At 33.6% G+C, this 59,666-nt stretch overlaps 6 protein-coding genes and 1 long non-coding RNA gene across 18 annotated transcripts; 4 read left to right on the top strand and 3 right to left on the bottom strand.

The window, feature by feature from the left end:
* Positions 1-9,457: 9,457 nt before the first annotated feature.
* Positions 9,458-14,702, top strand: LOC140874293 (uncharacterized). 8 transcript variants are annotated; one of them, XR_012148127.1, is made up of 10 exons: positions 9,458-9,857; positions 9,943-10,004; positions 10,671-10,736; positions 11,032-11,169; positions 11,324-11,469; positions 11,617-11,832; positions 13,159-13,277; positions 13,531-13,645; positions 14,162-14,195; positions 14,489-14,702. XR_012148127.1 is itself a non-coding variant. In XM_073277564.1 (7 exons), the coding sequence occupies exons 4-7, from the start codon at positions 11,460-11,462 to the stop codon at positions 13,561-13,563; spliced, it is 378 nt and encodes a 125-aa protein (XP_073133665.1). In that variant the 5' UTR covers positions 9,458-10,004; positions 10,671-10,736; positions 11,032-11,169; positions 11,324-11,459; the 3' UTR covers positions 13,564-14,155. The 8 variants fall into 8 exon arrangements, 1 of the variants encoding a protein (XP_073133665.1); XR_012148128.1 differs by having other exon boundaries at positions 9,458-9,789; XR_012148126.1 differs by having other exon boundaries at positions 9,458-9,757.
* A 1,974-nt stretch (positions 14,703-16,676) lies between these two features.
* Positions 16,677-23,000, bottom strand: LOC140875530 (CASP-like protein 3A1). Its single transcript, XM_073279237.1, has 3 exons — positions 22,731-23,000; positions 17,166-17,301; positions 16,677-17,010 (listed from the first exon to the last, which is right to left on the bottom strand). The coding sequence occupies exons 1-3, from the start codon at positions 22,952-22,954 to the stop codon at positions 16,828-16,830; spliced, it is 543 nt and encodes a 180-aa protein (XP_073135338.1). The 5' UTR covers positions 22,955-23,000; the 3' UTR covers positions 16,677-16,827.
* LOC140875531 (uncharacterized) lies at positions 17,616-21,501 on the top strand. Of its 5 annotated transcripts, XR_012148500.1 has the most exons (9): positions 17,616-17,876; positions 18,405-18,468; positions 18,578-18,695; positions 18,777-18,930; positions 19,049-19,152; positions 19,674-19,727; positions 20,180-20,319; positions 20,470-20,630; positions 21,226-21,501. It is a non-coding gene; the product is annotated as an uncharacterized lncRNA (long non-coding RNA). The 5 variants fall into 5 exon arrangements; XR_012148498.1 differs by having other exon boundaries at positions 17,616-18,468; XR_012148499.1 differs by having other exon boundaries at positions 17,616-18,468; positions 19,049-19,148.
* Positions 23,001-23,353: 353 nt separating the features above from the next.
* On the bottom strand, positions 23,354-25,286 carry LOC140876342 (CASP-like protein 3A1). Its single transcript, XM_073280295.1, has 3 exons — positions 25,008-25,286; positions 24,034-24,169; positions 23,354-23,710 (listed from the first exon to the last, which is right to left on the bottom strand). The coding sequence occupies exons 1-3, from the start codon at positions 25,277-25,279 to the stop codon at positions 23,495-23,497; spliced, it is 624 nt and encodes a 207-aa protein (XP_073136396.1). The 5' UTR covers positions 25,280-25,286; the 3' UTR covers positions 23,354-23,494.
* Positions 25,287-30,371: 5,085 nt separating this feature from the next.
* LOC140875614 (GATA transcription factor 9-like) lies at positions 30,372-31,630 on the bottom strand. The gene is made up of 2 exons (XM_073279340.1): positions 31,268-31,630; positions 30,372-31,175 (listed from the first exon to the last, which is right to left on the bottom strand). The coding sequence occupies exons 1-2, from the start codon at positions 31,529-31,531 to the stop codon at positions 30,564-30,566; spliced, it is 876 nt and encodes a 291-aa protein (XP_073135441.1). The 5' UTR covers positions 31,532-31,630; the 3' UTR covers positions 30,372-30,563.
* A 3,084-nt stretch (positions 31,631-34,714) lies between these two features.
* On the top strand, positions 34,715-41,744 carry LOC140875613 (homeobox-leucine zipper protein ATHB-15-like). The gene is made up of 18 exons (XM_073279339.1): positions 34,715-35,648; positions 36,005-36,164; positions 36,296-36,402; positions 36,662-36,752; positions 37,123-37,218; positions 37,295-37,408; positions 37,491-37,574; positions 37,651-37,806; positions 38,066-38,140; positions 38,266-38,372; positions 38,446-38,623; positions 38,709-38,897; positions 38,988-39,068; positions 39,241-39,375; positions 39,582-39,907; positions 40,338-40,443; positions 40,555-40,704; positions 41,304-41,744. The coding sequence occupies exons 1-18, from the start codon at positions 35,410-35,412 to the stop codon at positions 41,448-41,450; spliced, it is 2,541 nt and encodes an 846-aa protein (XP_073135440.1). The 5' UTR covers positions 34,715-35,409; the 3' UTR covers positions 41,451-41,744.
* A 1,886-nt stretch (positions 41,745-43,630) lies between these two features.
* Positions 43,631-44,428, top strand: LOC140876284 (uncharacterized). The gene has a single exon (XM_073280204.1). The coding sequence runs from the start codon at positions 43,689-43,691 to the stop codon at positions 44,253-44,255; it is 567 nt and encodes a 188-aa protein (XP_073136305.1). The 5' UTR covers positions 43,631-43,688; the 3' UTR covers positions 44,256-44,428.
* Positions 44,429-59,666: the final 15,238 nt, after the last annotated feature.

The following is a 59,666-nucleotide window of genomic DNA, read 5'->3' on the forward strand; positions in this document are numbered from 1 at the left end:
AAATTAGCCTCGGAATCGTGATGCTTTGCTGGACATACAGAAGTTAGAGCCATGAGCTTCGAGGATTTGAGCGGAAATCCAAGCATTCTAGGTCGGAGGAGGAAATAACAGAGGCATTCGGCGGAGCTGGAGGAAAAAGCAATGGAAATGTCATCGCAACACTGAGGAGGACGAGATTCGGTGAGTTTGTTGGGGGAGACGGAGATGTAGAGAAAAGGGGAGACGATTTCATGAAGAAGCGACAATGGAGACGGCGGAGGCACAGGAGGAGGATTTCGGTGGAATTAGATGTTACGGGAAAATGGGCTAGGGTTGTGGTAGGAGAATATTAATATATTTTTAATAATAATAAATTATAAATATACAAAGCTTTTTAATAAAAGCGTTGTAGTATATTGTAAAAAAGACGGTCATAGACAACGCTTTTTACAAAGTGTTGTCGTATATAATAAAAAAACGCTTAAAGACAACACTTTTCAAAAAGCGTTGTCGTATATAATTAAAAAAACGCTCATAGACAACGCTTTTAGTTAAAAGCGTTGTCTATTAAAAAATAACAACGCTTTTTTACAAAAAGCGTTGTCTTTTACGTGTTGTCTTTCACCTTTTTTGTTGTAGTGTGGGGATTTTGTTGTTTATTGTGATGCTTCTCACCAGGGTTTGGGATGTATTTTAATGCAGAAAGGACATGTTTGTTGCTTATGCTTCTCGACAACTAAAACCACATGAGGTTTAGGTATCCGATTCATGATCTTGAATTGGCTGCTATCGTTTTTGCATTGAAAATCTGGAGACATTATTTATACGGCGAGAAGTTTGAAATCTTTTCTGATCATAAAAGTCTGAAGTATCTATTCTCACAATCTGAATTGAACATGAGACAACGACGATGGCTTGATTTATTGAAGGATTTTGATTGTGAAATCAAATATTATCCGGGAAAATCTAACGCAGCAGCAGATGCCCTGAGTAGAAAAGTATGTGCTCTATCTTTATCTACTATAGGTGTATCTAATTTGATTGAGAATTGTTGTGTTTCTGGATATGTATTTGAGACAGATAGAAGGCCTATGAGAGTTTATGCAATCAGTGCTGAGCCAGAGTTGTTGATTCGTATCAAAGAAGCACAGAAAGCTGATCAGAATGTACAGAAATCGATTGAAATGATCAGATCAGGAACATCAGTCTGAGTACAAGCTTAGTGACGATGATATCTTGTATGTGAATAACCGAATAGTTGTTCCCAATATTGCAGACTTGAGACAGAATATCCTGAAAGAAGCTCATTGTAGTCGCTTTAGTGTTCACCCTGGAGGCAGAAAGATGTACAACGACTTGAAGAGTCAGTACTGGTGGAAGCAAATGAAGTCTGATGTGACTGAATTTGTATCCAAAATGTTTGAATTGCCAACAGGTGAAGGCTGAAAGAAAGAAACCGGGTGGCTTATTACAAAGTTTATCAATTCCTGAATGGAAATGGGATCACATTTCCATGGACTTTGTAACGAAGTTGCCACGATCATCTCGAGGATGCGATGCTGTTTGGGTGATCATTGACAGATTGACGAAATCTGCGTGCTTTATTCCTTATCGAATGACTTATCGTCATGATCAAATGGCGGATCTTTATATTCGAGAAGTGGTAAGACTTCATGGTGTGCCAAAGTCTATTGTATCTGACCGAGATCCGGGGTATACTTCGCACTTTTGGCATAGCCTACAGGAAGCTCTAGGTACGCGTTTACATTTGAGTACTGCTTACCATCCTCAAACCGACGGTCAATTTGAACGAACAATTCAGACGCTTGAGGATATGCTTAGAGCTGTAGTACTTGATTTTGGTGTTACATGGCAAAATTCTATACCACTCGTGGAATTTTCTTATAACAACAGTTATCAGACGAGTATAGAGATGGCACCATTCGAAGCGTTATATGGAAAGAAGTGTCGATCACCTTTGTATTGGGATGATGTTTCTGAGGTACCTGAGTTAGGGCCAGATATGATCAGACAGATGACTGAAAAGGTGAAACTGATACATCAGAGAATGAGAACAGCACAGCACAGACAGACCAGATATGCGAATGTACAACGACGGCCGTTATCTTTTGATCAGGGAGATAGAGTGTTTCTGAAGATTTCACCGTTCAGAAGCATCGTTCGATTTGGTAAACGATGGAAATTATCTCCGAGGTATATTGGGCCGTATGAGATTCTCGAGAAGATAGGCAATCTAGCTTATCGACTCGCTCTTCCTATGTCTTTATCTGGAATACATGATGTCTTTCATGTATCGATGTTGAGGAAGTACATATCTGATACATCTCATGTGATTCACTCTGATGAAGCTGAATTGGATGACACTCTTAGTTATTTCGAGCAACCTATTCAGATTCTTGATAGAAATACGAAGCAACTCCGAACGAAGACCATTCCATTGGTGAAGATTCAATGGAGTAGACACGGAGTTGAAGAAGCGACTTGGGAAGTCGAAGAAGATATGAAGCAACGATTTCCTTACTTATTTCATTGATGTGAGTTCTTATTCAGATTTCAGTTATTTTTTATTCTTATGAGCATGCGGACTGCATATCTATACTGTTTATGAATTCGAGGACGAACTCATGTCTTAGTGGGGGAGAAATGTAAGGCCCGGGATTAATTAGAAATTAATTCGAATTTATTTAATTTTAATCCGAGTATATTTAATTTGGGAATATTTAGAGTTTTGATTTAAATTCTAATATTCTTAAATTATTTAGGATTGAAATTGAATTAAAATAAGGGCCGAGGACCAAATTGCAATTATTGAAGAGTTGAGGGACCAAATTGCAATTATCTTATAACTTATCAGATTTTAAGTTTATTAGTCAGCATGAAACGTGTACTTCATTAGATAATTCAGAATTATGAACAGAGGAATCGATTTCTTCCATTTTTTTTTGAGTTCTTGATCTTCAAACCCTTATAACTTTTGCTCCGGGTATTGGATTTCGATTCCGAAAAGTGTTTTGGAATCCTTACGACGAGGGCTTCGATCTTGTGTAAGTTTTATGTTATGTTTTATGGATTTCGAAATTGATATGTGGCAAAGATCAGATTCTAAAATTTTGGAATTGTGCTTGGTGTTCTATCGTTTGAATATGCAACACCGGAATTGATGAGCTTATGTTATTGTGTCCAAATATGATCTCCAGCTTATGATTGTAGATTATAGCTATTTCAATGAAGATTTGAATGAGTTATATCAGCTGGTTTGTGAAATATATCTATAAGTTTGAATGATATTGAAAAGAGAAATGATTTCGAAGTCGGGATTACGTCGGTTACCGATTTTGAATCGCTACGTCGTTTAATCGAGTTTTGGAACTGTTTTGATAGCCGAATTCTGAGTTGAAGTTGTTATTGAGATGTTATCAATGTTAAAGAATGTGTCTTGTTCAATTTCATTCACGTTTGGAAGGCCAACGACACGAGACGCCGACTTTGAACGAACGAAGAAAGAGTTGAGGTTTGAAATGCGATTGATTGATTGAATTCTTGATGGTTTTGACTCGTTTCTGAAATGATAGATTGGTATGAAGTTTGATATATGTATTTTGATTATATCTCGCAGATTTGAAGAGTTCAGAACCTCAATAAACGAAGGTATAATGACAACATCGCGAAGTAGGGACTTTGAAACTCAAGAACGATTATCTTTGAGTTGGCCCGCAAAAATCACATACTTGTTTATGTTTTGATTTGATTGTGGTGTTGTCGATCCATCTCAGGTAGTGGATCTTTAAATTTGAGTTGATATGATGTTATATCGAATTGAATCTAAGCCAAGGTTGCGGTTAACCTTATTTGCGAGTCGTTTACGAATTCGTTAGATGGATATCCATGTCAAGATCATTTATGAATCTTGATGGCTTCGAAGTTATGTGAATCAATTCGTATTTAAAGCGTTTGAGTACTCTATTTGTTGAGTCGAGATTGAAATAGAGTTAATATGATTTATTTAACGTTTTCGATATGTTGGTTATACTGAGAATTATATCTCACCGGAGTTTATCCGGCTGTTGTCTTGTTTTGTATGTGTGCATGACAACAGAGAGGGCAGGAGCTGATCATCGACGTCATTGACAGCTGGGAGAGAGTCTAGCACGTGAGGGCTCGGGTTGTAGATGATGTTTTGAATGTTAGAAGCATGGAACCTTAGAACTTGTGGGTTTTGGAATACATGTATGAAACTTGAGATAGATTATGTCGTTTATCGTTTCTTTAGCGACTTGTGCGATGTAATAAATTCATGTATAGATGCTTGAGACCTTGTTTATATTAATATGCATGATTTGGATCTTTTATATCATGTTTTAGACTTGAGTTTGATGAATTGGAAGGAGTTGAAGGGATCGAATTTGCGGACAAAGAACAGGGCAATTTTCTGCTCCAGGAGGCGCCCCCGCGGTAATTTTTGACGGCTCGCGCGCAGCCTGGAGATTAGCCTACTGTTTTGGAAAAAAACAGGGGCGCCCCGCGGTAGTTTTTTGGCGGCGGGGCGCACCCCTTTTTGAAAAAAAAAAAAAATTTTTTTTTTTTTTAGATCCTTTCTTTCCTTATTAGTTTAATGATGCTTATTCATTAAATGCCCTTAAGATTTGAGATTAGCAACCCGAGGCCCCACAAGAAATATATATATATATATAAAATGGTTAAAAATTTAACTCTTTATCGTGAGTAATTCGGATAGTTTTATTATGCGTATCATTGCATTTATGAATTCTTTTGCAAGAATTGAACCAATCTTCATGAGATTGATTATTTTACTCATAGAGTAATTCATGTTTTTGAATATAAATCTCATTTCATCAATTTATATTCCCCATTCTTTCTAAGGCATGTTCGGATGACTTGAAGTCATAAAATAATTCATGTTTTTTTAATATAAATCTCATTTCATCAATTTATATTCCACATGCTTTCTAAGGCATGCTCGGATGACTCGCAGTCATTTTCTGGATCACTTATGATCTCTTTTGTTATTCTGGTACTACGGATAGTATAATTTGGATGAAGTTCTCTAGTTAATGCGTCGGGTAATGAATTGTCCGTTCCTTTGACATGCTGGATCTCGAACTGATAATGGTTCAATTTCAATTGCCATCTAATTAACCTTGCTGCATTTCTCCCTGCATTTCTTGATATTTTTTTTGTCTTGAAATATGTTAAATTCATATTATCCGTTCTTACTAAAAATGGTTTAGAAATAAGATAAATCTCATAATTTCTAATTGTATATCTTAAAGCTAATAATTCTTTTTCATTTGAATGATAATTTAGTTGTGCACCTTGAAAAGTTCCTGATGTATAATTACATAATTCTTCATTATTTCTAGTAGCTGTTTTAGTAAGTTCTTCTAAATTTCTTCTCATGTATAAGCTTTTAAACATGCTCCCCAGTATTCATCTGAGGCGTCTGTTTCAATTATTATTATGTCTTTATTTGAAGGAAAATATAATTCGGGAAGATTACTAATTATCTTTTTTTTAATAGTGTCAATATAATTAGTATCTTCTTTAGACAAATTTCACTTATAGTCTTGTTTAAGTTTTACCTGAAGAGGTTTTCTGATTTCTGCAAGTTTCTTAATGTAATTTCCAGAATAAGTTAATAATCCTAAAAATCTTTTTAATTGATCTTTATCCTTGATTTCACTAGAAAAATCGTGAATTTTCTTAAGTATATGCTGTTGTAAACAATGTTTTTCATCTTCTATTTGTAATCCTAAATAATTTATTTTTGTTTTAAACAATTGTGCTTTCTTTTCAGAAAGTATAATTCCATCTTTATGACAAATATCTAATACTGTCATGAGGTCTTTATAATGTTGATCTAGTGTTTTTGAATAAATTAATATGTCATCTATATAAACACAACAAAAATCTACATATGATTTAAAAGATTCATTCATATATCTTTGAAAGATACCTGATGCTTGTTTAAGTCCGAAAGGTAATACAGTTCATTGATACTGTCCTTTTGGACAACTGAATGATGTAAATAATTGTGTTTGTGGTTCTAGCTGAATTTGCCAAAATCCTGATTTACAATCTAAACTGGAGAAATATTTCATTCCTCCTATATAAGATAGTAAATCATTCTTGTTTGGGATGTAATATACATCCATAATTGTTGCATTATTCATTTTTCGATAATCAATTACCATTTTTTTCTTATCAGTGTCTTTTTTACTGACATAAAAGGCTGGTGAAGAGTGTGGACTCTTGCTTGGGATGATTATCTTAAGTTTTAGTAATTCTTGAATCTCTTTTTCGAATATTTTTACATCATCCATGTTGCATCTTCTTGGTGCTTCACAGATTGTGATATTAGGGTCTTTAAGTTTTATTGAAGCAATGAATTGTTTTCTTTTCTTAATTTTGTCCTGAGGATTTTCAGAACAAATATCATGAAATTTCTTCATGATTTCTTTTTCATGATTAATTGTTAAAATATTTTCTATTTTTAGTTCTATTGGATTTGTATTTCGTTTATGAAAATTCTTTGTAAATCCTTCATTTTCTATACAAAATGTTGTTCGTATTTTAGGAATATAAATCATTGATGATCCTTTGTTTAAAGTTATGTGATTTTCAAATTGTGTAAAAGGAAGATATTCTCTTAAAAAGTTATTTCCTATTATAATGTCCATTCCTGATTCTATTTGGTATATAATGGGTATTACAAATTTTGTTTCCTCAATTTCTATTTTTAATTTTTCTGCTACTCTATCAAGCATGATTCTTGATCCATCTCCTATTCGAACTTTTAATCCTTTATCATATTTCTTTCAATAATGATTTGGAAGTATATGTTTGCTTCCTAAACACATACTTGCTCCTGTATCAACATAAGCATGTATATGATGTTCTTTGATTTTAATTTGAATTTTTATATAAATACTATTTGGATTTGTTTTGTTTTTAGTATCCATTCTCTCACCTTTTTTTTTTTAGTGATTTATTAGGAATTTTAATAGATAAGGGTAGAATTGGTATTTTTAAACAAAATTTTCTCTCTGCGGGGAGTAGAAAATAAGTTTTAATGGGTTAGGTATTAAAATGTAAGATGAAAATAGGTTTGGGTATGAATTTATAATTTACCCTTTAATTAACCAAGCCTAACACTACTTTATCCCTTGTAGAGTAGATTAGGTAGTTTTAGTAACAAGCCAACCAAACATTGGATTACACAAAAATTCACCCATAAACCTACCTAATATTTTGTACCAAACGCAGCCATATATACGAAAAGTTATACGTTAAGTTACACATTGTACTTAAAATTACATAAATATCTTTTATGTATATTGAAATAAGTTTTTTTAAAATAAAATAGATTGATAATTTTATAATTTCATCTCTAGTCAGCGACGGATCTACAGTGTAGCCCGTGGCCCTCCGAAATTTTTTAGAATTCTTACAGTGTGTTTGGATGTCTAAAAAATGAAATTTGGAATTGGATTTAGATTTGGAATTGGATTTGGATTTTAAAATCCATGGAATTGAAATTTCATTTTGTGTTTGGAAAAAAGTTAAAATATATTTTAGAATTTGATTGTATAAATTTTGGATAAATTATATTTTATAAAAAATTATTAAAAAAAACTTAAAATATATAAGTAAAGTATATGAATTTATTATTAAAAATAATTTTATTGCTTTATAAACTCAAATCCCGTGAAATCCCGTGAAATCCGACCAATTTTGTCAAGATTTCACTTAACTAATTGAAATCCCATGAAATCCCATCAAATATTTTGAAATCCCAAATTGCCAAACACTGAAACGGTATTTTCAATTCCAAATCTCATCAAATCCCGTCCAATTTCCGTGATCTAAACACAGTGTTAGTATTATATATATTTTTTTGTGAATATTGTGTGTGTGTGTGTGTATATATATATAGTTCGCATAATCAAGAAGTCGGAAGTTTTGCTTAGTTGGTAAAGTAATTGGAGTACTCTTGAAAGTTCGATTTTCAAGACCCACGGTTCATCTTTCTTTTTTTTTTTCTTTTTTTTGAGGAGATCTTTCATTTTGATATTAGCACTTTGTACTTTATTTTCAATTTTTTTTATTAAAAAATGGATTATTTTATCAAGTGGGTTAATATTTTGTTAATGTAGAATATTTTTTATTACGTCAATTTTAATCTTTTATTATTGAATTAGCTTTTATTTAAGTGACTGAATTTCTGTCTTGCCTATTCATTGATATATTTCTATTTTTTTATTCATTGAGATTATGTGTGACATGACTTATAAATCAAATCCAAAATTTTAAATTTATATTCAATTATTCTTTTTGTATTGTAAAATATCTAGAAGAGTAATAAAAATAACTATATTTTCTAGCTTTAGATTAAATTTTAAAATAAAGAGTAAAATGACAAAAGTTTTAAGAAATTAATGCACAAATCACGAAAGAACAAAATGATAATCTGCCTAAAAATTGTTAGCTCTGTCGTTATCGCATATTATCGCTATCTAATATGCGAACCCTCAAACTTATTGATGTAGCCAAAAATCACTTGTACCCAACACGATGTTTTCGCAAAGTGCGTAGTATCAAAAAATCTTTGTATGTTCTCCGTGGAGATCTTCAGTGGGTTGTTCCTACGTCACAAAACAATGTCAAAGGAGCCGGGAGAATTTTCGGCAAAGGCAATCCGACGCTCAAGTCAGTGATAACTTAAGAAATAATAATCAAGAGTAGAGCGTTATAGTGCTAAAGAAAGTATGTATTCTTAATAATGAGGTGACTTGAACTATTTATAGATAATTGAATAGTTTCACGGGCTTGAGTCTCTTATGAACTTTTGTAAAATTCAGGGTCTGCTTGAATTAAATATATATAATAATTAAATAAGTTTGAGACTTAAAAATATTTTAGGTGTAACCCATGACTTACCATATTGAATCTGCCCTAGTTTGCATGATGGCGTCTTATTTATCAAAACACAAGACTAAATTTTACAATGTAAATTGATCCAGATTGATCAAGGTGTGCCCATCGTCACTACACCAAATTGTGGTATCAACAACACTTGAATGACAACGGTTTTTTTTGAAAAACCGTTGTCGTTTGGTCTTTAACAATGGTTTTCACTAAAACCGTTGTTGTTGGCCCTTTTTTAATGAAAAAAAACAACGGTTTTTTAAAACCGTTGTCTATGAGAATTTTTTTTTGGCCTACGACAACGGTTTTTATTAACCATTGTCTTTGAGTGGGTTTTTGGGTTCTACGACAACGGTTGTTTTTAACTGTTGTCTTTTTCTATTGTTTTATGTAGTTTTAGACAACACTTTTCTTAAACCGTTGTCTTTTCTTTTTCTTTTTTTTTAAACATATATATATTTAATATATATGTATACACATTTACCTACAAAATCCCTAACCCAACCTCGAACTGTCGCCCCTTCAACCCACCCAGCTTCTTGATTCGATTCTTCTTCGCCTCCTTTCTCTCTTCCGCTCCCTTCCTTACGCCGCCGCCTCTCATCCTCACCAACCGGCCACTCCTCCAAGAAAATCGCACGCTCTTCACCTTCTTCTTCTCTCTCCACACTTTTCATGTCTTCAATTGATTCCTTCGAGGCAGGGGCTGCCCTGTTTTGGCTTGCTCCGCCTCTGCCGTAGCTAGGGTTTCGGTTTTACGCCGTCTCTTTGAAGATTTTAGGGTTTGTATTACTATCTCCTTTGAACTAAGGTACTGCGGATCGTTCAGCGATGACTATGCAGGTTGGGATAGGGGTTTCGAGGATACTCCTCATCGTTGGAGCATGTATCTCTAGATTGTGCTTGTTTGTGTGTGTTTCTTTGTTGCAATTTTTATGTTTGAGTTTGATCCGACTTTTTGTGAGAGTTTTGGTTGATTTTATTTGGTGCAATTAGGTTATATGGGAACCATACTGATGAAGAACGGGAAATTATCAGATGTATTGGGTGAACTACAGGTACTTGTTCTTCCACCTCTTTTTGTATTCTGAATCCAGCTGTATACAGTGTACATTATTTGAAATAAATCTCTTCATTTACCTTGTTGAGCTTCTGTAAGCTGTGTGTATAATTTTTGTCGTGGAGTTATATTGTCTTTAAGTTGAGGTGAAAAAATTTGTGAATCTCGCAATACTTTTTGTGACCTACTTATTTAATTGTTTGAGAATTAGAAAGATACCGGTTACCCTGATTTGTCCGATTTGGAGAAAAACTATATGTCCCCATAGTTTTGTTTTCTGATCTCTTATATCAAGTCAGTATTAAATTTAACTGAATTCGTTGATGGTCGTTACAGTAGCTTGCGAAACGGTTTAGAATTGTTAACAAAAGCAGACCCACCTGGAAATTGAGCATCAATAACTCTTCGGTACTTTAAGTGCCCAATAAAAGACTTCAATTTGGTTCATTTGTTGGCCTTTCATAGTCATTTATGATTCTTTAGACGCAAATTGGTGACCAATTAATTGATAAGACTGTTCTCATAATTTCACGATGCTAACATGTTGTTATGAATGTCTTTTATGGTAAAGCTACCTTGTGCTGCAATCTATTCACTATACATGTCTTGTGTCGTCTACGTTTCACAGTTGTTTTCAAAGTTCTTTTGGCGTTGTGTGTGGCAGAATCTAGTTAAGGGGATGGAGAAATCAGGGGAATCGGAAGGGGATTCTGAGGCAGTTGCTAGCCAGGTATACCGTAATTGATTGAGGATTACTCAAAAAGTTATTTTACTGTTTTTATTGTTCTTTTAAACTTTAATAATTTATTTTATGGTCTATTCTTACGTCCTATTTCAATTGCTTTTGTATATCTTTTTGAGTGAAATAAAAAGAGAATTCTATCATTGTTACTTTTATGTCACTCCAATTTAATTGTTCTGTGAGAATTTATGCTTTCAAGTGCGATGGTTGGCTTTGGGCGTGGGAGATTTCTCTTTGCCTGGTGTATATTAGTTAATTGTACAGTTTTCTTTCTACTTTCTAGCATGGCATGGGATAGTGTTACGATTATGAGAACGATGTGCGGTGGGCGGACTACTGGTCAAACGTGCTCCTTCCTCCTCACATGTCTTCCAGATCTGATGTCGATCACTTCAAGCGCAAGTTCTACCAGCGGTACATTGTATGCTCTTCTTTTCTTCATTTATTTTGTATTTAATTGATTTTATATATTGACATTCCTTTCGCAACTTGTTCTCTCTCACAACAATCTTTAAGGTAATAACTTTCCTCGATCCCATTGATATTAACTCATCACTGATTGATTGAATTTTAAGGTCGGATTCCTGAGTCTTTTGGGAGTCTAGCGCCCTTCTGGAGCTTGATCTCTCCTACAACAAGCTGGATGGCGGGATTCCTCGTGCTTTTGGGAATTTGATGTGATCTCTTTCTCATCTTGATCTCTCCGAGAACATGCTTGAGGGTATTATTGTTATCTTATTTTGTTCCACAAGGAATTTGAATTTCAATTAATGAAAGGAAAAAACTAGGTTTAATTAAATTTAAGTTTTTTTGGAATACTGTAGCAATTGTTCTAGTTGATTTGAGATGTATTCCAATTATTTTGAAGGTCCGATTCCAGAATTTTTGGGAAATCTAGCATCTGTTCTGGAGCTCCATCTCTCCTACAACAAGCTAGATGGCAGGATTCCCGACTCTTTAGGAAATTTGGTGTCCCTTTCCTCTATGGATCTCGACGATAACAAGCTGGATGGTGGGATTCCTGATTCTTTGGGGAATTTAAGGTCTCTTTCTTATCTCGATCTCGCCGCTAACATTCTTGAAGGTATTTATTCTTGAAAGTCTTTTTATTTCATTTTACAAACTAGGATTCGGGGGAAGGAAATATGATGTATTAATTAACATAAAATCTAAGTTGATGTGTCCTCAAATTATTTTGAAGGTGGGATTCTTATGTGCTTCGACTAACCTTGCAGTGATAACCCTTCCAAATGAGCAAATCAAAGATTTCTTACAAGAAATCGATCATCAATATATATAAGTACGTACTTCTTGTCATGTTGTTTGTACTGGAGGCTTCTTATGTGAAACATGGGACATCAAATTATGAGATAAAATTCATATTTCAACTTTGAGATATATATATATATTAATTATACTAAAAATTTGTGTATTAATTGAAATTAAAACTTGTCCTTATGGATCTGAATCGAAATACGGAGTGTTTCATGTATCCTGGTGTATGGACCATCTACATCCTCATATTATTCTTCTCATGGCTGGTCGTACTCTCGGTCTTCTGGTGTTCTCCGGGCATGGCATGGACAATTGTTCATCTCTCCCATTTCGTCCTACGTTTCTTTGATTCCATTTTTTAAAATCTTTGGGTGGATTAATTTGTATGTGTTTGCGGATGCTTGTTTTAAATCTCTTGCAATTGATTGCTCGTGATGATAGGGAGTAGATGGGTGCTGATTTTGGTTTTCATAATTGCCGTGTATTTTTTTTAGAATCATCGATGAGATGATAAATTTATAGATGTGTATGTTTCGTGTTGTTGGTATGCATAGTGGTTATCAAACCTGCGTAAAATGGTCGGTTTGTTTTTCCAAATATCAGTGTACTAGCTAAGCTTATATATATATATATTGATTTATTATGTGTAATTAATGATGTACCAGTCTAAAATCTCAGCAGATAAAAAAATTAATAAGATAGAAATTGGGCTGCTTGATCCAGCAAGTGCACATGTTCAAGTTGTTGTGTTTGGACATTGTGCATATTCTTTGAATTACGTTCCTATATATATATATTAATTAATCAACTGTTAATGACCCTCATCTCGAAAATCTTTCTCAACTTGCGCCTTTCGAGAATTTGATTGGCCAATAGGCATTTATTCTGAATGCATGCATGTAATTTACGCAGGTTCTGTATCTGGTTATTAATGCCTTTAGCACCTCTGTTCTCTTTCGCTTTTTGGTAATTATGTTCTATCTATTATGAACATGCATGATATGATGGCTAGTTCGTTGCTCTCACTCTGAATTCCCTCCTTTACCACCACCTAGGTAGAGTACATGATATAATAACAAGTGTATGAGAAGATTTGAAATGTACCTGTATTATTCATATTATGAGACTGTCACAGGTTTTGAGATATTGGCTTGCCCTTGTAATCAATTCTTGCATCAAGAACCGGGAACAAGCCAAGAAGCAGAACAATTTGCTTGCACCAGATTCAAGGCCGAATACCCTATCTTTCAGAAGGTAATAATTCTGTGTTGGAAGTTTTTTTTCTTTAAAAAGATTGTTGGAATTTTAACATGCTTATATAATTGCATCCCCTGTTTAAATAGTGAAAACAAGATAGCGTCCGGGAGTTCCGAGGCATAGGGACAGACAAATTTACAATTATATAAAATAACTAACTAAATTTAAAATTTTAATTTCAGAGCAGAGTTATATAGAACTTATATTCAGGGTTCCTGTATGACATGGAAATTTCCATACTTTCTTGCAGGAAGATATAAAGAAAGCACTGGGAGAACTTTAAAGCAATGACATTCGGTAGCAGAATGAATAAAATCACTGCGTATAATGATTCCGCCTCGTTTGTTGTTTGATAGGGGATCAAGGTTGTAGATTTTCTTTTTTCTTTTTTTGTTCAAATGATCAAAATTCAAATCTTGGGCTATGTATTGTCAGGCTTGTTTCTGCGAGTTTATTAGTCTAATAGGCAATATTTGCTCATCTGTTGCTTCCTCGGATTCCTTGTGTTATTCTTTCTTTCATTTAGCTGTTGCAACACCTATTTTGAGCCTATATGTACGTGCATGTTACATATCATTACATCTTTCTCGTATCAACCATGCATTTTTGTCTTCTATGTTTCGAGATCTTAGCTACAGTTTTCGTGGGTCAATTAAGATTTTTTTGGCTAATGTCCAGAGATAATGGTAGTCCCTACTATGAACCATTTGATCATGTCCTTTAACATGATGATTGACAGTTTTACATGTTACTTTTTGTTGTTTAATTAGTATTATTTAAATCTCTATGCCACTACAGCTACAATGTCTTCAAGGTTGAAATTAAGTTTCTTGGAATATTGTAGATGAATTAACTTGTGGCATGTTTATTTTTGGTTTCAGGGTCGTGGAACTGCACTGAAAGACATTCCAAAGGGTATTCATTTTTCATTAATTTCCTCATTTCTGTACCATGCAAGCACGCACATCAAATTATCTTTGTCTCATGATGTCCAATTGGCTGCAATATTGTGATGTTGCTTTGCTGCACTACAACCATGTGTCATTGCATGTAAAAAAATTTACTAAACCTAGTCTATTTACACAACAGAATTGAGAATTTTCTTATTCACTTATTATCCATGCCTTTTATTGAAAAAAATAATGTTGTTAACTTAGTGCACATTTCATTTATTGTTTTGTTTCTAATTGTAAACAAGCCTCGTGCAGATAGTCGGGATGCAAGTTGTGCAGATAGTCGGGATGCAAGGGATAATGGTGGATGTTAATCTAGAAGGAATGTTCCGAGTTAATTATATAGATTAGTTCATAACTCAATGTATAGGAAAGTTCCGTGTTAATTTATATAGATTAATTCATAACTCGATCGATATATTTTCTAGTGTATATTGATTTAGAATTTAGAATTAGAATATTGATTTGTAATATTGAAAAATTGTATATTAAATTTTATTTTAAAAATTTTAATTTTTGTTTCATTTATAATATTAAAAATTTGTATATTAAAATTATTTTTTTTTTTTTTTTTTCGAGCTACGACAACGGATAAAATCCGTTGTCTTTGTCATTTTAAAACTGTTGTAATTTTCGATGTTGTTAAAAGTTCTATATACGACAACGGATAAAAACCGTTGTCGTTTCAAGGAAAAGACAACGGTTTCAAGAAAAAGACAACGGATGTCTTTTGAAAGCAACGACAACAGATTATATCCGTTGTCGTATCCCGTTTTTGTTGTAGTGCGTTGAAGACCGAAACTGGACGAGTTAAGTTGCAGTGATAGTATTTAGCGCCGTACCTGTGTCAGATGGGCCTGATGCGAAAGTAACAAAGTGGACCCTATTATTTGGGTAAATAATTGTAAAGTTTTGTTCGTAGATAACAAATACAATAAACAATAAATTAATTATTTCAAAAAAATAAAAATTAATATACCTGGAACAATATATAACACCAATAAAAAGTTAGCAAATATTTGAAATAATTACATAACTATATATTATCTGTCTAGCTGTTTTAGAGATGATAATATTTTCAAATCTATGTACAATAGTTGTCGGATAATTTCTTTGTATATATAACATAGTTAGCTAGCTTATTTAATCTATCACGTGTCATTGTTGATCGAAAATAATTTTGATTAAATTCAATTTTGAAAAGATTTTTTCTGCCGGTCAATTGTTATTGATATGTTTAATAAAATCTTATAGACAATATAAGTATTGTGAATAAATAATTCAGTTTTGTCAAACATTGTAGCAAATCAATTGCTCTTTTTACATTTGATAAATCTCATCTCATGACCATCAACTTCGAACACAAATCATCATCATTAATGTCTTAATGTTAAATGTTAAAGCTCCACTTCATCAAACTAGTTAAAGATACATTTTTTAATTTCTTCAAATTTAACATAAATCCAAAAGTTTTTTAAATTATTTAAATTGTTCAAACCGAATGTGAAAAGAATATAAGTCTTAATCAATTACTAGTGCCACTCTGCACACATTGCGTGCTTTTAACATTAAAATAATTATTTAAATATGATAAAAAAAAATTTATTTTCAAATCAATAAATTTTAACACTATTTTTTATTAAGAGTGGTATAACTATTTAAAAATTTATAAGTATAGATATGGATTTTAAAATACTTAAATAATTCAAATTTTGTGAAAATTGGATAATGTTACACCAAGACACCAAAAATTGTTACTTCAATGGTCTAATTCTTTATAAGATAATAATATAGATAACAGAAATTATTGGAACAAAATTTTTTTATTTAATATTAATATTATACTAGATTTTTTTTTTCAATGCACCACTAAATCAACATATGTATAGAAATTTTTTTTTAAAAAAAAAATATTATTTTGGGCCCCTTCCAGGGCTTGGCCTTGAGTCGGAGGCCTCATTGAGCTCATAGATGTTACGGCCGTGATAGTATCCTCACTTTTCCACTATCTGGACGGTGTCGCTTTTGTTAGAGTTTTATAAATATCATAGCCCATTTATAATTAGTTTTACGTGTGTTATTGTGCTATACAAACATTTTGGGCTTGCAAACTGCTGGTAGAGGGCCCAGTTTTGCCCATATAACAAGTCCGCCCTTGAATTGGTTTTACATATTTCACATAAAAATTGTGACAGCGTGTACTTGAAAACACATTTTATTATCTTCCATATATATCATAGTTTATATATCTCTGGAACAAAATATTAAATTTTTGGTTATGCATGTAAGATATATTAAACGCTCGCATGATATACTAATTACAATTTACATTAATCAATTCACAATTATATATAAGAACACATGACTTGTAGCTAGCTAGCAAGCAAAAGATTTCACTTGAATTAGTACTCCTCGATCCCATACAAACAACATATATAAATATAAAGTAAACTACATAATAATAGACGAATACATGCATACATGATTCTTGCAAGTGCATAATATATAGATCCACATTAATGAACAAGCTAATGTTCGAAACCACGAGAAATCGAAACCGAAAACGACATGAAATTATAACTTGAACCGATGGATCAGTGCTCGGATGCTAGCCACACAACATCAAAAACAACAGAAACATACAGAAATGAACAGCTTATGAAGGTCAAGACTAGGGCCACATAGACAAGATCACAGAAAGAATGCAAGGGCTGGCAGAAATCCGGAAGGAGACGTGATGCATTTAATCCTGCACTCGTCAAAGCGAGTGCATTTACCTGCAGCCATGAATATATTTATATATATACACATACGTTAAATTACTCATATTAATTTTTTTTTGTAAATGTATAGAATAAAAATATCAACAAACATTTGATATTAAAATATAATTATGTACATGCATTTGTGTGCATGGGAGGATTTACCATACCAGATCTGCAGCAAAAAGGGTCCATCCATTTTTCCTAGAAGGAATGATGGGAGGTTTGCTCAACATTCCCCCCAATTTTATGCACATTTGACAAAATGAATGAATTGCCACCACGCCACACATTCCGACCAGAAACCTGATGATGATGAGGATTTTTAATATTTTTATTTTGTCAACACAAAATTTACGCACTAGTAGAATTGTGGGTTTTTACTTCGCCAATTTTTACTTCAGCATTTATTAATTACGAAGTAATATGTAACAATCAACTTCGGTAATAACAGTGGCGAAGTAAACACACACATTTTACTTCAGAGTTTATAAAACCCGGGCTTCACTAATAATTTTGATTAACATTTTACCTCGGCATATTATATTTAATGAAGTAAAATGGTAAAAAGAAAAATTAAATTTAAAAATGCCGAAGTAAAAATATGTCCGGAAGCTGGACTTCTGCCTTTCACCTTCATTTTCTTCAAACTTTTTCTCACTCGTACCGTAAAAAAATCCACCGCGCGATGCCCTTTCTTCTTCAACCCTAGCCATTCCCGTCGGCTTCTTCCCTGCTCGTTTTTGTCATCAATTCCGTCTGCACAAGTTCGGAGACGGATAGCCCAACCACCCTTTACCCATCTTATACCTTGTTTACCCCGATTGTGGCTTGTAATGGACGAATCGAGATCCAAATTTTGGTCGGAACCATAGTCGATCGTGAGTGAAGTTGTGCGCTGTTCTTCTTTGTTTCTTCTGGTGATTTCACTCCGATTTCTGGTTTTTATCGTCAGCTGTAATTCAAAGCTTAGAATATATCTGAGTCATGCCCAATGTTTTCCAATTGAACCAGCTGCAATCTGGTCTTTTCTGGTGATTTTGATGGTTTTAATCCTCGTGATATTGAATTTGGGAATTTTGAACAAATTTATCTTTTTACTGAGTATACTAAATTCGGGAATTTTGAGTTATTTCTTATTTTTTTCTTCTTCTTGGTGTTTGCTTGTCTATGTGTGAATAAAGGCTACGTGAATGATGACTCTTGCATCCAAAGGTGCAAAATTCATGAAGGAAAATTTTGATTTTGTTATCATTGTTACTTTCAAGTTAATATTTTTGAATAAAATCTCTAAATATTTTAGTCACTTGTGATTGTGGGGGTGGTTTAGAAGAATTTATCAGCACTTCATAACATGTGATGTTTTACAATTTCTATCTATTTTACTTCTATTTCCGATTCATTATTAGCATACTTAGTGTTGCTGGGATGTGCTTTATGGATATGGCAATTAATATCCTGGCCTTTTCCAAGGTATGAAACATTATTCGTATCTGTTTTGTGGAGATTCAGGGAGAAAAATGCGAGACATATTGTTCCTAAGATGATCTAGTACTGTTGGTGTTCTTGTTTTTGGATGCAGCAATCACAGATACGAACACAAAGGACAGTTTAAACAAACCAGTCGGGGAGGGAAGCATAGTAAGATTAACTAAGTGTCACATTTCTGCACAGGATTGTATGATATTGTCCAAGAAAGTGTGCGTTTTCGTTCTTCCTCCGTACATTTTATTCTTTAGTATTGTGTTCTAATTATTTTCACAATGGTAAAACATGAGTAGATTAGAGGAAAAGGGAAGGGAAATTGAAACTGAAGGATTTGACAGAGTACTTCCATCTTCCTATCAGTGTGACATCTAAGGAATGAATGTATGAACATCCGCCATAAAAAAAGATATACAGTAGGAAGGCTTATCACGATGGCCTCACAGAAAGGTTCTTTTTTCTATATTTTAATTTTTGGAAATGTATGTGTATCTTAAGCTTGTTTTCTCAATGTTTTTATGATTGTATCAGTGTATTTTGATGGTGAATTTTTGCGTGACGACTGCAGATAATGAGTATCAAGAGTCAAATATCGAAGAAAAAGAAGATATTGAATTCGGGTGATGCGGATGAAAATGAGCGTGCTTTGGAGCAGATACATAGCTTGAGCAAGTACTTGAACTTTTTTGTGGAGAAAACGTTGGCTGATATATTTTTTGCTGGCATATATACTGATTTTTCTACAAATAAGTTATCTTTTATGAATGAATGTTAAATAAATGAGAAGAGGTAAAGACACGAAGTTATTTTTGAAATAATAAACATGCACGATAGGAGTTGGGTTGATTTGCTTGATGTTAAATTATGTGTCATGCGACAATGTTTTATTTTTTTATTATTTAATATTTTTTGATTGATAATTAAATGGTTACCAATTGATTCTATTTCATATTCAACATAATTTATACAATAGTTGGATCAAATTCGCATGATAATTTTAATCCAACGAATATGATAAATATGGATATGCATTAATTTTTATTGCAATGTTGCACTCTTTACAAAAAAATTTAGGGGTACAAAATGATTTTTATCTTCCAGATGCTCGAATTCTTAACAATTTCACCTTTTTATTTTTCATAATTTTTGTATCTTCCTCCATTAAAAACTTGCACTTTGTTTGATTTGGATAGGGTAAAGTGATTAACAGTGGAGGTGCTGGAAGTTGTGGAACTTGCATAGTGGAGGTAACACACCAAGCTTCACATGATTTTATTGCTAAGTTTGTCAGACGATTTCCGGGTAGGGATATTCCTTTACAAACTGTGATTGGTTCTCGGGCTGTGGATACTCTTGTTCGTACAATTGTATATTTACTTTTTACTAATCGAAATGGTGCTATATATCAGTAAACTGTTGTAAAGTTCTTGTTTGCTCGTCTTATTTTATTTTACCAAATCTGAGAGAAAGAGAGTGTTTGGGCAAAATATGGAATTCCAGGTCCTTGTTCATGGTGATGGTTTCACCACTTTCATTTTAAATAGTCCAGGATTCTTTTCTTGTTGCTCAATGGGTTATGCTAATGGAGTAGTTAGCTCTCAAGGGAGGCAACCTTTGGTTTCCTTCGGGTGATATCATATGTCCAGTATGCTGAAATACCTGATGGCCGCTCATTCCTTGGCGTTCCACACTATTACAGGCATAGCTTGCTTGTTTTGCAAAGAGCAACAAACAATGGAATGAACAACAGCTGAAGTTTGTGATTAATTTTGGTGATATTGTTGACGGCTTCTGCCCAAAGGACCAGTCTCTAACTGCTATCAATACAATTGTCAACGAGTTTAGTAATTGTGCTCTTTACTCTTTCTGATGAAAGATAGTAGAAAATGTTTTTTTTAAATAAAATTAGTATTTTTCTGATTGCTTCAGCTCAATTGGTTAATTTTCATAGACTTCGTATTGATTCCTGCTTTTGGAGTATCATTTCAGGCGACACCGTAAAAAAAATTGAAGGAGAATGGGTACAAGTACAGCTGGGGGAATGTTAATGTGAAGCTTGCTGAAACCTATGGATTTTGCTGGGGAGTTATGCGAGCTGTACATATTGCATACGAAGCTAGAAAGCAGTTCCCCAACAAGAATAATGAAATGTAACTCTCGAGCTTAGAGCTTTTACATCAAATGTTATTCATAGTTTACATGTATTGTTTTAGCCAGGGTGAATCAGGTGATAATCGATTGCATATGCAATATTTGACTGTTTTCCAGTATAGAAAAAGCAGTTTAATTAGAAAGTCCCTTGGGCCACATAATAATGTGATGAAATATTATTTGAACATGGATTGTTTGAGATGGTAGAATTTATATAGGTTAATATTGTTTGCAGTGTAACTGATAGAGAAGTGGTATACTTAAAGAGTCATAATGATTTTCCAGAAAATAAATGTGAAGCCTGGCAGCTACTTTCATCATTAGACCCTCATTGTCATCCTTCTTTGATTCTTTACTTAACATGTCCAAATGCACTGATTAATGATTCAGTGAGGAAATTAACCATCCATGTATTCTCTTGTTAATTAAATATGGATAATAAAGTTGAGGAAATTTTGACAACATAGCTCCAATTATACCTTTTTGCTTGTTGAAGGTTTAGCATATATTTCCTCAGAAAAAATATTCACGATTATTCTTTATGATATGCTTTGATTTATTATTGTTCTAAGCTGCTGCCATTGGGATTTACAGGATTAATCAACAACCGATATTACAATCAATCTCAATATGACCAAGTCAGAAGTAAATGGAGCAAATTCGTCTACTTCTATGTCGGTGCCTAAATGGGTAGTGTACGTTTAGATAAACTTGTTTATATTGTGGATTTATAGGATATATTTGTGGAAACATTTTTTGTTTTGCGGATACATTTTTAGGTTTTATACGTGATTTGTGGATTTGTGAATATTTATCATTTTTTGTATGGATGGATGATTTTATGAATCTAATTAATCATTTGTAGTTTTAGATATTGTGTTATTGTTGTTGTCTATTACTTGTATACTATAAATAAAATGGTGAATAATATATATAACAAAAACACTTCGAAAAATTTAATTTGTGGTGAAGTAGAAGAAAATATCTACTTCGCCATATTTAAAATTAGTGAAGTCGTTCGTAGCAATTACTTCGGTAATTGAAATTCTTTATATGATGAATTACTTCAATATCACCACAATTCAAAAATTGTGAAGTCGTATATTTATTTTACTTTGATAATTGTATAATGTGTGAAGTAATAGAGGATTAAATACTTCGTTATTTACAAATTTGATGAAGTAATATACGTGTTTTTTACTTCGGTAGTGGTCCAATTTCGAACCGATTTGGGTTTTTTGGACCATGCAAAGACTTCGGTAATTATCGATCTGTTAATTCGGTTTTAATGCGAAGTTAAAAATACCCTTTTATTTTACGTGCATCTACTTCGGTACTAATATGTCTATTACTTCAGTTAATATCTGAAATAATAGGCAGAAATTCTACTAGTGTACATTACTCAACGACTCATTTTCATCCATTTAATGTTGGGGTTTTTTCCTTAATTTGCACCATATTTAATTTTTTTTAAATATTTTAAGTTTAACAAGGCCGTACACTTCATAGCCATATATATGAGCTAGAATTATGTATTTATATATATATCTTCCTTAATTTAATTCTCTGGCCAGCTATAGCTATTTGTTTTGAACGTGAATATATATTGAATTTCAAAAAGATAATTAAAGATCAGCGGCCTTTTCAGAGTTGTGTCTCCATTATACAACCGTTTGAGGGGGGGGTTAATTATGACAAGGACAAAAGCAAAATTCCCATAAAAGTTGACATTACAGAGTCATGATAAGGAAATAAATTGAGATAATGGTATCATTAAAACAAAATAGGATTAAGAAAGCAATATATTACCTTAATTGTATAGACACATATCAATTTCGTATTTATTAGGTACGACTTTCTAGTTTTATCACCGTGCATGAATGAACCAATATTCACCGGCCACCAGTGCTCAAAATATTTCTTCATACTGGACTTTCCCAAATTCGATCATGGAAACAAATAACATTGACGAAAACATTTACACACGAGTGATAAGTTTGATGCCAGCCTTTTCGAGTGATAAGTTTGATGCGGCCCAAAGGGAATAAATAAATAAATATACTGGAATTAATTAAGGAGTCGGAGAAAGAGGTACGTACCATTGGGAGTCATAACCGCGGGAAATGGTGGAAGCCTGCAGCTTCGCTGTCATCATCACTAACACGCCTGTTAAGCTTGTCGACGCACACAACAATCGGATCAACGCATGCATGACGTCAGCTTTCCCGTACCCAGCCACCTCCTGGCCGCCGTTCCTCCGCCCACCATCCGCCCTCGTCTCAATGACCACATCCACCCCTTCTCTGGACCCATTCCTCGCCATGATCTCACCTTTTCTTTCTTTCTTAGTTTCTTTGGTTTGAATGAAAAATGGAGTGCATGCATTATTGGAGGGCTATGAAGTTATATATATAGTACATTTTCGGCTAGCTTTTGGTTTTAAACAGAGGGAGTGACACGTGGCATATATATTTACAACATTACGTGAAATTAAAATGATGGGTCCGTATAACTGCTCTTAATGTTTTTTTTTTTCAAGTGAAGAAATGATTTTATAATTATGTGTGAAATTAAATCAAACCCAACTTTTTAAATTTATATTCAATCATTGTTTTTGATTTGTAAAATATCTAGAAAAGTAATACATATAACAATATTTTTTGGCTTGTAGCTAGCTAGCTAGCAAAGGATTTCACTTGAATTAGTCATCCCATACAAACAACAGATGTAAACCAACTAAAAGAACATAATAGACTAATACATGATTCGTGCAAGTACATAATCCATCCACATTAATGAACAAGGCTAAGTTCGAAACCATGAGAAAATATTGAAACCTAAAACGAAATGAAAACCGAATCGATCAGTGCTCCGATAGCCACGCAACATCAAGAACCACAGAAACAGCAAGCAAGAAGCAGCTTAAAAACGTCAAGGCTATGGCCACAGCAACATGATCACAGAAAGAATGCAAGGGCTTGCAGAAATCCGGAAGGTCCGAATGACGGATCCCTGTTCGGTTCAAGTTCGTCACGCCTGATGCAGCTGATCCTGCACTCATCATAGCATATGCAAACATCTGCATCCATGAATATACATATACGTTACTTTAATTTACTCATATCATTTTTTTTTTTGTAAATGTATAGTGTATAATTTATATATCGTGCCTAGAAATTAATCAAGGAAAGTACTCGTGTTTCAATGAAATTGAGACACATCTGCACCAACATAATAAGCAAGAGCCTCTCACTATAACCACTGTTGGTTTGGCATACATTAATTTTAATTTCCTCATCATAATATCTTTAATTATTTTAAACAACAAATCAACATTTGATATTAAAATATAATTATAATGTACATGCATAGCGTGGGAGGCTTTACTACAATATATATTACCTGATCTGCAGCAAAAATGAGCCATGCCTGATTCCTAGAAGGAATGATGGGAGGTTTGCTCAACATTCCCCGCAATTTTCCGACCAATTGAACCAATGAATGAAATGCCACCACGCCACATACTCCCACCAGATACCTGATTATTATGATTATTATGTCAACACAAAATTTACATTACTCAACTACTCTTTTTCATCCATTTCTTGTTGCGTTTTCTCCTTAATTAATTTGCACCATATTTAATTTTTAAAGATTTCAAGTTTAACAAGGTACACTTCAATAATGAATCATATATAGTAATAATATAGCCATATATATATATATAATGATCAGCTAGCGCCTAGTACGTGTTTATATTCCTTACTTTTGTGGCTATTTGTTTTGAAGGAGAATATAAATGGAATTTCAAAAGATAATTAAAGTGGATTCACGGGTTCTTGTTTTTATACACTCTGGTGTATGGCGTTAAGAAAGAGGGCCCTTTCCTGACTTCTGTCTCCATATTATAACAAGGACAATTTCGTGATGAGCAAATAAATTGACATAATGGTATCATTAAAAAAAAAATAGGATTAAGACACCAATATATAATCTTAATTATACAAACACATCGATTTCGTATTTATTACGACTTTTCTAGTTTTATCACCACTCCCAGGTCCCGTTGCATGAATGAAAATGAACCCATGACCAATATTCACCCAGTACTCAAAATATAATTTCCCACTGGACTTTTCTGTTTGTTTTTTTTTTTTTTTTATGTAAAAACTCAAATTATAATATAACTTAAACCAAACAAAAACCTTAAACCAAACAGTACAGGATCGGATGCATATGGTACAAGGCCTTTTCGTACGTACCAAATTAATTAAGGTGTATATATTATGTTGATAAAAAAATTGGAATTATAATTTTGTCGAGTGACAAATTAGCTAGTTTGATGCCAAAAAAAAAAAAAAAATTAAGAAACATACTCGAAGGAGTCGGAGAAAGACCACTGGGAATCGACGGGGATGTCGAAGCCGTAAAGGGAAATGGTGGAAGCCTGCTTGGCTGTGATCATCACCAACATGCCTCCCATGCTTGTCAACATACACAACCACCGGATCAACACATGCATGACGTCAGATTTCCGGTACCCAGCCACCTCCTGACCGCCGTTCCTCGGCCCACCGTCCGCCCTCGTCTCCGTCAGCTCAATTACCACATCCACCCCGTTTCTGGACCCATTATTATTCCTCGTCATCTCTAACCTTTTCTTTCTTTCTTAGTTTCTTTTGGCTTGAATGAAAAATGAAGGGGACTTAATTGTATACATTTCCGGCTAGTTTTTGGGGAGTGACACGTGGCAAATATGGGAATATCTAGGTTCTAGTTTTTACAACATCACGTGAAATTAAATTATATATGAATTAATTATACATTGTAAATCATGAAATGGGTTTTTCAAATAAAGTGGACAAATTAAATAATTTTGAGTAAAGATGTATTCCTTGACTCCATAAGAATTTCGTTTATTTTTATAAATCAATCACGTATTCTATTTGAAAATTCATATACACATATGAAACGTGAGAAGAATGGAAAGCTAGATTTGAATTGCATTGTGCAGGCGGTCCAAATTTAACAAAAACTTCAACTTATCATGTACGTAGTCCATAGTTTAATTGGGCCGATCCAACACAAAGATTAGTGGGTCGTGGGTAGATGTGAGTTGTGACCTTAAAACTCACACTAATTAATCCCATATTGGCCCGACTCATACGGCACAACACCACAGCTCTAGGCCCAGACGCGTCATGTAGACATTCAAGATAAGCTTCTTCAATAAACAGAACATCAAGACTCAAAAAAATGGCGTCTTATTTACCAAAACGCAAGACTCTACTTTTCTTTATGTTAATCAAACATCATAAATCAGCTATCAGTAAAAAAATATATATATATATATGAGAGTTTTAGTGTAATGCTTCAAATTCGACGATTATCCCTACGATATCAAAACGAGTCTTTTCAGCATGCTCGTGTCCTCGTTCACATTCACCCTCAAAAACTTATCCGGGAGTCACTCATCCTGTAACTACTCCAAGTCAAGCACCCTTAACATAAATTTCTTAAGAGAAGAGCTATAAAAAAAAATGCATCTTCTTAATATGAGTAGTATCTTTCATATAGTTTAATCCCTCCTCAACCGTGAAGTTCCATGTCAACACAATCTCAGAATCCCTCTCATTTCAGTACGGGATAAGTTCATTCATATCTTCTTTCTCTTATAAGCCTTCCAGGAGCCGCCCAATATTGTCCTTGCAACCTCTTGGCACCTATCACTACTCGCCCTCGTCACCCCCGGGCGTCAAATTTAGTTTCCGTTTGGACATATACTTTAAAAATATTTTCAGTATTTTATATGTGTGAAAAACTTAGAGTATGTGTTTGGATAATTTTTTGTAAAATGTTTTTGAAAATTTGTTCTTAAAATATAGTTTTTAATTAAAGAACACTTTAAAGGCGTTTTTAGAATTGCACCGTGAAATGAAAATATGAATAACATTACTTTTGAAATGCTAAAATATTTTTATAAAATAGTTGTTCGAACACATATTTATTCTTAAAATATTTTTTAAAATATTTTATAAAAATATTTTAAAAAATGTGCATGTCTAAACGAAACCTTAACAAAATATCACGTTTTTTTTTTTTGTTATTAAATTTATAAATTATGAAGAAGTTGAAAAAAAAAATCAGATCTATATTGTTTGAAAACAAAAATGACAAGTTGAAAATATATTCAAAAGCTGGTAATGTTTGATAAATATATGGTTCTACTGACTTTTATTAGAATGATCCATAATTTTGTCGGAGCATACCAGTATCCTAGCTACTAGCTTTTGGATTTCGAATAAACTAAGCATATGTTAATTTATTGTGCATAATCAAGGTTCAAAAAAACACATAAAAATTATTATTTCAAGTCAAAAACCAATAATCACCTTTTTTTTTCTTTTGGCAATACATGCACGAAACTAAAATATTAATATGTACTCCGGAAACAGTACTACTGTAATCGCCTCGGGCGATGGTGGGATATTGTATGCATTATTTGTACCTGAAGTTACGATTCATGTAGAGGGGAGTGACAGGAAAATGGAGCTAGACATGCATGGGGCACAGTATACCACATACATCACACGTACACTTGAATAATATATATATATATAGCAAGAGAAAACATGGTGCATGCGCATCCAATAAGTGCATGTGATCCTCTTCCCCACTCAAACGTGCATATATTAATTGGCGCATGTATGTCAAAATTCATGCACTTTCGGGGGCTATATTACAGGCACATGCAATGTACTTGGAACCACATTAATTCATTGTGTTTGTTCCAAGTGATCGTATCGGAGCTATATATATGTTGGTAAAAGGAGATGGCCTTATTAGTTATTAGTTGGAGTGTTGCCAGGGACGTAACCAAGATTTTGCGGTAAGGAAGGGCTAATTTTACATTAAAAAAATATGAATAAAACTCATAAGGTCAATATACATATTAGATTTATGTTAATATTTTATTATTCATATATCTTTCAACTTGTTTATGATTTTAAAAAAAATTGAATATCAATCATGCTAGTAATGACACAAAATTTTAATATATCAATATCCTTATAAATATTTTATATATTCAACAGTGAATTTATTTTAATAATTAAATTATATTTTATAAAATATTTTGAAAATTTGATGGTTAATGAATCAAAAAAATTTCTCTTTAAAATAAGTTGAATAATTGTTTTATATTTTATAAAGTATAATTTTTTTAATGGGATAATATACATAATTATAGATTTACTTTGAATTTATGATGTTATTTTGTACTCAATAGCATATAATGTTCAATATATTGAATGTTCCATGAAATGATCTATATAAACACAAAATTTAGAAGCCTAAATATTTAAATAAAACTCACATATATCAATAAATTAAAAAATCCAATCAATTGCAATTAATATATATAACTAACTCAATAAATATATATATATATATATATATATATACACACACTAACTATATGGGCTGGGCTAGACTGGGCTGAAGCTCAGCCTAGCTCCCCATATAGTTCCGTCCCTGAGTGTTGCATAGCACAACGATAACAATCAAAACGTGGCTTTTGAAATGTATATATATATATCACGAATTAGCTAGTATAGTAATATGAGAAATATAACATTGATATATATTTTAAACTTTAATAACATTTAATTGTTATACTATATGCTCCTTAGTCTATTGATACAAATATCACGTACGTCTTGAGCATTAACTTCAAAGAACAAAAAAGAAAAAAAAGGTAAGAAGGTAAGAATTATCTTTTCATATTTCTCAACATGTTTCCAGCATTTAATTCTAATCGCATATCCATGCAAGTATACTTGGTACAGCGTACGATGTGATCGATAAATATAAATATAAATAATATATATATATATTCGATTCCCTAAATTGAGAGGTCAATTATTCGCTGCAATCCATGTTAAATTATTTGTTAGTTATAAATTCATTAGAATTACGACGGTGTCCACTAAATTCGAATTTAAAATCTTTTTATTTTTCTTTTCGGTTGGGACCAATGCGAAAGGAGGAGACCATGTTCGTATCGTATGTAGACCTCATATTTATTTTTTATAATATGTTCAATGTCTTTATTTATTTATGTAACTTGCATTGCTATACAGATAATAAATATCAGAATTGAATAAAAAAGTAATTGTATTAAAATAAAAATTATTTGTTATACTTGAGTCAATAAAATCTCTAGCCAACAGTTAGCTTGCAGCGCAACTACTCTAACAATCTCCTACTTGTCCTAAAGCCAACTATTCATGAATTTTAATCTCATTGCTTCGCGATACTTCTCAACAAGGACGGATCTAGTTTAGACCAGTCTTAGGTTATTGCTCATCCTCAAAATTTTTTTATGACATATGTTAAATTGTTTTACTTAATCCAATAAAACTTAATTTTGACACCGAAATTAAGCCTAGTTCATCTTCTTAATTCTAATGCACAACTTCACTTTTTTGGGAGGAAAATTGCATTTTAGTCATGCAAATTTATCATTTTATAATTTTGATTCTTTATGTTATCAAATTTCAGTTTTAGTCACACAAATTTTTTTTTTGTAATTCTACTTTTTTTTATTGGAAGTGCTAATGTGTCACTATATACTTCAGTGTCATACCAGTAATGCATTGTTTCCATGCATGTCAAAGCCAAGTCGAAAGAAAGATGAAAGCTGCCAAAAAAAAAAAAAAAAACCCAAAGATAGCGAACTAAAATTGAAATTTAACAAAATTGAAGATAAAAATCCTAAAGCCCATGTTGGTCATTCTTGATTTATGTGAGTGAATTGTTTGTGCTTGTTTATGCGTTGGTTCTAACTTCTAATGGTTTCGAGTAATCAATCTTCAACATATATATACGAATTAGCTAGTATAATTTATTATGGGAAATATAATTGATATATATTTTAAACTTAAATAACATTTAATTGTTATACTAAACGCTCCTTAGTCTATTGATGATACAAATATCACGTCTTGAGCATTAACTTCAAAGAACCAAAAAGAAAAAAGAAAGAATATATTACTTATCTTTCATCTTTATCAACATGTTTCCAGCATTTAATTCTAAATCGAGAGGTCAATTATTCGCCGCAATCAATGTTAAGTTATTTGTTACTCCTATAAATTCATTAGAATTAAGATATATGGTGGTCACTAAATTCGAATTTAAAATCCTTTTTTTTTTCTTTTCCGTCGGGACCAATGCAAAAGGAGGAGAGACCATGTTCGTATCGTACGTAGACCGCAACATTAATTGCTCCACCGCTCAAATTGCTCATACATAAAAATTATTAAAATGTTGTACAAAGATTGAAATTAAAAAGCCCTTCTCTTCGTGACCATATAATATTAATGTTGAAAATTATAGGTATTGAATTATTTCCTAAAATACGAATAATTGTAGTTCATTTCTTCAATTATTTGCGCGATTAATGGATCATCCGCAATCCATGATCAATTAAGATTTGATTGTTTGTTTGCTATAAATTTAGAGACAGATGTACAAAGTGAAAGCTACAAATATGGGGAGGGAAGAGCATGTGGCCCTCCATGTGCAATGCCCAATATTCAAGGAAATAATAGACACAGGCACACAGCACCTTCACTACAGTCTACACATATATTATTTATATATATATATATATATATCCCTTGCACGCATTTCAACTATTAATTGTTTTCATTGCTTCTTTCAATTTGTCACCTTCTGTCTATCTCATTGCAAATTTCAAAAATATTTTATGGCGTAAATTAATTAAAATAATAAATGTATGAAATCGTTTTACAAAGCCCAAAGTTGACATTAAAACTCAATTAGTACTCTAGTTTATAAATAAAGATGCTGCATATTTATTTAGTATAATTTTATTCTATTATTAGTGTTAAAAACGTACATGCGCCTTAGATCAAGAGCCCTGTATCTGGGCCGTCGATGGTGACACGAGGAGCAATCAACAAATCATCACAACCGTCGGATAGGTTTTCTACTGATTGAGGGTGTTTTTGTCTTCGGAGCTCCAAAACTTTGCGGTGCGAATTCGAATGCTTGGAGGAAAGAAAGGTCGGGCTGGAAGCGGGTCGGTATTCGGGTACGAGACGACCCGACTTGAATCTCACTCCACATGCGTTGCACAAAGTTTTTGGGCCCATTGGGCCTGCTCTCCACTGCGGGGTCTTGTCGGACGCGCAGTGGAGGCATTTTTTGCCGGAGGGTTCCCTTCTGCTCGACGGCGCCGTTTGGGGTCTCGAAGGCGGCGAGATACGGAGGAGGCGAGTGGACCAGTCGCAGGGTACGGCTCGCGAACGTTTGCTGCGTGCTTTGGCGGGGATTACGACGTCGTTGGGGAAGATTGGGGGCGGCGAGTTCTGCGTGGAATTGGCGGTGGAACAGCTTTCCGAGGCGGAGCTCTTCTCGGCGACGGCGGTGATAGGGATGAATAGGTGGAGATCGTCGGTTGAGTATGATTCCTCCACGAAATTCGAGAGCCATTCAAGCTCCGCTAAATCATCATACTGTGTTGACCAAGATTTGCGAAACGGAATTAGAAATTAAACTAATTTACTCGGTAATTTCAATTTTATTTGAAATTGGACTGTGAACTTACCGGTACACACAGTTCATTTTCAGAGAACTGAGACTCGTTCATTCTAACGTCGTCGTTAAACTGTTCGTCGACGCCGCCGGAAAGCGACGAGTTACAGCTGTCAACCGCCGTAATGGTGGAGGTGTGGCAGGAATCGAACTCCTCCTTTGGAAAATCCAGCATATCATCCACCCTGAAATTGAAGCCATTATTATAGTTGAACTTAGTGACTGTTTCATCGTTCGCCGAAGAAAATTTTGGGTAATCTTTGAAGAAATTATCCATAATATGAATGGGATTTTTCAAAGTTAACTGCTTTTTATTCTTTTTCCTTTTTTTTTTTTTTTTCCGCAGAGAAGTAGTAGAGAGAAAAAGGGTGAAGTGTGAAGGATGGTGGGAAAATGGTTGGCTTTTGATGACTGAAACGAGGGGTGGAAATGCAAATTATCTTTTAAAATCACATTCCCCCATGCACATGCATTGTTCATGTCATAACATAAAATATCAAGCAATATTGACTAAATTTGAGTTATTATTTTAAATGTAAATTGTACGGTTATATTTTCTTTTTATCTAGATAATTTTATAATTTTAAAAGTAAATATATAAATATGGGGCTAATTGCATTCACATCCCCTGTGAAAAGTTTAAAAGGCATAAAACACCCTGTGTAAAATTAATAGCATGTTAGACCCTATGTTTTAAAAAAATTAGCATAAAAACCTCTATGAAAGGGTATAAATGTGCCTGAATTTGTATAACATAGGGGTAAAATGTGCTACATTTTTAAAAACTGAGGGATGCATTAGCCTATTAATATTTTTTAGGGGGTTTTATGTCTTTTAGACTTTTCACATAAGGTGTGGATGCAATTAGCCCTATAATTATGTGTATACTAAATTTTCCCTCACTTTCCACCGACTAAATTTACTTCAATTAATATAAATTGATTTTAAATACAGATCATTTCACTTATAATATCTTCACATAATAATAAATAATAGTGGTGAAAATGGGATCCCAATCCCAAGCAAAACAATAATTAATCTTTAAATGGGAAGGGATTTTATGATGGCTAGTATAAAAAACCGTGGGCCTCGGGTCCCATTCAACTAGCCCATTAATTTACTCTATTCACAAATCGGTACTACAAATGGGCTGGCCCGGTCTCTCTGTCACGCAATAAGACTAGATAATGTAGCAATCGGATAAAGGCCCAGTGATAGAAGTTTTGTTCTAATGGAAACCATACCCTGTCAAGATATTAAATTGATTTGCAAAAAGAAGATTTTCGGGATTTAAAGTAATCATTTTGAATTTAATGAGTTTCACATTTCCAACTAAAAAAAAATGGAAATGAAAATGATGATGTGATGGGAAAGCAGGAGTAGGCATGCTGTGGGGCTGTTAGATTGTGTTCCACAATAAATATTTGTTATCATTACATTCTCCTAAAAATACATAAATTCTCCATAGTTTTGATCCTTTTGATTAGAAGTAGTTTCCCAAAACAACTTATTATGACTTCTCAATTTAAAAACCAGTAGAGCATCTCCTCATCAAAGTACCTTTCTTTTTTTCCCCCACAATGGCACATCAATATTAGGACGCTAACAAAAAAAAATCTTACATGTATTTTCGTTATAAAAAATTTATTATAGTTCATGTTAACATGAGTATAATATTCTGATACTAAATCCAAATGTACAAAATTGCCTACAAAAGCAGCTTCTAATTTCCTCACGAATATGGAGCGAGCGCGAATGATTTGCTACATCATCCATGATATATTAGCAAATAAGCACATACAATATGTATGCTATAAAAAAAAGAGGAATGAATATGTTTGAGATTTGGGTGGGAATAAAAAACGTAAAAATGTGGAGAAGTGGGATGATGCGAATTTAAATATTTTTAAAAATAAATCAAGATATCAATTAATTATTTTAATATGCCCACACTTAATAAATAATAAAAGATATTACAACTCGGGAAAAAAACTTAAAAATCGGATGGTTGTTTTTAAATAAAAGTAAAAATTGATCCCATTACGTTAAACTTTAATGTTCTAAAACGAAAGGACAGCGAGGAACATGGCGACTCTATAGTCAATGCTGATGTCGTGCAACTAATAATTTTAATCATGTCTAAGTAATGTACAACATACGGAAGGCGTCTAATTTTAATTTTTTTTAAAAATGTAACATTTATTTATTTTTAGATTATGAGAATATTTTAAAAAAATATAACATTTATTTATTTTTAGATTATGAGAATATATAGGAAATTTTTTGATGCCCAAGAGTTAAATTCTTGAACTAATGAAATCGTATGTAAACCACAATAGACACACCACCATGTATGACTTTTGTCAAAACATTTATCTACTAATGTCGATTCGAAATCCCTAAAGAACGTGTAACCCATTTTTATTTTTTTTACAATTATAATTAGCTCGAATTTTTTAATAGTTTATTTATAAATAGAGAAATAAATTTTCATATCAAACAATTTTAATAATTTTTGTATGAATAAATTTTTCATATTAATATTTTTCATTTTACTACGACTTAAAAGTATACCGTTCTTTTTTGTCGGCTTTATATAAATATGTTTCTGTAAAAAACATTACTTAAAATAGGATATAAGAAACATTAAATATTAGAAAAAGCAATAATATATTTGTGAAAATATGTAATAGTAATTAATACAAACGAGGAGGCGCATGCAAGACTCTCATGATGAGGTCCAGTGCCAATGCTATTCCCTACAAATCTTTATTCCCTTCTCATTCTACGTCATTCCCGATTTTCCCCTAAAAAATCTCAATATTTTCATATCAAAAGTTGGTGAGCTAATATGCCAGGCCAGCTCAAATCATACAAATTAATGTACAAAATGGCTAATAAAGTGAGGCAATTCCATAAATATATTCAACTTACTTTGAAGGTAATTAAAATAATAATCTTCTCACCAAAACAAATGCTATCCCGTTTCCGCTGTAAATCGACATAACGAGGGTCGAGGAGGGAACTGGACGAGAAAGTATATGTTACATCGAACAAGATGCGTTCACTTGACTTAAATTTTATCTATATTTTGAATGTAATAATTAATATAGTACGCAAAATGTTTGATTACGTAAAATAACATTGATTAATAAATGATTATTAGGATTAATATATAATTACTATCAGATTATAGGGAGAGTCTATGCTACCCAATCCGAACAGTGCAGGATGGGAATCGGACGGCCCAATTTGATCATCTGATTTGATCTTATGATGAAATTGGGACAATAGATGTCTGCATCTCCCCGAATTATCATTTCAGATTTGATATAAAAACAATGACAAAGCAAGATTTTAAACGCCCAATTTTGAAGAGTTTCGAAGGCAAAAAAAAATATAAATAAATAAGCAAGCCAGTGAAAATAGGGACCACGGGAGCAGCATACGACTCGAGGTCCGAACACAGAAGGGGTCCATCAGACGCCAGAATTCCTTTTTCTTTCCTTTTTCCCTTTTCCTTGGTCTCTTTGCCATCAGGCAACAACTTTTCAGATTATATTTATATCACCCAAGGTTCATTTTCATCAGGTTTTATGCATGTAAGAGTATATGTAGATACATATATACACATACATGCATGTGTCGTATTTCTTGGAGTGAACAAAAGCTTTTGATATTGGAGAAAGTGGGAAAAGAATCTTTGGAGGAGACGAGATGTTGTCTGTGGTTGGTTCCCTTTGTTTAGATCCAAACTGTGAGGCTCAAAGCTCCGATCTTTGGATGATTTTCTTGGCTGGGTACTAAATTGTCTGTTATTATGAAGAAAAGCTGGTGGGATTGGAGGTATATTTGATGGAAACAAAAAAAAAAATGATGTAAAATGTTTGGGTGAATTTCAAGGTTGGGCATTGAAGTGTTTCCTGTTGTTGTTTTGCCGCGGTTCTTGATTCAGCCTACTGGTTTTTCAGTTCAGACTTCAGATATTTCACTTTTATTTAAAGTCTGTTTTATTGTCAAAAGGCGTTTTTATTTTCATATATATAATAGCCCCGAAGTTTTAACTTTTGGGATTAGATTTGAAGGTTTGGAGGTTTAGAGGGCGTGTAGCGTTGTTCAAGCTTCTCGGATTAAACTAAAGTTGTGTCATGAAAGATGGCTATGTCTTGTAAAAATGGTAACACGATGTCTAGAGCAGTGTCATCGGCCGCAGCCGGGAGCATAGACAATGGGAAATATGTCCGGTACACACCTGAGCAGGTTGAAGTTTTGGAGAAGTTGTATCATGAATGTCCAAAGCCGAGTTCGATGCGCCGGCAGCAGCTGATTAGAGAATACCCCCTTTTATCCAATATTGAGACTAAGCAAATCAAGGTCTGGTTCCAGAACAGAAGGTAGTTTTCTGATTATCAAATCTGCTAGTATTTTAGCTTCATTATTTGATGTATTACGAAGCATAGATATCTTATATTAAAAAAAATTAGTTTAAAGTTTAATAGTTGGTATTTTCCGTATCGTTGGTTTTTACCTGTGATTTTCTTTTATGTATGGTTCTGATTTGAGATCGGTTCGATCGTTCAGACTCGAACTCATGACTTATATTGAGGATTGATCACAATCTCAAGGAAGTTACAGTATATTTGAAGGTTTTTGTGTCATGGCGCCTGTTCTTGTGACTTAATAATGAACGAAAAATTGTGATGAGTTCTACTGGTTCGAAGCTTATGTGATGGTTTTCTTGAAAATACAGATGTAGAGATAAGCAAAGGAAAGAATCCTCAAGGCTTCAATCCGTGAATAGGAAGCTCACAGCCATGAATAAGCTCTTAATGGAGGAGAATGATAGGCTGCAGAAACAAGTGTCCCAATTGGTGTATGAAAACAGTTATTTTCGCCAACATACCCCCAGCGTGAGAGCCTTGTATCTTCTTGTTTCACTATTATAATTTACGGATTAAATGGCTTCATTGGGTGAAATTGTGAATGAATTTGAAGAGGTTTATGAAGATATGTATCAGGTTTGATTGTATTCCTATTGCAGGATACACTTGTGATGAAAGGCACCAGCTGTGAATCGGTGGTATCGAGTGGCCAACAACATCACTTGGCGCCTCAGCATCCACCAAGGGATGCAACAAGTCCTGCAGGGTGAGTATTGGCAAGAGCGGACCTAACAGGAGTGAGCAGGGTAGTTCCTCAAATGTGGAAAAAAAGGGAAACTCATTGACCTTTTTGCCACCCTTTCAATACAAGGGTCCATCACTGAGTAGAATTACGGCTGTTAGGTCATTTTCTTGATGTAATGGGGGCATATTTGTTGTTCCACCATGTGACTCAATCTGTTTTGTGTGTGTATGGGGGAAGCTAATGGGATACTGTTTGGGATTTTTGGTATTTTTTTTCCCAGGCTTTTGTCCATTGCAGAAGAAACTTTAACAGAGTTTATTTCAAAGGCCACTGGAACTGCTGTTGAGTGGGTTCAGATGCCTGGAATGAAGGTAACATGCGTATTAAATTTGTTAAATTTTAAGTATTCGTACATGTTCGGAGAATTCTTGGGTAAATGTGTGATACACTGATATGTTATTGTTAGGCATATGACATATTCAATTATGTTTATTTATCCATACGTGTCAGATAATATAATGTTTCTCCATGCTCTTCTAAGTATGATCAGTGAGATTGATTTATAGTTTTGTTATAAGAATGTTATATGAAACAATGGCCTTACTCATGATTCTTGCGATGGTGGAGCCAAACATTTTTAGATGATAATGGAAATGGATGGACTTTTTACCGTGTTTTTTTTGGCTATTTGAACTCTATATTACCCTTTTCCCCTATTGAATTGTCCTAAATTTGGAGTAGCCTGGTCCGGATTCCTTTGGAATCATCTCTATTTCTCATGGTTGCACTGGCGTGGCAGCAAGAGCTTGTGGCCTGGTTGGTCTAGAACCCAACAGGGTTAGTTTCCTTCACTCTTTCTCTTGCCTTGTGATTTTTCTCAGGTTTTAGTGGTTAATCGTGAGGTCTAGTTTAGGTTGCAGAAATGCTAAAGGATCGACTTTCATGGTTTCGCGATTGTCGAGCTGTGGATGTGCTCAGTGTGCTGCCTACTGCGAGTGGTGGGACCATAGAAATTTTATACATGCAGGTAGGCATATATTAATTAACACAAAAATTTTATGGTTATAATTTGTAAATGCACTAATGGGATCATGAAACTTGAAATTTAGTTGTATGCGCCAACTACTCTGGCGCCAGGCCGTGATTTTTGGTTGTTGCGGTATACTTCGGTCTTGGATGATGGCAGCCTAGTGGTACGCAACCCTTCTTCAGCTCATAATTTATTGGTTTCATTTTCAAAGTCTTCTATAGGTTTTGGAGCAATTTCAGGTCTGTGAAAGATCACTTAGCGATACTCAGAATGCATCAAGCATGCCACCTGTGCGGAACTTCGTGAGAGCAGAAATGTTGCCTAGTGGTTACCTTATTAGACCTTGTGAGGGTGGAGGATCAATTATCCACATTGTAGACCACATGAATTTGGAGGTACTTTTGTGTGTCATTTACAACTTTGTATGGCCTTGTGGTCGACTTGTTGATTTTCATTTGCAGAAGTAGATTTTCGTTTTAATGTTGAAATGATTATAAAGGAGTGTCTAATGTTGTGAGGAACAATGTCGTATACTTTTTGAATTTATTGACAATGGAACTTTATCAACTGTTCCAATTAATGAATTGATAGTTGGATAAATTGCTTTACACTGGACATGCTTGTCTTTTTTCATATTTTTTGTTGGTTGGCTAGGCATCTAGTGTTCCCGAGGTTCTACGCCCACTTTATGAATCTTCAACCATGCTTGCTCAAAGGACTACGATGGCTGTAAGAGGCTCATGCTATTTTCTTGAATGTTCTGTAGCTCTTGAATTACAAAATGGCGGGCCTGGAGCCTTTTCTTTCTAGTTTGACGTGTTTTGCCTTTGCTCTCTTCTTATCACCTAATACAGGCTCTTCGGCAGCTTAGGCAGATATCTCAAGATATTTCACAGGCCAGCTTAACCAACTGGGGCAGACGGCCACCAGCTCTACGGGCACTTAGCCATCAGCTCAGCAGGTTGGTTACCATTTTCCGCCCTTTTATCGTCTTAGTTCTATGTGACATTCCCTTATAGAGCAATTATTTACAGGGGATTCAATGAAGCTCTTAATGGATTCAGTGATGAGAGCTGGGTATCTATAGGCAACGATGGTGTGGATGATGTTGCTATTCTTGTCAACTCCAATCCAGAAAAATTGGTGGGCTCAAATGGATGTACATCCATTTGTGATGCTGTCCTATGTGCCAAAGCATCTATGCTTTTACAGGTTTTTTCACCACGTGTTTGTTTCTATTTGTTTTTTTCCCCACTCAATTTCTGATCTCATTCAATCTGTCCTTTTTTCGGTGCAGAATGTGCCTCCTGCCTTACTATTAAGATTTTTACGAGAGCACCGGTCTGAATGGGCTGACAGCAACATTGATGCTTATGCAGCCACTGCCGTCAAAATCGGTCCTTTTACTTATTTAGGCCAACCACGAGTTGGTAATTTCGGGGGTCATGTGATCCTCCCTTTGGCTCAAACCATTGAGCATGAAGAGGCAAGTGCATTGAATTTCTTGGTAGTGTAACATGGCATTGGCCTTCCGCACACTGTGTTGTGACTTAGACGCATTTCCCATTTGTAATAGCTGCTGGAAGTAATTAAGCTCGAAGGTGTTGGTTATTCTCCGGATGTTGCAATGATGCCGAGAGATGTGTTCCTCCTGCAGGTGATTGTTTCCTTCCCTGTTTCTTATATTTCTCAGCAAATGTCAAGAGTATTTTTTATGTTTTCTTTTAACAATATGAGTACTTACAAAAAAAAAGGTTACCAACTATCTTCTTGCCGTTATTTTCTGAGTTCAAGAGGTTTTCAATGCATTTGATTTTGGAATATGGCAGCTCTGTAGCGGGATGGATGAGAATGCTGTTGGCACATGTTCTGAACTCATATTTGCCCCTATTGATCCGTCTTTCACTGACAATGCTCCTCTTCTGCCCTCTGGTTTTCGTATCATTCCACTTGATTCTGGAAAGGTTAATGTTCTCAGTTGACTTTTTTCTTTTCTTGAGCAGAAATATGTCTAAGAGAACTATATACCTATTGTAAGCACTATGATTCTGGCAATAGTCATATCATTTGATAATAAAAGCCGTATTGTTATAAGGTCCTACCTGATGGATCCTTGAGAAACTCTTTCGGGTAGTATTATTTTCTGATATTTAGCTTCAATTCTAAGTAGGAGTTGTCCAGCCCAAATCGCACCCTGGATCTGGCATCTGTTCTTGAGACTGGTACAGCAGGCAACAAGCCCTCAAAAGACCTTGCTCTTAGTAGTGGTGCTTCTAGATCTGTTGTCTCTATTGCATTTGAATTCGCATTCGAAAGTCACATGCAAGATAGTGTTGCATCAATGGTCCGACAGTATTTACGTAGCATTATAGCATCTGTTCAAAGGGTGGCATTGGCTCTCTCACCATCACATCTGGGTTCTCATGCTGGTCTTCAATCACCGCTTGGAACTCCTGAAGCACATACTCTTGCTCTTTGGATCGCCCGAAGTTACAGGTCCTCTAGATAGTGCTTGAATGCCATATTTCTAAAGATTTATGTATGATTTTATGGGCAAGGCGACTTTACTTTTATAGGAATATAACATAACTGAGTTCCAATATGGTGGGGTGACCTGTTAACTTGAACTCTCCCATTTGATAAACCAGTATTTTGGATTTAGGATCTAAAACAATTAAACAGAAATGAGATTTGAACGCAGGCGTCCTTGCAAAAAAAATGGAATTCTAGCCTTCAGTTTTAGATTTTCCTTAAAAATTAATTGGAAAAAGTACCCAGCCTACTTAAATTGTTTGTTTTCAAGTCGTGGCTTCTGTATCCGTCTATGCTATTATAACTAACATATTAATGGAGCAAATATCTGTTTACAATCATGTTGTATTTTTATTGTTACTGTTTAACTCACCCATTTTCTTTATCTTGGTAGAAACTATATGGGTACCGAGCTGCTCAAATTTAGCGGTGAAGGTAACAGCTTGGTTCTCAAAAATCTTTGGCATTACTCGGATGCCATTATGTGCTGCTCAGTGAAGGTAACTTTCTCTACTTGCTCTGAAACGTATCCGGTCTCATAATACATGTTAAGAGAATAGCATATGTTTTGATTGGTCTCATTTAAGCTTGGAACTTCTAAACTTTTGCAGGCATTGCCGGTTTTTACTTTTTCGAACCAAGCCGGTCTTGACATGCTTGAGACGACGTTGGTTGCTCTTCAAGACATACCTTTGGAAAAGATATTTGATGATCATGGAAGGAAAAATCTCTGCTCCTTGTTTCCACAGATAATGAATCAGGTTGGAGAATTCCCATACTTTGAACTAAAATTGAATGGATTCGTCGTAGCTTGTATTAGTTATAACTGTCTAATCACTAATGGAATCATTTGATGGATGATCAACTCTCGAAATGCGGCCTGAAGGTCACTATGATGAATATTAAACTCGTAGCATGCCAGGAATTTAGTTATGTGGGTGAATTTAGTTATTTTGAGATATATAAAACCTGTAAAGTTGAATAATTCTTATTTCGAATCCTGTGCACTTTGACCACGCTAGTACACAACTCATATATTTTCCAAATGCTGATCAAATGTTTAAAAAAAACTTGAACGCTGTCAATTGTCTGTTGTTCTCTTTTCTCTCCGTGCCAGACAATGTAATGGTAATGACATGAAGCTGTGATCTAAACAACTAGAATAATGATGGATGAATAAAGTCAGACAAAAATAATGTGTTTTTGTGATCGACTATGCTCATAAAACCCGTAATATTCGATGCATCGTGCTTTTTTCCCCTGTGAAAGCTATATATTTTTGGCGTTCTAGACAGAACTTGGCCCTTGCAACTTTTGAAGCTGATGTTCCTTTTATTTTTCTGGCAACTTTATCGAACAGGGTGTTGCTTCTCTTCAAGGTGGCATCTGCCTGTCGAGCATGGGCAGGCCAATCTCATACGAGAGAGCGGTGGCTTGGAAGGTTTTGAATGAAGATGATAATGTCCATTGCCTCTGCTTCATGTTCGTTAACTGGTCTTTTGTTTGATTCTACTGTTTCCATTACCGAAATAGTTTTAACGACTCCATCGTTCCCGTCTGTGGCACTGAATCTTCTATGTTTTATCATGCTTCTGATCTTAAGACAGTTGTGATGTAGGTTTTTGGGATGTAGGTTTCTATGTTTTCTGCCTGTACTGGGTTAAACCCCCTTGTGCACTTCGGGTCTTATTATGATGTTTTGATGTCAAATGTTGTTGAAAATTTAGACCAGCTTGGTTTGTGGATCGTATGAATAAGATATTAGTGTATAACACCAACATTTGAACCAAATATGAAATAAAATAAAGATGAGCGAATTAATCAATATTTTATCATTTGCATCAAACAGTGTCAAAAAATATTGTCAATGAAATGGTTTTTCCTACGTTTAGGCCTGAAAAGCAAGCATTTCTGAACTGATTATTTGTTTAAATTACTAATTGAGTCCAGATATAAATATATGTGGTAAAATATGTTTCACAATTTTGAATTGAACCCCAATTGTAAACTAGTCGTTGTGAATAATTCAAGCCTTTTTTGCATGTATAGCTTGAAGTGAACCCAAGGTGTCTTAATTCGTAATAATTCGGTGTCTGTTGGCAATATGAAGAAATCAAAATTTGGATTTCTAATATTTTTTATTTTACTATATAATGCATGGGATGGAAGGCAAATCGAAATTAACCTATCGAAATCTCTAATCTTGCCCTTTATTTTTTAGTATATAATAATTAATTGACAATTAAAATACTTATAAATGTAACTCATGCTGGCTTTAGACTTTATTTTTTTATATATAGGCAATGGAGTAGTGAGCTTTAACAGGCTTGCATTGCCACGTTATGTTGTATCACAAGTTGTCCAGCGAGGCTGAGTAGCCGGTAGATTTTAGGTAAACTAGCGCGGGGGTGGTGGTGTTGATTTTGGAAAAATATTTTCTTGGGGACTTTTAAGCTCTTTAATTTTTTTTTTTCAATGCGTAGATTAATATTTGAAAAATCATGCGTTTATATAATTTTGATATTCTGGACTTTTGTTGTGAGTATGGTAAGATTTTATAAAATATTCATGTCTCGTGGTGTTTGAAAATTGGTAAAGTGTCGTCTGTAATATTATATTAGTCGCGTGTGTGATTAAAATATGAATATTATTTATTGTATACATATATTATATGGTTGTTTCAAATCAATTTAAATTTGAAAATAAAATGAGTTGCATATGTGATTAAAATATTAATATTATTTACTGTATATATGTATTATATTTTTGTTTCAAATCAATTTAAATTTGAAATTAAAATGAAATCACAAAAATAAAAATTATAATGGACAAATGAAGTTTAAAATAGAAATAGAATTTTGCTCTTTTTTTAAAAAAAATATTTTAAATATTTCATCTTTGGCTTCACCAAATTAATTTTAATTCACCAAATTAATTTTATAATATGTACGCACACATTCAGTTCTGGAGATTTTGAAAAAAATTGCTTCTTTGAAACAATTTTTTAATGAGTTGAATAATATTTGAAAAAGCATATGTTTATAAGTACTTAATGTTATTTATATGTAATACCCCGTTACATATATAGTCAAATCAGTCCTAAACCTCCGATGCTAAGTAAAGTTTTAAGCACGAAATTTCTGAGTTATTCGTGCCAACGGCTCTAAAGTCGAAAGTGAAAGTGACATTAATTATCATTTCAGTTGCCCAAAACTTATAATAATTATCATCATTATTTAATAAAGCAAAAGTTTAAACGACAATTACTGTTATATGCCCAGCACTCCAACGCTCGTATCATGGGCTAATTGCATCCACACCCCCTGTGAAAAGTCTAAAAAGCATAAAACACCATGTGTAAAATTAATAGCATGTTAGACCCTATGTTTTAAAAAAATTAGCATAAAAACCCCTATGAAAGGGTATAAATGTGCCCGAGTTTGTATAACATAGAGGTGAAATGTGCTATATTTTAAAAAACTGAGGGATGCATTAGCCTATTAATATTTTTTAAAGAGTTTTATGATTATTAAACTTTTGACAAGGAAGATTAATGCAATTAGCTCATCATATCATAGGAGACAAATTATGAAACTCAAAAGGTCAATTTAGTCAAAGTACCACCACAAGTTCCCCTTTAAAAACCCCCGCTCATAAGTCACCAAATTTCGTCAAATCAAAAACATCACCAAAAAAATCCCCACAAAAATCGAACAAAAATAGACCCAAATAATACACAAGAAAAATGGAGCCAAATCTACCAATTATTGCAAAGAAATTCTGGAGCATAGTCCGAGTCCTATACTTGATGCTACGTAAAGGCATATCCAAAGCCAAATTGCTTTCAGATCTCAGCATGATGATCCAACGTGGCAAGATCGCCGGGAAAGCCGCCATACACAACCTCATGTTCCACCACCACCTCGCCGCCGCCTCCTACTCCGGCCGACGTTCCCACGACGCGGCCGGCGGCGGCCAACTCGAGTACGAGTTCAGCTGCAGTAACAGCCCCGCTTATTACCCCACATTCCACCTCCCCAGCTTCCATATCAACAAGAGGAAACACTCACACGCGCCGCCGGCCATCGATGGCGAGTTACTGGCGGCGGCTCTGGAGATGATCAACAGCGCGGCGGCGTCGCCGGCTTTGCCTGGGTTCGGGCCGAGCCCGATGGTGAGGCAACTGAGGATTACGGACTCTCCGTTCCCGTTGAGCAATGAGAGGATTGATGGAGATGATCGTGTGGATGAAGCTGCGGAAGAGTTTATCATGAAGTTCTATAAAGATTTGAAGAAACAAAATAATGCATGAACAAATTAATTATTAATTAATATTCTCGAAATAAACATTATTGTTGGTTTTTAATAATTTTATTTTTAAAAAAAAAATCGTGAAGATGATTGTTTTGGAGTACTTGTCGGAATTCATGCACGTTTGCATGTACTAATAATTAATGAAAATGAAAAAAAAAAAAAAAAAGTTTGGTTCTGTTTAATTTATTTCAGTCTCTTTTATTGACGGTGATTATAATATTTTTAACTAATTAATTTTATTTATGGTCATGAATATTGGTAATTCTGTAAAGTACTGAATTGACCTGTCGAGATTCAAGTTTGATACTCATGAATCGTTATTAATTAATTAATATTGTATAATGTTAAAATAAAATAAATTTTAAGTGCATGGCTCATTGCTTTTAGTTAATCATTTTGTTTATTTACTTGTATGGAAATAATGAGTATTTAATTTCAGGTAAATTGCACGGTACTCATGATATATCTACTTAATGTTCATTTTTCTTAAGTTTCAATTGGGATTTTCAGTAATCGAATATATTTAATATATATAACAATGATTTATTTTAATTTATTTATGTCATATTTTGCATATAAAATTACTGTATATTAATTAAAATTAAACTACTATTTCAAATTACGTAGCTTTAATCTTTCTTTTGTTTTCAATTTCTATAGGTTCCGTTTCAGATCAATCAGAGGAATAAGCACACAATCTATATTTATGAGATTTCTTGTGGATAAGTAATTCTTGGAAAAAGCTGAATCTTACTTAAGGGTTAAACTTTTTTTGCAGAAAATGCACTAAGAAAAAAGAATGAAAAGCCAAAAGTTTTGGTGAATTGGTTTTGGTGAAAGTGAGGAAAATCAGAAACTTATTGGACGCTCGTTGCTTTTAAGTTCACTTTACCTTCTTTATTAGATCCCATTAGGCTGTCAATATTTCTTTGTTATATTTCCTTTATGATTTTCGGCTTTTTGGAGTGGCAAACAACATTTGCATTTTTTTAAAAAAATTAATCAAGAGAGTACGTATTTGCAATCACTAAAACAAAGTGATAGTTAGATTTTAGCTTAAAAAAATCACTTTTGTGTGTTTCTTATACCTAGATTATGTGTTAGTTTATTCTTAACTAGTTAATTAAAATCTAAAAACTAGTCATATAGTTATTATGATTCTCCAAAAATGATTCTAATAAAAATTTTAGTTACAAAATCACTATAATCACTTATTTATCGAACACTACTCAACTCTGATTTTTAATTAGATTTTCACTTTTGTTTTCAAACACTACCAATTTTTTATTTCTCTTCACTTTTTTACAATATATAAATATAAATTTAATCACTTCTAAAAAAACATAATATATTGCAAATACTCCCTAAGTCGATCGATTAATTAATAGCACATGTAATCTTGTGGATTAAGAAATGCATGTATTCATATGTAGTATTTGTAGTACTAACATGTGATTTGAATCATTTGATGATATGATTAATTTGGGACCTCTACTGGAAACTATAATCTACCACCTCCTTTAAACATCTCCAGCTAGCGTAATACATTATATATTACATACATAAATACATATATATCATGCATGTATTTAAACATCTCCAGCTAGCGTAATACATTATTACATACATAAATACATGATACATATTATATATATATATATATATATATATATATATATATATATTATTGTACGAACTTGTATTAATATTATTAAAGTGTTTTGGAGAGCTTCTATGAAGCATTTATATATCATTTTTTTCTTAACAAAATTTTTAAAATTTTCAAAATTTCAATTGTTAAAGAAAAACCGAGAAGTTTTTCTTAAAAACTCTCTCAAACATGCACTAGATTTTCCGATCAAGATGGGAGCTAGATTCTCATGCTCTCGAAAAAAAGAAGACGAGAAGAAAATCCAAAAAATAGCAACCGTATTCGTCGATCAATCATATTTTAGATGTGGTTTAATTATCTTTGCAGTTCGACAACTATCTACCGTAAATAATGCGTAATGTATATTAAAAGAATAGAATGATTATATTATTTTTGTATACGACATTGATGTGTACAAGTAACACACACATATATATTATCGTCCCCTTTAAAATAAATATTTTTCTGTAATTACTTAAGGAGACATACGTATCAGGTGACGTGATATAGATGACCTGAGCTAATATGCAACTTGTTGCCAATTCATTTAACACCGAGTCCAAAAACTATGAGCTTCGATGTATTTATGAAGCTTGTTCTGAAAAAGTAAAAATTTATAGTAAAAAGTAAAAATTTTAAAACTCAAAATATATCAAACTCTAAACTTTATAATATTTTTCTCTAAACTCAATTGTATTTTTTATCACAAATGAAGACCTAGTTATAGATCTACATTTGAGATTAGTTCAAAAATAAATACATCATCATCTACATCATCACACACTAATTTTCCACATTTTACAACTCAATATTCAACATTCAACATTCAACATTCAATATTCAATATTCAACATAATAATAATAATAATATATTTTTCAACACTCCCTCTTGTGATGATGATCATGATATGATGACTGTCTTCATTACGTGTTTTATACTGCCTCGTTAAAAACCTTACTAGGAAAAACCCAGTGGGATAAAAACCATAGTAAGGGAAAAAGAGTGCAGCCACTTAAACTCCCCCTTATGTTAACATGAGTGATTCTTCACATATTCTGTAGATTGCGCATCCCAATGTTGTATATATGCTTTTTGAATATCTTCGTGGGAAGTGCCTTTGTGAAGAGATCTGATGAGTTTTCACTTGATTGAATATAACAGATATCAATATCTTTATTCTTCTCAAGCTTTTGAGTGTAGGCAAAGAACTTTGGGGGTATATGTTTTGTTCTGTCACTTTTGATGTATCCTTCTTTCATTTGAGCAATACATGCAGCATTGTCTTCATACAACGTCACAAACTTCTTGTCTACTGATAATCCACAAGAAGTTTGGATATGTTGTGTCATTGATTTTAGCCAAACACATTCACGGCTTGCTTCATGTAGCGCAATAATCTCAGCGTGATTTGATGAAGTTGTTACGAGTATTTGTTTCTGTGAACGCCAAAAAATTGCGGTGCCTCCACGAGTAAATACATATCTGGTTTGGGAACGTGCCTTATGTGGATCAGATAAATATCCAGCATCGGCATAACCAATGATACTTTGATTGGTGTCTTTTGAGTACAAAAGTCCCAAATCTGTCGTTCCTCGTAGATAACAAAATATATGTTTAATTCCGTTCCAGTGCCTCTTTGTTGGATATGAACTGAATCTTGCCAATAAATTTACAGCAAAAGATATATCTGGTCTAGTGCAATTTTCAAGATACATAAGGGCACCAATGACACTTAGATATGGTACTTCTGGACCAAGAATAACTTCATCATCTTCACATGGACGGAATGGATCTTTTTCTATGTTTAATGATCTTACAACCATTGGAGTACTTAATGGATTTGATTTATCCATATTAAAACGTTTAAGGATCTTTTCTGTATAATTTGTCTGGTGAACAAAAATTCCACATTCTTTTTGTTCTATTTGCAAACCCAGACAGTACTTGGTTTTTCCAAGATCCTTCATTTCGAATTCTTCCTTCAAGTACATCATAACCTCTTGAATTTCTTTATTCGTTCCAATGATGTTTAAATCATCAACATATACAGCAATAATTACACATCCGGATGTTGTTTTCTTGATGAAAACACAAGGGCATATTGGATCATTTACATATCCCTTTTTCATCAAGTGCTCACTTAGCCGATTATACCACATTAGGCCGGATTGCTTCAACCCATATAATGATCTTTGCAATTTTACAGAATAAAATTCTCTGGGTTTTGAACTTTGTGCCTCAGGCATCTTAAATCCTTCAGGGATTTTCATATATATATCAATATCAAGTGATCCGTATAAGTAAGTCGTAACAACATCCATCAGACACATTTCCAAATTTTCAGACACTGCCAAACTAATCAAATATCGAAATGTAATTGCATCCATAACAGGAGAATACGTTTCTTCATAATCAATTCCAGGCCTTTGAAAAAAACCTTGTGCAACAAGTCTAGCTTTATATCTTACTATTTCATTTTTCTCATTTTGCTTTCGAATAAAAACTCATTTGTATCCAACAGGTTTTACACCTTCAGGTGTGAGGACTATAGGTCCAAAAACATTACGTTTATTCAGCGAATCCAATTCAACCTGGATGACATCTTTCCATTTTGACCAATCATGACGAGTTTTACATTCACCAAAGGTTTTTGGTTCATGATCCTCGTTTTCATTTATGATGTCACATGCCACATTATAAGAAAATATCTCATCAATATCTTTTATATCTTTTCAGTTCCATATTTTTCCAGTATTAATATAATTGATAGAGATTTCACGATTATCGTCAGTTTGTGGTTCTGACAGAACATTTTCATCATCAGGTGTTTCTTCTGGAACATCATTTTTTATTTTATGATTATCGTGTTTCTCTATGCCTTTTCTTTTCCGAGGATTTTTATCCTTGGAACCGACTGGTCTTCCACGCTTCAAGCGTTTTATGACATCATGAGTGTCTTCAATTTGTTTCTTTGGAATTTCAATTCGATCAGGGGCATTTACAGCATGTAAATATGATTTTGTTACCCCTTTTGTGTCTGCAAATGCATCTGGCATTTGATTTGCAATTCTTTGCAAGTGCACAATTTGTTGTACATCTTTCTCACATTGTTTGGTCCTTGGATCCAAATGTAACAATGATGGTACATTCCATGTGATTTCTTTTTTGATGTGTTTCTTTTCTCCTCCTAACATTGGAAAGATTTCTTCATTAAAATGACAATCAATAAAACGTGCTGTAAACACATCGCCTGTCTGAGGCTCAAGATATCGAATGATTGATGGGCTATCATATTCGATATAAATACCGATTTTTCTTTGAGGACCCATTTTTTATCGTTGAGGTGGTGCAATAGGCACATACACCATACATCCAAAAATTATCAGATGAGAAATATTTGGTTCTTTACCAAATGCAAGCTGCAATGGGGAGAATTTATGATATGCACTTGGTCTGATGTGAATTAATGTCGCAGCATGTAAAATTGCATGTCCCCATATAGAAATAAGGAGTTTTGTTCTCATAATTATTGGTCTAGCAGACAGTTGTAGACGTTTAATCAATGATTCAGCTAATCCATTCTGTGTATGAACATGAGCAACATAATGTTCAACAGTAATTCCCATTGACATACAATAGTCATTGAAAGTTTGGGAAGTAAATTCTCCAGCATTATCAAGTCTTATTTTCTTGATTGTATAATCGGGAAATTGATTTCGCAATTTTATTATTTGAGCCATTAGTTTTGCAAATGCCACATTTCGAGTTGACAATAAGCATACATGTGACCATCTGCTGGAGGCATCGATCAATACCATAAAATATCGAAATGGTCCACATGGTGGATGAATTGGCCCACAAATATCACCCTGAATACGTTCAAGAAATATGGGTGATTCTGTTTGGATTTTAGCTGGCGATGGTCTTATAATAAGTTTTCCAAGAGAACATGATTTACATTGAAACTTATTATTCTGAAAGATCTTCTGGTCTTTCAATGGATGACCATGCGTATTTTCAATAATTCTTCGCATCATTATTGAACCAGGATGTCCCAATCGATCATGCCAATTGATTAATATTGAAGAACTATTAACCACCATATTTGATTCGATTGGCCTTATATGTGTATAATGTAATCCAGTAGGGAGCATTGATAATTTTTCAACCACATATTTCTTTCCTGATTTATATGTGGTAAGACACATATATTTCTGATTTCCATCAGTTATCGTCTCAGTATCATATCCATGAGAATATATGTCATTAAAACTCAACAAATTTTTTTTCGATTGTGGTGAATATAAAACATCATTTATAAGAAATTTTGTACCATTTGGTAACAAAAATTGTGCTTTACCACAACCTTCAATCAAGTCTACAGGACCCGATATTGTATTCACCATTGTTTTTGTTGGTTTTATTTCCAAGAAATATCTTTCATCTCGCAGAATAGTGTGCGTTGTACCACTATCCAGTATGAAAATTTTCATGATATTATTTCCATGTTTGCTCATAGCATTTTCCATATCAAACTTCACAAAAATGCAATAAAGAAAAATTAAGTTCAATACAAATGCAAAATATAACATGCTTTATAATACAAGAATGCATAAAAAATACAAATTTGTTACAATCTAGTTCCACCAATCTTTAATCAATGTCTTCGAAATCATTCAAAAAATCTGCAGCATTGAAACTAGTTGAACCAATTAAATGGTCACTATTTTCAACAAAATTGGTCTATTTTCCTTTCCCCTTTGTCGATTCTTTATAGAGCTTACATAGGTGCTCAGGGGTTCGATAAATATGTGACCAATGTTTTGGAGTGCCACATCTATAACAAACACTCTCAGTTCTTTTTGAGTGATTTTTATTTTCACTCGTATTTTCATGCTGCCTTTTTGGTGGGTGGTTCGTGACGTTATTTTGAGATGAGTTATTGAAGTAACTATCTCGATTATTTTTATATCCACGGCCGCGACCACGACCGCGATCATTTTTACGTCCACGCCCACGTCCTCGACCTCGTCCACGACCAAAATCTAGTTTATGCCTTTGATTTTGATTTTTATTTTTCATTACGACATTTGCTTCAGGAAATGCCGTTGATCCAGTGGGTCGGGATTGATGATTTCTTATTAACAATTCGTTGTTTTTTTCCGCCACAAGAATACATGCAATAAGTTCAGAATATCTCGTAAAACCACGCACTCTATACTATTGCTGTAGAGTTATATTTGATGCGTGAAAAGTGGAAAATGTTTTCTCAAGCATTTCCATCTCTGTGACTTCAAGTCCACAGAATTTTAATTGCGAGACTATTCGATACATCGCAGAATTATAATCACTGACTTTTTTAAAGTCTTGGAATCTCAACGTATTCCATTCATCATGGGCGGTTGGGAGTATCACTTCCCTTATATGCTCAAATCTTTCTTTCAACCCTTTGCATAAAATCATTGTGTCTTTTTCTGTGAGATACTCACATTTCAACCCTTCATCAAGATGTCGGCGTAAGAAAATCATTGTCTTTGCTTTATCTTGTGAGTTTGATATATTAATTTCTTTGATGGTATCACTTAGACCCAATGACTCAAGATGCATCTCAACATCAAGAGTCCATGGCATATAATTTTTTCCAGTGATATCGAGTGCAACGAATTCAAGCTTTGCCAAGTTTGACATGGTGATATTGTTGAATATTTTTGACTTCTTCTTGTATTTTGGAGCGTTGGAAATTATAGATAACCTTCGAGCGATCGTGCTGATAACGTGTTGTGAAAAAGTAAAAATTTATGGTAAAAAGTAAAAACTCCAAAACTCAAAATATATCAAACTCTACACTTTATAATATTTTTCTCTCAACTCAATTGTATTTTTCATCACAAATGTAGACCTATTTATAGATCCACATTTGAGATTAGTCCAAAAATAAATACATCATCATCTACATCGTCACACACTAATTTTCCACATTTTACAACTCAACATTCAATATTCAACATAATAATAATAATATATTTTTCAACAAAGCTTTTATTTTTTTTATTTTTTATTTTTGGAAAGGCTTTTTAAATGGTCGTGAAACTGTTAACCAAAAAAGCAAGCTTTTTTAAACGTCAAAGCTTCATTTGGCACCATTTAAAAAAAAAAAAACACTTTGTAACTTTAAAGTTTAAATTATAGCTCAATGTTCAAAGTTATAAATTTTTCACGAATTGCAAGTACTATTGTGCCAGTGAATATAATATATATCATTAACGTTTAATATAATCGACACTATATATGGTGTATGAGGTAAATTGTTTATGCTTCGATTAATTAATTATCTCACCGAATATTTTTCCGAAATTAACTCATAAAAATTTTCAAATTACTTTAATAAGTTGTTAGATTGATAATGTTGATTTATGATATGTGCCATTATTTTATTTTATTTTATTTTATTGATGAATTTTCTCAGTAATATTTATGTAATTAATTATATATATGTGTGTGTGCTGAAACTGGAAAAACAAATTTACAACTTCGATTAAATAAAAAGACATCAAAATTGGGCGAAAAGACATTTAAAGTGGGAAAGTGACGCCAAAAAAAGGTGGGCAAAGCGTGGTGTGGGGAAAGTGATCAATTATTGAACTCTTAGAATGAACAAATCAAAACTCTCCTCTTAAAAATTTATGTTTTTTTTATATGAATTGTGCACAAAATAAATTCCTAATATTATATATTAAATACTCCGTTTAGTTTTATAATTTTGAAATTAATTTTATATGAATTTTATTCATGACAAAATCTTATAAAGTGCACGCATCTTTAAATTTTATATGTGTGATTAATATTTTTTTTCTCATGTTTACTGTACGTAAGTCTGTACCACCGCTCCCTTGACTTGTTAATTTTTCCCTTTTTCAAATATTTGGAACCATTTTTTTTTTGTTTTTTTTTTTGTTTTGGTGAAACTCGATATTTTTATTCAGTCAAACGTTTAAATTATTCGCAAAATATCAATTAATAATGTCTCTGGCTTGATATGCATAGAACTTGATGGGTTATACCTAAAATTTTTTGGCTACATTAGAACTAAATTTAAATAAATAAAAAAAACAGCTCTCACTTGATTTTATTGATTTCAAAACAACATAATATAGATCGATTTTTAATTAGCTTATATGAATCATGGAGTTGCTAGAGGTAATTAATCAGAGCGAACCTTTTTATTTGATATGGCAAATAATAATAATCTATTACTATATAATAATTCTATGAAGTCGTGAATAATTAATTTTGGATTTTTCTAAAACATCCTCAATCAGTCAATCTTATTAAAATAACTACATGATTTTTCCATATGATAATAACATTTTTTCTTTATATATATTTTATTTTTCCCTCCTTTCATTTCAATTTTAAAAATAAATAACTTATTTAATTTTTTTAAAAAAAATTCTTCGTCTTTTTTTTACAGATCGTTTGTGTCATGATCCACTTGTTAATATAAAGTTTGAGCCCTTTATTACATTATTAGTTCCTCGTCACATTTCTTTCAGATACCTTTCATCTGTGTTGTGGATTAAGCACCAATCAATGTTTGGCGATCTCTAAATTTAAATTTTATAATTGGTTAGTTTCTGCTTTATTAAAAGTGAAAAAAGCTGTATGAACATCGGCAGTACTCCGGTCATCTAGAACTCAAATCTCAAGTCTGGGACGATATCAATGTTCGAGATCTAATAATTACAATCTTCTAATTTTCTCTAACTAAAAAACGGACAAACAAAATATATTTACTAATATAATTATAATTTTTTTAATCCAATAATAAAATATTATTTACTAAACACTTGTTGATATATAAAAATTATGACATATTCCTAAGCCCTATGCTCACGAGCGATACATGCAAGTTTATGAAAAGGATTTACAAACCCATGCATGCATGCATATTCGAAAATAGACAACTTTTCCTATTGGTTCGCCTAAATCTGTGACCACTATATTCAATTAAAAATCGAAAATTTTGAATTTACATGCACCCTAAAAAAATTATATGACAAGATATTATTTTTCATGTTATTTTCTTATTATTAATAAATCATTACGAAGACCGATCTACTACATGACTTGACGTTTAGTATGAAGAACTGTATATTAACGAATGAATTCACCAATTTGATAATTTATGTAAATTACAGTTTAGTCTATGTTAGCATATGGACACTCCTCATGTGCTGCATTTAAGGGCTCATTTTTTTTGCATTTGAGATGTTCACATGAACATCTCAAATGCAAAAAAAATGTGGTCGTTGGATCCCCATTCGGGCACTGTCCGAATGAGATAGCATAGACTAAACCGTAAATTACATGTAGTAACAATTGTTATATATTTGAATTAATACGATAATTTTAAATCTAATTTTCAAATCATTCTTTAATTAATCAAGGATTTCCATGAAAGTGCAACGTTAAGTAAAATAATCCAAATGTTATGCTATAATTGATCATTTACTAATTAAAACGTTAAAAGAACAATTATTTACTTGCAACAATAGACACTTCTCAATAATCTCACAAATTTACAATTTAAAAGATAAAATATATGATATCAACTCAAATAATATATAATAGTAAGATTGAAATCTTTAGTCTTAACAGTTGTCAAAAGTTAACCTTAAAAAAATTTGTCTAACAGCTAGAGACAATGGAAATGATATACTTTTTTACCAAAAATATTGATTGCACCTTGGTAAAACAAAACAAATCTTATATATGATTCATTATGCCATTAATATCAATAATGAAATTTGAATATATGAGTTGTTTGTTAAAATTTAATTCCGTTCTTCTTTGAAAAAAAACAGGTGGGTCTTAGACTTTGTGTGGGGACCTCGGGTGCTAATCAAATCTTATAGGGCGAAATAACTAAAAATAGCTAAGCTGCACTATCGGACATTTGGCGACGCATAACCTTACATTTGGCGACGCAAAAACGCGTCGCAAAAAGATCGACAATTTTTTTTTTTTTTAAGGAACTAGGCGCGGGCGCGCCTAAGGCTCGAGCCAAGGCACCCAAGTGCCTTGGTTAGGCGCGGCCGCGCCTCCTAGCTGGGCGGGCGCGCCTAGGACTCGGGTTCCACACCAAAATAGCTGGAAAATGAAGGTTTTGCCCCTGTTTTGAATCTCAAACATCCTCTAACATTACAAACATGAATCATGCTTCAAAATATAAGCATAAGCATGCATAACCATGAGTTAATCAAGTAACAAAACATGGACTTGATATACAACTCACTAGACGTTACATCCTCTTGTTCTTGACCAACATACATGTCTATATGTTCCAAGTACTAAACAAACTCAAGTTCAAGATACAAGTTTGACATAATCTCTACTTCTTATACCCGAAATCACCACTTGCTAATCTCTCTCTCGAGCTATTCTTATCGTTTCTGACCAGCTCCTGCCCCACCTATTGCCATGCACACATACAAAACAAAGCAATAGCCGGATACCTCCGGTAAGAATAAAATCCCAGTATAAAAAACATAAAGCGCGAGATAATAAACGTGAATGCAATGCATATGGCAAAAGAGGCTATCAAGCTGATATCAATCGAATATAAGTTCTTGGGATCCCGAGAAAATAAAATCTTCAACAAACACCAACTCACCCAATCGAGGTGATGTCAAATACTTTATTTCCTCTGACTTTGGTGCAACTATAGTGAGTCTTCTGGCTCTGGAAGTAAGTCTACAATCCGTGCCACTCAACTACAACCCTCCAAACGTCATATGCACTCTAGGCCTTCCAACCCTCTGTGCTTTTCAGGCTGGAGTTCAAGATGAATGCAACATGTTTTGTATGCATTAAATGCTATAAAACACTTTGAACACTTAATCAAATAAGCAAGAAAAGCAATCAAAACATCTAATCACATAAAAACACATAAACAACTAAGTATGTGATTAACAAGGGAATACTCGAAACAATAGCTATTTCGAGCGTTCTATCCCCTCTGGATTAGCTGTCATTTATACCTTTCTATAGCACGTCTGAAAGTACTTCAAATCTGCAATTACATGACATGATGAACATATATCAAAATCTGCTCGAAGTCGTTGCAATTTAATCACTCAAACTACTTCAAACCTCAAGCGTTTTCTATTCCGATTCGAACGTTGAATTCCCGAGTTTCGAACACTTCACACCAAATCTGAAAATGAAGTTTCACAAGCTCAAAGATCATCTTATCATTCAATCTCCAGCATAGCCAACTCAACAAAATCGAAAGTGTATCAATTCGGAAATCGACGGCAAAACGGCTAAAAATCGGCAATCCAAAAAATATCACAAGCAATCCAACAAGCAAGATAACTCATAATATCATCTCAATACCGAAAAATCATCATAATCAGATAGGATAGGGTTCGAATTTTTCTTGCTAAAATCGTATAAAATCCGAACGACAGTTTTTTTTCGAACCGTCAGCGAATACGTAACCAGCACTAGCTGAAGCACATATATAATCAAAAAGAAGAACAACCCATCTTCAACATAAAAATAAAGTCTGAGAAAAGTGAATGAAACTTGTACCAAAACGAAGGTTTCGGAGCGGTGATCGCAGATATATATTTATCTGGAATTTCTGACAACCGGAACGCACAAAATCGAAGCTTTTTAAGAGACAAAAATGGAGTTTTGGGGTTTCAGCCGTTCTTCCTTTTCTTTTCTGTTCATTCACGTGTAAATTGGCTGAATAAGGTATAAGTGTAGATAAATATTAGCTAAATTGCAGTTTAGTCCCTGAAATTTTGGCTATTTGCAATTCAGTCCCCGAAAAAGCGATTTAATTCAATTTCAATCCTTATTCATTTAAGAATATTAGAATTTAATTCTAAACTCTAAATATTCCCAAATTAAATATTTTTGGATTAAAATTAAATAATCTCGGGCCTTACATTTCTTCCCCACTAAGGTATGAGTTCGTCCTCGAATTCATAAGCAAGTTGTATAGATAATCTGTATACACATAAGAGAATGAAATAACATAAAGCAGAATAAGAACTCACATCAATGAAACAACTTTGGAAATCTCTGTCTCATATCTGACTCAGTCTCCCAAGTCGCTTCTTCAGTGCCATGTCGACTCCACTGAACTTTGACTAGCTGAATTGTCTTATTTCTGAGCTGTTTATCTTTGCGATCAAGAATCTGAATAGGCTGCTCAAAATAACTGAGAGTTCTCGTCAAGTTCAGCTTCATCAAGCTGAAGATTATGGGAAGGATCAGGCTGATACTTCCGTAGCATAGAGACGTGGAATACGTCATGAATACCAGACAAAGATGGAGGAAGAGCGAGTCGATAAGCAAAATTGCCTATCTTCTCAATAATCTCATACGGACCAATAAAACGCGGAGATAATTTTTCTCTCTTGCCAAATCTGACTGTACCTCTAAACGGAGAAATCTTCAAGAAAACTCTGTCTCCCTGATCAAAAGATAGAGGTCTTCGTCTGATATTTGCATACTTTGCTTGTCTGTCTTGAGCTGTTTTCATTCTTTTCTGTATAAGCTTCACTTTTTCTATCATTTCCCGGATCATATCAGGCCCAACATCAGGAACATCTGAGATATCATCCCAATATAACGGTGATCTGCATTTCTTTCCGTACAGTGCTTCAAAAGGAGTCATCTCAATGCTCGTCTGATAGCTATTATTATAAGAGAATTCTACATGTGGTAATGAATCTTGCCAATTAGTACCAAAGTCTAGTACTACATCTCTCAACATATCCTCAAGTGTTTGGATAGTCCGCTCTGACTGTCCATCTGTTTGAGGATGATACGCTGTACTCAGATGCAATTGAGTACCAAGAGCTTGTTGCAAGCTATGCAAAAAATGTGATGTAAATCTAGGGTCTCGATATGAAACGATAGATTTAGGCACACCATGTAATCTTACCACTTCTCTGACGTAGATTTCTGCCATCTGATCATGTCTGTACGTCATCTTGTACGGAATAAAACATGCTGATTTCGTCAAACGATCAATAATCACCCAAATGGCATCACACCCTCTGGATGAACGTGATAGCTGTGTGACAAAATCTATGGAAATATGATCTCATTTTCATTCTGGAATTGATAAACTCTGTAATAGACCACCTGGCTTCTTCCGTTCAGCTTTCACCTGTTGGCAATTCAAACATCTGGATACAAATGCAGTCACATCTGACTTCATCTGTTTCCACCAATACTGCATTTTCAGATCATTATACATTTTTCTGCCACCAGGATGAATACTAAATCGACTGCTGTGAGCCTCTTTCAATATCTGCTGTTTCAAAGCTGAAATATCTGGAACAACACGTCTATTATTCACATATAACACATCATCAGCACTGACCTGATATTCAGATTGATGTCCAGATCTGACAATAGCAATCGAATTCTGAATATTCGGATCCTCTTTCTGTGCTTCTTTGATTCTCATTAACAGTTCTGGCTCAGCTTTTATAGCACAAACACGAATAGGCTGTATATCTGTTTCAAATACTAATCCAGAAATACAACAATCTTCCACCAATTAAGATACACCTATCGTAGACAAGAATAAAGAACATACCTTTCTACTTAAGGCGTCTGCAGCTGCATTCGATTTTCCTGGATAATATTTGATCTCGCAATCGAAATCTTTCAATAAATCAAGCCATCTACGCTGTCTCATATTCAATTCTGATTGCGAAAACAGATATTTCAAACTTTTGTGATCAGAAAAGATTTCAAACTTCTCACCATAAAGATAATGTCGCCATATTTTCAATGCAAAGACAATAGCGGCAAGCTCCAAATCATGGATAGGATATCGAGTCTTGTGTGGATTTAACTGTCTCGAAGCATAAGCGATAACATGACCTTTTTGCATAAGCACACAACCCAGACCCTTGTGAGAAGCATCACAATATACAACAAAATCACCCGTACCTGATGGAATCGTCAAGATAGGTACACTTGTAAGTCTTTTCTTCAACTCCAAGAAACTAGTTTCACATGCTTCAGTCCAGACATACGGCATATTTTTCTGAGTCAATTGCGTAATAGGCTTTGCAATGCTGGAGAAATCTCTGATAAAGCGTCTATAATACCCTGCCAAGCCCATAAAACTCCGTATTTCTGGCACTGATGTAGGTCTAGGCCAATTCAGGACAGCCTCTACCTTGCTTGGATCCACTGAAATCCCATCACCTGAAATAATATGCCTAAGAAATACAACTTTCTGCAACCAAAATTCACATTTCGATAACTTGGCATATAATTTCTCATTTCGCAAAGTCTGTAAAATGATTCTGAGATGTTCAGCATGATCATGTACATTCTTGGAATATATCAAGATATCATCGATAAAAATAATGACAAAATCATCCAAATATTTCTGAAATATCCGATTCATCAATCCCATAAATACTGCAGGACCATTGGTTAAATCAAAAGGCATGAAGATAAATTCATAATGTCCATACCTTGTTCTGAAAGCAGTTTTAGGGATATCTTCATCTCGTACCCTCAGTTGATGATATCCGGATCGCAAATCAATCTTAGAGTAGATACTCGAACCCTGTAGCTGATCAAACAAATCATCTATTCTAGGTAGTGAATATTTATTCTTGATGGTTACCTTGTTCAATTGACGATAATCAATACATAAGCGCATTGAACCATCTTTCTTTCGTACAAATAGTACCGGAGCACCCCAA

Source organism: Henckelia pumila, chromosome 1, assembly GCF_033568475.1.
Source record: "Henckelia pumila isolate YLH828 chromosome 1, ASM3356847v2, whole genome shotgun sequence".
Classification (NCBI taxonomy): Eukaryota; Viridiplantae; Streptophyta; class Magnoliopsida; order Lamiales; family Gesneriaceae; genus Henckelia; species Henckelia pumila.

What these genes read in the sequence shown, in the direction of transcription:
- LOC140874293 (XM_073277564.1), top strand. An exon ending in CGCCGCTAACATTCTTGAAG is followed by an intron (nt 11,833 to 13,158) that starts GTATTTATTCTT and finishes AGACTGTCACAG; the next exon opens with GTTTTGAGATATTGGCTTGC. An exon ending in AATACCCTATCTTTCAGAAG is followed by an intron (nt 13,278 to 13,530) that starts GTAATAATTCTG and finishes ACTTTCTTGCAG; the next exon opens with GAAGATATAAAGAAAGCACT.
- LOC140875530 (XM_073279237.1), bottom strand. Translation starts at nt 22,954, where the DNA reads ATGGCGAGGAATGGGTCCAGAGAAGGGGTGGATGTGGTCATTGAGACG. An exon ending in CGCGGTTATGACTCCCAATG is followed by an intron (nt 17,302 to 22,730) that starts GTACGTACCTCT and finishes CATCATCATCAG; the next exon opens with GTTTCTGGTCGGAATGTGTG. An exon ending in CCCTTTTTGCTGCAGATCTG is followed by an intron (nt 17,011 to 17,165) that starts GTATGGTAAATC and finishes TCATGGCTGCAG; the next exon opens with GTAAATGCACTCGCTTTGAC.
- LOC140876342 (XM_073280295.1), bottom strand. Translation starts at nt 25,279, where the DNA reads ATGACGAGGAATAATAATGGGTCCAGAAACGGGGTGGATGTGGTAATT. An exon ending in TCTTTCTCCGACTCCTTCGA is followed by an intron (nt 24,170 to 25,007) that starts GTATGTTTCTTA and finishes CATAATAATCAG; the next exon opens with GTATCTGGTGGGAGTATGTG. An exon ending in TCATTTTTGCTGCAGATCAG is followed by an intron (nt 23,711 to 24,033) that starts GTAATATATATT and finishes TCATGGATGCAG; the next exon opens with ATGTTTGCATATGCTATGAT.
- LOC140875614 (XM_073279340.1), bottom strand. Translation starts at nt 31,531, where the DNA reads ATGGATAATTTCTTCAAAGATTACCCAAAATTTTCTTCGGCGAACGAT. An exon ending in AAAATGAACTGTGTGTACCG is followed by an intron (nt 31,176 to 31,267) that starts GTAAGTTCACAG and finishes TGGTCAACACAG; the next exon opens with TATGATGATTTAGCGGAGCT.
- LOC140875613 (XM_073279339.1), top strand. Translation starts at nt 35,410, where the DNA reads ATGGCTATGTCTTGTAAAAATGGTAACACGATGTCTAGAGCAGTGTCA. An exon ending in GATGCAACAAGTCCTGCAGG is followed by an intron (nt 36,403 to 36,661) that starts GTGAGTATTGGC and finishes TTTTTTTCCCAG; the next exon opens with GCTTTTGTCCATTGCAGAAG. An exon ending in TTATGTGCTGCTCAGTGAAG is followed by an intron (nt 40,444 to 40,554) that starts GTAACTTTCTCT and finishes AAACTTTTGCAG; the next exon opens with GCATTGCCGGTTTTTACTTT.
- LOC140876284 (XM_073280204.1), top strand. Translation starts at nt 43,689, where the DNA reads ATGGAGCCAAATCTACCAATTATTGCAAAGAAATTCTGGAGCATAGTC.